The sequence below is a fragment of the Primulina eburnea genome, chromosome 1, assembly GCF_022965805.1.
Source record: "Primulina eburnea isolate SZY01 chromosome 1, ASM2296580v1, whole genome shotgun sequence".
In the NCBI taxonomy this organism is placed as follows: Eukaryota; Viridiplantae; Streptophyta; class Magnoliopsida; order Lamiales; family Gesneriaceae; genus Primulina; species Primulina eburnea.
The window spans coordinates 20,783,471-20,847,606 of record NC_133101.1 but is presented as its reverse complement, the minus strand read 5'-3'; the positions used below and the strand labels follow the sequence as shown (position 1 = coordinate 20,847,606).

The window sequence follows — 64,136 nt, the reverse complement described above, 5'->3', positions numbered from 1 at the left end:
AAAATAATCCTAACTTAAACATCACCGATGAATTTGTGTCGGTTCACATATACTGAATGGGATAAACTCTTTGATATGGAAGCGGTATTTAAGCCAGAGGTTAACGGAGAATTGGACACCCGGAATTTTAGAAGTTGATGAAGTATGCTCAATTTTTATTTCTATTCTTTTCATGTGTTCAAGAAGCTTACTCAAGTGATACCTGTAGATTTGCAATCGTGTTATGTTAATTTGCTAGTTTTGTACCTTTGTTCCTCGCTATCATGGCAGCCATGGCCTTCTTATTATAATATATTATATATGTTGAACAACATTTCGAGCATAACTTAGGTATGTTGCTAAGTAGCAACTTGAAGCCATCCACTTTTTATAACTTTGAAGAGTTCCTTGTTTTTTTGTTGTCACTTTGAAATATCCTTGTTAATTATTGAACAGTTGGGATACTTAACACCAGCAAGATATGGCTTAGGTGTTTCCCTCTTCTTGCATTTTTCTTTGATTTGTTACTATTGTACTTGCCGGATACTTGTTGTAGATTATGTGCTTCATATTGATTAAGCAAACCGGATATGTGGCCTCCATTACCGTAGTTTAGTTATTTTATGTGTAAACATGATTGTGATCTAAGTGAACATCCCTCAGCACTATTATTAAATATGCAAATTTGATGGAACATCTGGCATACCGTTGTTACTGTCAAAGTACAGTACAATTTTATGAGTGTCTTGAGCTTTGGCCTCTGAAAATTTTATTCATTACGTATTGTAAACCGCCTGAGCTGAATACTGAACATCTAAACTCTTACTCTGGTGGGATCTAGAGGCTTCTTAACTTCCCTGTTTATCTTAAAAAGTAGGTGCAGTACATCATTATCATGTGGTTTCGATAAAATATAGAGACCCCACCAGTATTTGGAGTTCATGTTTCTGCCAAAAGAGTTATATTGCTAATAGTGTTGGATCTCGGTTTCTACACGTCCAAACGCAGCGGAAGTTTTAAAAATTTTTATTATTTTTGACATCAAATAGTTGGGACCTCGTATGATTTTACTATAAAACATTCATGAGTGGGTGTAAAGAATGTTATACTTGGTGAATAAATCACGTGGCTCCAAACAATACAACACCGGTATTAACGCAACGACTACTATCTCTTGTTTGTAACTCCCTACGAACATTTTTTCGGGTCTCCTAATCCGGTCCACGACTGAATGATTTTGTCCCTCTTCTAAATTGCAATAGTAATTAGAAGACATTATATGCGTTGGAGATGAAAAATTGAGAGACGGCTCAATCACCCTTTTTCAAATAAAGAAGCCGAAATTCTTGCAACTGCAAGAAAGGGATGAATACTCGAGAAATCACATTCTCCGTGTTTTTGGAAACAAACCCAATCCCACTTTCGACATTGCATTCTATCCTTTCATAGTTAGAAATATTCGCTTTTCTGTTATCATACTATCCTGTTCATTTTTACTTAAGTCAATTAAATTAACTATAGATAATGAAGATGTCTTTCGGTCATTAAATCCTGATTCGGTAATCTCGAATGAAAAAACTTTGGATTATTAGTTGGAGCTAGGCTCTACACCTCTCTGTTTTTCTTTTTTCTTTAACATTTGCCCCGCTCCTTCCCTATTCCGCGCTTCTCCTTGACTTTCTTTCTGGGAACAACCTGACTAATGAAATCTACGGGCTGATTGTAATTAATTGGGCTAGTCCACCTAGTTATTAATTGATCGAAGTCCATGTAAAATTTAAAAATATATTTAATATCGTGGACTTGAATACCCCTACAGCCCATTAACACTATTATCCACCATATTTTGGTACTTTGAATTAATCACTCAATTTGAGCTTAAAAATTAAATGACACTTGATAAAGTTCAACATTTAGTTATAATGTTGAATTATAATGCAACTTCTGAATTTTTATCACCCCTTCACTCCGAACATGTTTGTATTTATAACCCAACATTGGTTTTAATAATAAAATTCTCAAATTTTATAAATTCAACTCCTTGAATTTATTTTCTCAAAATTTAATTATCATAAATTCAACTCCTTGAATTTACTATATAATATAAATTCAACTTTTGAATTTATTCTCTCAACGGGAACAAACAATCCAGTACTTGTGTGAACCTCAATGGTTCAGGGATACAGCTAGCCGTGGGTCCACAACTCTTTGTGATTCAGGACATAATCCTTTATTCGGGCTTACCCTAGTTAGCCCCATTCTTTCATCAACACTTGATCAAGAATGTCAAAACTCATTTCTGATAGCACCCATCGGATCATGGTAAGAGCGTCTAGTAGCATCGCCCCATGATCCCCTAGGTATCACTGATGTGCCTGCAAGAACCAGTCGATTATGATTAACGTACAGTACAGTCCCTTCATCTCATATATCCCGATCGAATCTGCAACCATTGGTTCATCGAGGGTTGCATATTAATTCGATAACTATGTGATAACTATAATAGTGGCATCGCATGTACTATTTGGAGAACTCCTTCTCCAACGTACATCTCGTACTCTGGCCAGAGATTCCATGCACTATTATTTCATTAGATCACATAGGATATCCACACCCGTAGGTGAACGGTGAATCCCCGACTACAATGCACTGGCTCCTATATGTGTCGCAACTGTACCAACCTCGCCACCTGAATGACTCTCCTGGAGCCGGTAAACGAGTCAAAGCACAGCCCTAGCATATAGAGCCTCAGTGTTGTCCCGGGTCGTAAGGACTAATGGTGTACAATCATAACCACGAACTTATCCTCTCGATGAATGATAACCACTTGGAAAGTCCGATGGAGGGTTGTCGGTATAATCATCATATGACTACCCATCTGTATGTTTGGACATCTCTATGCCCTTACCAAGAAACGCAGTACACAACATCACAGATGCTAGTCTCGAGCTCAAGCGACCTTTATCCATGTTTAGGCGGCTGAATCGACTAGGAACGAATTTAGAATATGTAGTGTTTACAAATGAGTTTTCAACATCGAATTACGATTTCATTTGTATTAAAGCATAATCAAGGACTTTATCTATGCTGCTTGCATGGGTATACAGATAAAGTATAAAGAAACCATTAAAAAGTAAATTATATTAAAATAAAGATTGTTTATTATACTTGAGTCAATAAATTCCCTAGCCAACCGTTGGCTTGCAGGGCATCTACTCTAACAATCTCCCACTTGCCCTAGAGCCAACTACCCTTAATTCCATTGCTTCGCGATACTTTTCAAACAATGGTCCTGGCAAGGGCTTTGTAAGTGGATCAACAACATTATCTGCATAAGGGAGTCTTTCGACTGATATGTCTCCTCTTCTCACTTCTCCCGTATGATGTGGAAACTTCCTCAGTACATGTTTGGATCGCTAATGAGACCTTGGTTCCTTTGCTTGCGCAATGGCACCAGTGTTGTCACAGTAAAACGGGACTGTATCAACTCTATGAGGAATAATGCCCAACTCTTGGACAAAACTCCTCATCAAAACTACCTCTTTGGCTGCATCAGATGCAACATTGTATTCAACTTCAGTGGTGGAATCCGCATCGGTGTCTTGCTTGGAACCTTTCCAAGAGACAGCCGCACCATATAGCATGAATACAAAACCAGAGGTCGATTTCGAATCATCTACGTCACATTGGAAGCTAGAATCCAAGTAGCCTTCCAATTTCAATTCTCCACCCCCATAGACCATGAACAAGTTCTTAGTCCTTCTCAAGTACTTAAGAATATCTTTCACGGTCTTCCAATACATTGGACCAGGGTTTGCCTGATATCTGCTTGTAACACTCAAAGCGTAAGCACATCATGACGTGTCGATATCATACCATACTTGATACTACCAATAGTTGACGCATATGGAATACGTGTCATCATCTCTATATCTTCATCATTTTTGGGACACAAAGCTTTAGATAGAGTAATACCATGACACATTGGTAAGTATCCTCTCTTGGACTCTTCCATAGAGAATCGTTTTATAATGGTATAGATATAGGTGGATTGGGTGAGTCCAAGCATCCTCTTTGATCTATCTCTATAGATTTGTATTCCCAATACGTAGGATGCTTCACCCATGTCTTTCATGGAGAATTTACAGGCCAACCATACTTTAGTTGATTGCAATAATTGTAATGACCCGAATTCTTATTTTGAATGAAATATTAATTAAGAGATAATTAATGAGTTGTTAATTTAAGTATTATTAAGGATTAATAATTCGGGATCAAGTTGTTGGTATCCACCGAATTTTAAATGGATAACCCGACCTACTTCGGATTACATTATCTCGAGAAATCCAACTAGACCAATGAGATTCCGACACGTGGCAGATAAGATTGGTTCGGATTTTCTGAAATAGTCCGGATGCAGCCTATAAATGGAAGCCGATTCTTTTGTTTTCTTCACCGCATTCTTCAGAGAAAGTGCTAGTTTTACCATAGTTTCTAGTCAGTTTCTAGGGCACTTTGGTGTCGGGAAGTTTCGGAGCTAGTGTCGACTCGAGGAGGGTCGGTGAACTGAGATCGAGACATCATCAGCGGGCTGACGACGGACGCAGGTATAATCCTAAATCCTTAGATAGTGATTTAAGGATCATAGGGAGATCTTTGTAGCATGTTTGATCTGGTTTGTTAGTGATTTCATTATGTTGGTATTGTCTAGGTTCAGAGCTTTCTGTCAGATTGTTTTAGTGAGGTACGTGATGTACTGACTGAGATATCCAAGCGTAGTATACACACTTATATGCTGCATATTTATATGTTGCATGATACATGTTTTACTGCTTTGGCATATTATGCATGACATATCATGTTGAGCCTGATATCTTTTGAGATATACCTCGTTTGTTGGGGCCGCTCAGCCCTATTCTGTATTGTGGACGATGGGGCATCGAGAGCTACAGTGTCCGACGGGACCCGCGGGCTCTGATGACCTGGACATTGCAGGTCCACGTCTTGATGATGAGTGTGGGAGCCAAAACATGCCTAGGGCAGATCAGAGACTACACACTCAGTCGCCTCTAGACTGAGCATGAGATTCTTGACTTGATCCTTGATATCCGAGCATATTGCATTTTGCATGCATCATATCAGTTTGTATATTCGTACATTCTCGTATTGGGCGATTGTCGCTCACGTCCTTGTTTTCATCTTGGGCACCCCATTCCACGGGGCAGGTCTTAGGTTGGACGGTTCGGACGACCAGGGCAGTGGCTAGAGCAGTTGGGTTTTCGGTGGTGATCCAGTGGAGGTTTTCTGTGGTTTATCGTTTTCTCGTTCAGGGTTATGTTTTGTATTTGTTATGGTTGTATTAATGTTTAAGACTGTCGTTATTGCTTTGTTTTCATTTGGGTTGTAAGATGATTAAGTATTTGGTTTCCGCTGTTTAATTGTTGGTGTTAAGTTTAATGTTGCATGTTTATTAGTCTGTTTAGTAGTGGCTCGGGTAAGGGCGCTACATTTGGTGGTATTAGAGCATGCAAAGATTTTTGGGACATTAGTTATTCTGTTTTGAGGATTTAGAAGTTGATTTTAGTTTCCTTTCAGATGTCAGGAGATGGAAGCAGTCACGGTAGTGTGGGACATGGCCGTTATGGCGACGATGAGGCTGGTCGAGAACATCGTCGTAGAGATCGTGACGGAAGGCGTCACCGAGATCATGATGAAAGGAGACGTAGGAACCGTTTCAACATTATGGATTTCATGAAGATTGGACCTCCACCGTTGACCGGAGATGAGAATGCTGATGTTGCTGAAGCTTGGGTTGATATCATGGAGCAGTGTTTTCGAGTATTGCACTATGACGAGGATGAGAAGATGGAGGTAGCTGATTTCATGATCCAAGGAAAAGCTCGGAAATGGTGGAAACCTGTTTCTGCCATTCTAGTTCAGCAGCATGGGCGGATTCGTTGGGAGCATTTCCGTCAGGCCTTCATCAATCATCACTTTCCGCCAGCTCTTCGCCAGGCGAAGGAGATGGAACTGTTGACCATTAAGCAAGGAGATTCGAACATTGAGGATTATCAGAAGCGTTTTATGGATCTGTTGCCGTACGCTCCTCACATCAGTGAGAATTCTGCAGCAAAATATTCTCACTTTTTGAATGGTTTGAACCAGGAGATTTTTGATCGGGTTTCTGTCTGTGATGATCCTACTTCGTACGAAGGATTAGTGAATCGTTGTCGTCAAGCCGAAATCAGTATTGCTAGGAGAAAGGCTATGCAAGCTAGCAAAAGTTCTAGTTCGTTGGGACCAAGGGGTCAGTCTTTCAAGAAGTCTGCATCTTCCTCTTCTTCCGGTTCTGGAGGGGTGCACAGCTTTGGCAGGAAAAAGATGCAATGTGGCCACTGCGGAGGTAATCACCCGACGGAGAATTGTCGAAGAGCAACGGGTGCATGTTTCAATTGTGGTGGTTTTGGTCACATGAAGAGGGATTGCCCTAATTTGGAGAATCAGAGTGGAGGCAGAGGTTCTATGACAGGGTCTTATAGTGGAAAACAGTCTGAGGCCACTGTTCAACAGAAAGGTTTCCTACTCAAGGTTCTCGTCATGGAGGAATATCGCAAGGATCTCAGCAACGCCCACGAGTTCAGGGGCAAGTGTTTGCCTTAAACCAAGAGCAAGCTGAGGACCATAACGAGAGAGTCATTGCAGGTAATTTTCTTTTATGTGGTATTCCTGCATATGTATTGATTGACACTGGGGCATCACATTCATTCATAGCATCAATGTTTGTTAAGAAGCATAAACTACCCTACGTGTCATTAGATGTTCTGTTGTCGGTGTCTACACCGATGGGACAAGAGGTTTTAGCTAAGCGACTTGTAGTAGACTGTTTTTTAGAGTTTGAGGGAAATTACTTGTCTGCCAATTTGATGATATTGGCTATGGAAGATTTCGATTGTATTATGGGAATCGACCTATTGACTAAGTATAGAGCGACGGTAGATTGTTATCAACGTCTCGTTCAGTTTCGTCCAGAAGGAGACGAGAATTGGTTCTTCTTTGGTGAGGGAGCTCGACCTCCAATGCCAGTAGTGTCTGCTGTAAAGGCACAACGAGCTTTAGCAAAAGGAGGAGAAGGATACCTCATTTATGTTGTTGACGTATCAAAGGATGTAATCGACGTGAAGAATATTCCAGTTGTCAATGAATTTCCTGATGTTTTCCCTGATGAAATTCCTGGATTTCCTCCAGAGAGGGAAGTGGAAGCGGAGATAGAGTTGGTACCAGGAACCGCACCTATCTCCAGAGCGCCTTATAGATTGGCACCAACAGAGATGAAAGAGTTGAAACAACAGTTACAAGATCTTCTGGACAAAGGGTACATTAGACCCAGTGTGTCTCCCTGGGGAGCACCAGTGTTATTCGTTAAAAAGAAGGATGGGTCTATGCGGCTTTGCATAGATTATCGGCAGTTGAACCGAGTAACAGTCAAGAATAAATATCCATTACCACGGATTGATGATCTGTTTGATCAACTGCAAGGGACTTCAGTGTACTCGAAGATCGATTTACGGTCTGGATATCATCAACTTCGAGTTCATCAACGTGATATCCCTAAGACTGCATTTCGAACAAGGTATGGGCATTACGAGTTTCTAGTGATGCCGTTTGGTTTGACGAATGCTCCAGCAGTATTTATGGATTTGATGAACCGAGTATTCCAAGAGTATCTTGACAAGTTTGTCATTGTCTTTATTGATGACATACTGGTATACTCTCGTAGCCTTGAAGAGCATGCACAACATTTAAGGATTGTGTTGCTAACCTTAAGGAATCACCAACTGTATGCTAAGTTGAACAAGTGCGAGTTTTAGCTCGACAGAGTTGTCTTCTTGGGACATGTTATATCCAAAGATGGGATATCAGTGGATCCTAGCAAGATCGAAGCAGTGTTGAGTTGGGCACGACCGGAATCAGCTCAAGAGATAAGAAGTTTTCTAGGTTTGGCAGGTTATTACCGGAGATTCATTTCAGGATTTTCTCAGATTGCCAAACCATTGACTCAACTGACGTGTAAGAATGTGCAGTTCGAATGGACTCATGATTGTGAAAATAGTTTCAATGAACTGCATCAACGTTTGACAACTGCACCAGTTTTAGCTCTGCCATCTGGATCAGGAAGGTACATTGTGTACACTGACGCATCACTTCAAGGACTTGGGTGCGTTTTAACCCAGAATGGTCATGTGATTGCATATGTATCCAGACAGTTGAAGAAGCATGAAGAGAATTATCCAGTTCATGATCTGGAATTGGCAGCGATTGTGTTTGCTTTGAAGATTTGGCGACATTATCTCTATGGAGAGAGATTTGAGATTTTTACAGATCACAAGAGTTTGAAGTATATCTTCACTCAAGCAGAGTTGAACATGCGTCAAAGAAGATGGATGGATTTGTTAAAGGATTATGATTGCGAAATCAAGTATCATCCAGGATCAGCTAATCTTACAGCTGATGCTCTTAGTCGCAAGGTGAGATTATCTGCACTTCAGACAAGTTTTATATCAAGTGTAATACAAGATTGTTGCTCTCTGGGATTTCACTTCCGTCATAAGAAAGGAATGGAACACATTCGAGTAACGAGCATTTTATCTGAACCGATGTTGTATGCCAAAATCAGAGAAGCTCAGTTTTCTGATCCGAAGGTGGAAAAGTTAGCAAGGTTAGTTAACGGAGACAACACATCTGGCTTTGCGTTCCAAGAAGATGGAACCTTGTGTTTGTCAGGTAGAATCGTAGTTCCAGAAGATTCTAAATTGAGGGACGAGATTTTATCTCAAGCTCATAGGAGTAAGTTGAGTAACCACCCTGGAAGCATGAAAATGTATAAGGATTTGAAGACCAAGTTTTGGTGGAAAGGTATGAAGAGAAGTGTTTACCAGTTTGTAGCCAAGGGTTTGGTTTGTCAGCAAGTGAAAGCTGAGCATCGATGACCAGGAGGATTACTTCAGAATCTTCCTATTCCTGAGTGGAAGTGGGAGCATGTAACGATGGATTTTGTCACCCACTTGCCGTTGTCTTCTAAGAATTGTGATGCAATTTGGGTTGTTGTGGACCGACTGACTAAGTCAGCACATTTCATTCCGTATAGTCGGGAATATAGTTTCGATTGCATGGCAAGACTATACATCCAAGAGATTCTTAAATATCATGGTGTGCCAACAAGTATAGTCAGTGATAGGGATCCACGCTTTACCTCAAGGTTCTGGGGAAGTTTTCAAAAAGCGTTGGGAACGACATTGAGTCTGAGTACTGTCTATCATCCAGAGACCGATGGTCAGTCTGAGAGGACTATTCAGACACTCGAGGACATGTTGCGTGCTTGTGCTTTGGATTTTGGACCAGCATGGCATGATCAACTGCCGCTTGTGGAGTTTGCATATAACAATAGCTACCACAGTAGCATTGGTATGGCTCCGTTCGAAGCATTATATGGTAGACGTTGTCGTACTCCTTTGTTTTGGGACGAAGTAGGAGAACGACAAGTGCAAGGACCTGAATTAGTGCAACAAGCGATTGACGTAGTGGAATTGATCAAGAAGAGAATTAAAACTGCACAAGATCGTCAATCAAGTTATGCGAATACCAAGCGTAGACCTCTACAGTTTCAGTCAGGGGAAAAAGTTTTCCTTAAAGTTTCACCGTTCCGCAGGGTGATGAGATTTGGACTCAAGGGAAAATTAGCCCCAAGATTCATCGGACCTTTTGAGATCTTGGAATGTGTTGGAAATTTGGCGTATCGATTGGCTTTACCGCCGTATTTGTCCAGCATTCATAATGTCTTTCATGTATCATTGCTACGACGGTATGTAGCAGATGAGTCGCACGTTCTTAGTCCGACAGACGTTCAACTTGAAGAAGACTTGACTTATGTCGAGCTGCCGCTTTTAATCCTAGGTAGGAAAGAGAAGAAGCTCAGAAACAAGACCATTCCACTTGTTCTAGTGCAATGGCAACGCCGAGGTACTGCAGAAGCGACTTGGGAGTTAGAGAGTCGTATGCGCTCAGATTATCCTCATTTGTTTTGAGTTGTATTTTATTCAGTTGGGCCTAGGCGTTTTGAGATGCACCGTTTCATTCAGATGGGGGCCTAAGCCTTTAGTCGGTGGTGAGACTCCCGATGTTGCTGAGGATTGGTTAGAGCGCATGGAGAGTTGTTTCCGTGCATTCCAATGCACCGAAGAGCAGCAGATGGAGACCCTTGGTTTTCTTCTCGAGGGCCGTGCGCGCAAGTGGTGGCGATCGACTTCTGCGCCGATAGTCCAGTCTCAGGGTAGGGTGACTTGGGCCGAATTCCGTGCAGCTTTCATGCAGCTATATTTTCCTCCAGCCCTTCGCCAGGCAAAGACGATTGAACTTCTGAATCTTAAGCAAGGGAGTATGTCTGTTGATGCATATCAGCAAAAGTTCTTCGAGTTGTTACCCTTTGCTCCTCATATTAGTGGCAGTTCTGAGGCCAAGTATGACCATTTCCTTCAGGGTCTTAACCAGGAGATCTTTGATCGAGTCACTGTCTGCGATAATCCTACTTCTTATGATGGGTTAGTGAACCGGTGTCGCCAGGCAGAGATCAGTCTCCAGCGTGGTAGGTCTATTCTTTCTTCTAGACCTCCGAATACTTTGAGCCCTCGATCTCAGTCTTTCAAGAAGTCAGGTTCTTCTTCTTCTGGATCTGGATCTCGGTCTAGCGGTGTTTTTCGCTTTGGTAAGAAGAAGGTTTCTTGTGTGCATTGTGGGAAGAACCATCCATCGGAGCAGTGCCGATCAGCCGCGGGAGCTTGTTTTCAGTGCGGAGAGATGGGTCATCTTAAGAAGAATTGTCCTCAGTTGCGAGGTGGAGCAGGATCTGGTTCCGGATCTCAGACGACTGTTCAGCAGAGGACACAAGGTCAGGCAGTGGGCGGTTCAAATCTTCGACCTCGTGCCCAAGGTCAGGTATTTGCGCTGAACCAGGATCAGGCTGCAGATGAGACAGGGAGAGTCATAGCAGGTACTTTTTGTTTATGCGGTATTCCTGCTTTTGTTCTTATTGATACCGGAGCATCACATTCATTCATTTCTGCACGATTTGGTAAGCGTCATAAGTTACCGTATGTTTCTCTAGACGTCATTCTTTCCGTTTTTACTCCGATGGGTCATTCGGTGTTAGCAAAGCGTCTAGTGATGGGTTGTCCTTTAGATTTTGAGGGTAACGAGTTGACTGCGAATCTTATGATCCTAGAGATGGAAGATTTTTTGATTGTATTCTGGGTATAGACCTGTTGACTACCTACCGAGCTACTGTGGATTGTTACCAGAAGCTTGTTCAGTTTCGTACGACTGAGAGCTCTAGTTGGTTTTTCTATGGTGAGGGAGCGCGACCTCCGATGCCAGTGGTATCTGCTCTGAAAGCCTGTCATGCTTTAGAGTCGGGCGGGGAAGGCTACCTCATCTATGCGATTGATTCATCCACAAGTAGTGTTGATACAGATGATATTCCAGTGGTTTGTGAGTTTCCTGATGTTTTCCCAGATGAGATTCCTGGTTTTCCTCCGATTAGAGATGTGGAATTTGGCATCGAATTAATGCCAGGGACTACACCGATTTCTCGTGCCCCCTATCGTCTTGCTCCGTCAGAGATGAGGGAATTGAAGCAGCAATTGCAGGATCTTCTTGATAAAGGTTATATTCGCCCGAGTGTTTCACCTTGGGGAGCTCCAGTCTTGTTTGTCAAGAAAAAGGATGGATCGATGCGATTGTGTATTGATTATCGCCAGCTGAATCGTGTGACGATCAAAAACAAGTATCCATTACCTCGTATTGATGACTTGTTCGATCAGCTTCAGGGTACCTCTGTTTACTCCAAGATTGACTTGCGATCGGGTTATCATCAGATGAGAGTCAGAGACGATGATATTTCCAAGACTGCATTTCGTACTCGATATGGGCATTACGAGTTTCTAGTTATGCCATTCGGATTGACAAATGCGCCAGCGGTGTTCATGGATCTGATGAACCGAGTCTTTCGGGATTTTCTAGATCAGTTTGTTGTGGATTTCATCGACGATATCTTGATTTATTCTCACAGTGTGGAAGAGCATACCCATCACTTGATGATTGTGTTGCAGATTCTTCGCGAGAAGCAATTGTATGCTAAGCTGAGTAAGTGCGAGTTCTGGATTAATCGTGTAGTATTCCTTGGTCATGTGATTTCCAAGGAAGGAGTTTCTATGGATCCTAGCAAGATTGAGGCAGTGCTGAATTGGTCACGTCCGACGACAGTGGCCGAGATTCGTAGTTTTCTAGGTCTGACAGGGTATTATCGTCGCTTCATCGTGAATTTCTCTCAGGTAGCTAGACCATTGACGCAGCTTACTCGGAAGGATGTTCCATTTGAGTGGTCATCTGAGTGCGAAGATAGTTTCAGAGAGCTTCGTCGACTTCTGACTTCTACACCTGTTTTGGCGTTACCGTCAGGATCTAATGGTTTCCGTGTTTACACCGATGCCTCCTTTCAAGGCTTAGGGTGTGTGTTGACGCAGAATGGTCACGTGATCGCTTATGCTTCCAGACAGTAAAAATCTCACGAGGAGAAGTACCCTATTCATGATCTAGAATTAGCTGCTATTGTGTTTGCGCTAAAGATCTGGCGTCATTATTTGTACGGTGTTCAGTTTGAAATCTTTACTGACCATAAGAGTCTTAAGTATCTGTTCACTCAGGCTGAGCTGAACATGAGACAACGTCGTTGGATGGATCTACTAAAGTATTATGACTGTGTGATCAAGTACCATCAAGGTTCTGCGAATCTCACACAGATGCTCTTAGTCGCAAGGTGAGAACCTCTGCACTTCAGACCAATGCTATGTCTAGTGCTGTCCAGGATTGTTGTTCGTTGGGGTTTAAATTCAAACATCGGAAAGGTATGGAGAGCATTCGTGTTGCTACCATTTTATCTGAGCCAACTTTGTTCACTCAGATTCGAGATGCTCAGATGTCTGATCTCAAGACTCAGAGATTAGCTCGGTTGGTTGGTGGAGATAGCAATTTCCATTATCAATCTAATGGTCTTCTGTGTTTGTCTAATCGGGTTGTAGTACCAAAGGATGATACTTTGAGGGAAGAGATCTTGTCTCAGGCTCATCGAAGCAAGTTGAGTGTTCATCCGGGAAGCAACAAGATGTATAAAGATTTGAGGACACGATTTTGGTGGAAAGGGATGAAGCGCAGCATTTATCAGTTTGTCTCCAAGTGTCTAGTTTGTCAGCAGGTTAAGGCAGAGCACCGTCGACCGGGAGGATTATTGTTGAACTTACCTATTCCTGAATGGAAGTGGGACCATATCGCGATGGACTTCATTACTCACTTGCCATTGTCTTCGAGGAACAGTGATGCTATTTGGGTAGTGGTGGATCGACTCACCAAGTCTGCTCATTTTCTGCCATATAACCGTGATTTCACTTTCGATCGTATGGCTCGATTGTATATTCAAGAGATTTTACGTTTGCATGGAGTGCCAGTCAGTATTGTTAGTGACAGAGATCCTCGTTTTACTTCACGATTTTGGGGTAGTTTCCAGTCAGCATTGGGTACTTCACTAAGTTTGAGTACGGCTTATCATCCAGAGACCGACGGTCAGACAGAGAGGACTATCCGTACACTTGAGGATATGTTGCGAGCTTGTGTTATGGATTTCGGAACCGCTTGGCAGGATCATTTGCCTTTGATTGAATTCGCGTGCAACAACAGCTATCATCGTAGTATTGGTATGGCACCATTTGAGGCGTTGTATGGGCGACGTTGTCGTACTCCATTATTCTGGGCGAAGTTGGGGAACGACATGTTGAGGGACCAGAGTTAGTCCAGCAAGCTATTGATAAGGTTGCAGTAATCAAGAAGCGGATTAAGACTGCTCAGGATCGACATGTTAGTTATGCGAACACCAAGCGTCGACCTCTTCAATTTCAGCCAGGTGAGAAAGTGTTTCTCCGAGTTTCGCCTTTTCGCAGGATTTTGAGATTTGGTCTCAAGGGTAAGCTATCTCCAAGATTTATTGGTCCCTTTGAGATATTGGAAAGCGTGGGAGATTTGGCTTACAGACTTGCATTGCCGCTGTACCTATCAAGTATTCATGATGTGTTCCACGTATCTTTGTTGAGACGATATGTAGCAGATGAGTCTCACATCTTACATCCCTCTGAAGTTCAACTTGATTCGGATTTGTCTTGCGGTGGAACGACCAGTTCGGATTCTCGATCGAAAAGACAAGGTGTTGCGGAATAAGATCATTCCTCTTGTCTTAATTCAGTGGCAGCGCAGAGGCACTGAAGAAGCCACTTGGGAGTTAGAGAGCCGTATGCGTTCAGAGCATCCAGAGCTCTTTTGAGTTGTACTGTAGTTGTACTATGGATGTATGTGTGTTTTTCCGTTGTAAACCAAACATCGGTTGTATTCAACAGTATTTGAGCTGTTTATCGATGCTGTGATTTCGTTTCGTTCTTCTTCTAGTCTGATTTCGAGGACGAAATCTTTTTAAGTGTGGGAGAATGTAGTAGCCCGAATCCTATTTATTTAAATAAACATGATTAAGTATCTTTAATTAAGTAAATCATGTGTAATTTGGCTTTAGAGTTCGTGTGAGTAAGCCGAGGTGTAGCCGAGGTGTCGATTGAGTTTTAGTATTTGGTTGACACGCCTGCCGGGCAGGTGTCAAGTGCATGGTAATTGTTGGACACGTTCATGCATGTAAGGTGAGGTGTCTTTGTGCATGCTGCCTAGCGACAGATGTCCGGATGCATGGGATTTGGTTGACACGTTCATGCAGGTAAGTTCCGAGCTGAGGTCTATAAATAGGCCATGGGATTTCTCATTGTGGAGGGGGTACTGTGTGTTTAAATGCAAGTTTTAGCTCTCTAGAGCAGCCCGGGAAGGGAAGATCAGCCCAGCAAGGGAAGAGCAGCCCGAGAAGGGAAGATCAGCCCGGGAAGGGAAGAGCAGCCCGGGAAGGGAAGAGCAGCCAGAAAGGGAAGAGCAACCTGAGAAGGACAGAACAGCCAGGACAGAGCAGCCGGGCATAGCCGACGGTCCGAGAAGGGCAGTCAGGGAGCTCAGTATCGTCAGGGCTGACGACGGACTAGACCCGATTGATAGGATTTCCTGTGGACTAGGATTGCTTTACTAGAGGTACGAAAGTACTATCCGAGATATCCTGGTCGAGTATACATTCTTATATGTGTTGCATGATTATTTGCTGCATTGATATATGTCATATGATGCATGCTATTATGTCACGCTTTATGCTGCATGTTGCATTTCATCTTGAGCCGTATCTCTTTCGAGATAGCCTTTATTGTTGAGCTGTATCTCTTTCGAGATAAGCTATATCTTGTGGGGCCGCTCAGCCCTGTCTTGTGGACGCATGGACACCGAGAGTACACAGTGGCCGACGGGTCCGGAGGGCTTCGGTGATCCGGGACATTTTAGGTCCACGTCTGAACTTGTAGTGGATGCAGTGACCCAGAGGAGTACCGCGCGGCACTATCCACTTGGCGCCTCTAGACTGAGCATATTGAGATCTTTTGTGACTCCTGTTTCTTGACTACCCTGGTATCATATCATAGCATGTGCATTTCATATAGGCTTGTATACTCATGCTTTTGTACTGGGCGTTCTTATCGCTCACGTCCTCGTTTTTCTTTATCTTGGACACCCCACTTCCACGGGGCAGGTCTCAGGTTGGATGGCTCAGGAGGAGGAGGAGGACGTTGAGTAGCCATTTGTTTTAGTTATCACTACTGCTTTGTTTCGAGACAGTTGTACCATTTATTGTTGTTTGAATTATTCTGGACTTCGATTGGGTTATATATCTATCGTTTGTTGACCTTTTCCGCCATTATCTCTGATTGTAATTAATTAAGTTAATTGCATGCTTAAATCTTGATTAGTAGGTGATTTTGGAACGGGTCACTACATACACTCTAACACAAGGGGAGCTTAACTAAATGCTGAAATGACCAAATTATCATTTTTGGATGTTTTGTCCAGAATGGCAAAAAGGGAGATATTGATTGGGATATTTGATTCCTTTATTATTTTGCTAAATTGATATTATCAATTTAAGATTTTGTCTTTCTAGATTATAAGATTTTGCTTGAACTATTTCTAGATTATGAGAAGATTTGTTTTTAATATGATAATTATCTCTAAGATATTTTATCTCTAATGAAAATCTTGTTCCCATATTTTCTATGGCTCTTTTATGAAATTGTTTTAGGTCAAGTATTGAATAAAATATGCAGTGTCTTATAGCCGTGATATGTTCTTGCGAAGAGTAGTGTTGCAGAGAAGATATTACGAGAGTTCAACATATATTTGCTCTAAAGTTCTTTCATGTGACCGGTTGATCACTTTGCGCAGGTTCTGGAGTTTTCTCTGAGTACACATAGAGTTCAGATATGAAGTTTTTTGTGTGAAGAGTTTCTGTTATTTATGTTAGAGTAGGTGCACGTCGAGCCAAGTGTTGGCCGACTGTTCACAATGAAACTCTTTGTATAAACGATCTTTATTTTAATAATATTTCAATTTATTAATTTGGCGCATCTTTATCTTTATACCCATGCTAGTTGCATAGATAAAGTCCTTGAATATACAAATAGTAGAAAGAATATGAGATGCTCATATGATGAGTATCATGAAACTCATATTTGGAATACTGTATATTCTAAACCGTTCCTAGTCGATTCAGCCGCCACTAAGAAGGATAAAGGCCGCTCGAGTTAGAGACTAGTATCTGCGATGTGAGTACCATGTTTCATTGGTAGGGGACATTGTGATGTCCGAGCATGCAGATAGGTGCTCCTGGTAGAGTGCACTGAACAACCCTCTATAAAGGACTTTCCAAGTGGTTCTCACTTATCGAGTGGAAAAGTCCTGGTTTATGGTTGTACAGAATTAGTCCTTATGACCCGGGACAACATTGAGACTCTATGTGCTAGCGTTTCACTTTGACTTGTTTACCGACTCTTATGGGGTCATTAGGTGGCAAGGTTGGGTGTTACGGCGAAACATATAGGAGTCGATGCATTGTAGTCGGGGATTCACCGCTTACCTACGGGTTTGGATATCCTATGTGTTTTTCATGTATGTGTGGGTTGAAATCTCTGATCAGAGTATGGTGGTAATTATGAAAGGGGTTTCATAGATTACACCATCGATGCAACCACAACATGACACATAGTATCGATTCATTGACAACTCTCGATAAACCAATAGTTGTCGAATCGGTCGGGATATATGAGTTGAAGGGACCGTACTGTACGCTAACCATAATTGAATGGTTCTTGCAGGCACTATCATGTGATACATAGGGAATCACGTAAGCGATGCTGCTAGGCGTTTAACGTGATTGGTTGGGTACTATCAGACTTGAGTTCTGACGTTCTTACTATCAAGGAGTTGATAAGTAAGAATGGAGCAATTGGGGTATGCTCGAATAAGGACATGTTTAGTCCGAATCACATAGAGATGTGAACCCACGGCTAGTTGTATCAATGAACCATTGAGGGCCACACAAGTACTAGCTTTGTAAATCCCGATGAGAAGTAAAATAGTTCAATGTGTTGAACGGCTTATAAATGTATTTATAAGCGTAAAGAAAAATAGAAGTATGACTTCTATGAGAGAAATATAAATTTTAATTTATGGAAGTGTTCCTAAGATTAAAATTTGGCCAAGTAAATAATGTAGTTGAAAATTGTGATTTTCACAAACATTATTGAGGACTAAATTAAATTAATTCAAGTGTTGAATTAATTAAACACTAGTGGACCTAGTAGAGTCTAAATAATTAAATTAATTCAAGTGTTGAATTAATTAAATAATATTGAGCCTTGTAGAGCTCAATTAAAATAATTATTTAACTAGTGGGACTTGAATAAATTCAAGTAGTATTTATTTAATCTCAAATGTGTTTGAGATAATTAAAATTTAGTCCATGGTTTTTAATGTGTTAAAAACCATATAATATATGTGAGACATGCTAGGGTTTGCATGCTTGGGAGGTGAAGAGCCTTGATTACTTTTTATTAAAATATTCAAAAGGCATGCAACTTTTGAGAGACAACTTTTCACAATACCTAGGCTAGTCTCCCACTCTCACTAACAACTCACTTGGCCGAAATCACAAGAGGATTTTTCTCTCATTTTTCTCTCATCTTGTGTTCTTCATTTCTTGGAGAATACTCACTTCCTTTGATAAATCCTCAAGTTTTTCTAGTGCAAAACTTGAGGGGGTTTACATAGCTTGTGGTGGGCCTAATTCTTGGAGGATTGGAGGTGGAAGCTTGTAGATCTTTCAACCAAGAAGAGCTAAAGTATTTATACTTTAGTTGGTGCCATTACATCAACTTTAAGAGGTTGATAGGTAAAATCTTTTAAACATCCTATGCATGTTTTTGATGTTGTTTTGTAAATATTATGCAAAAACAAGGGTGGCCGAAAATTATAGTGTATAAAATAAATTTTTGACTTCCGTTGCGCTTCCGGCCACCGTAACCGGTCCGCTTTCAAGTGGTATCCGAGCTATGGTTACGGTTTTTGTGTAATATTTGTATAATATTATGTTGAGATCGATTTCTAACCGCTTGAGAATTTTTGTGCATAGAATATGCAAGGGCCGAAAATATTTGAAAAAAAAAAAAACCATTTTTCGGGCAGCCGAGGGGCTGCCCGAGGGGGCTGCCCGAATTTTTTGGGCAGCCGAGGGGCAGCCCAAGGGGCTGCCCGAAATGCTGTTTTTTAAAATAAAAAAAAAAATTTTTTGTAGCCGGAATCCGGCGACGGAGCTCCGGCGACGGCGATGACGGCTATGGTTTCCAAAAGTGTTTTGGAGAATCTTAGTGTCATGGGCCTTGAGATGTTGGACCATTAGATGGTCAACATATTTTGTGAAATTTAAATGAGCCTAAGTATTTTTGTGAAAAATGAGTTTTGGGCCCTTAAGTTTAAATTTACAATTGTTGCACATATTTTCTCATAAAATAAATAATTGAAGTAGGACTTTAATTATTTATAGTAAATTGTGATTTACAAGAAATTCGATTATAAATAAATTAATTTGAAAGTAGACAAAGGTGTTTGTATACTTTGTTGATTTAATTTATAATTGTGGCGGTTAGTGATTGGATCAAGATATATAATATTGGATCAATTAATTATAGTGATAATTAATTGATGGTGTATGATATGTGATATTATGCATGAAGGATGATCAAAAGCCCAAGCCCAATTTGCTAGGTGTATGCTAGGATATTTGTGTTGTATGATTGTAATAATTATCAATTTATAAAGTGGGCTTGGTTTATGGCCCGTTCCCACCCCCATGAGATGTATCCCTATGTGCCATGGATATTTAAATGTAAATATTAGAATAGTGGAAGATCAAGATTGGAAGATGGTGGCCTTGGTGATTATGAAGATCGAAGACATGTAATATTGGATGCTAATGTAATAATTTAGTTGCATTGCATCCCTGCATTTACCCTAGGATTGGACCTAGGCCCGTGTTTGGCTCACACGGGCCATTAGTTTTGGGGCAATTGATCATCCTTGTACTGTTTTCTATTTATAATATATGCATGATATGTTATAAATAATGAGTATGTGCGTTATTATTATTATAATAACAAAGTTGCATGAATCCGGCAAACATACGATCAAACATGGCGAGCTTTTAAAATAAAATTAATGATGAGACCTTTCAAAATTAAAAACCCTCATTTTGAATAAGATTCAAAATTAATATCAAGTCCGAAAAGGGAAATTATAAATTTGTTTATAATTTCCTTGTCTTCCATCGACAATGGATGCATGATGAACGCTACCCGTACTCGGGGCTCGGCTCATATTATTGAGGGGGCCCTGGGTGCCGGAAAGCTGTGACATCCATTGACATGGTGATGTGAACTACGTGGAACTCCCATGATTTCGGCTCATATTATTGAGGGAACTCATGGCGACCGTCCATTAAGGTTCAATATCGATGGGTTAGGCTTGACACGTAAAGATGAACGACGTCATATTATTGGGTCCTAATCAAACGTGAGACAAAAGTATATGTAGTGACCCGTTCCAGAATCACCTACTAATCAAAAACTAAGCATGCAATTAACCTAATTACTAACAATCAGAGATAACAGCGGAAAATACCAACAAATGATAGTTATACAACCCAATCGAAATAGAATAATACTGAAAACTAAAATATCCAATACAACCATATCGAATCAAAACAATACCGATAAACTAAACCAACCAGATACTCACGTCCTCCTCCTGCTCCTCCTGAGCTGTCCAACCTGAGGCCTGCCCCGTGGGAATGGGGTGTCCAAGAATAAACAAAACCGAGGACGTGAGCGATAAGAACGCCCAGTACAAAACTATGAGTATACAGACCTATATGAAATGCACATGCTATGATCATGATACCGGGGTAGTCAAGAAACAGGAGTCACAAAAGGATCTCAACAATGCTCAGTCTAGAGGCGCCAAGTGGATAGTGCCGCGCGGTCCAACCTCTGGGTCACTGCATCCACTACAAGACAGACGTGGACCTAAAATGTCCCGGACCACCGAAGCCCTCCCGACCCGTCGGCCACTGTGTACTCTCGGTGTCCATGCGTCCACAAGACAGGGCTGAGCGGCCCCAAGATATAGCTTATCTCGAAAGAGATACAGCTCAACAGTAAAGGCTATCTCGAAGAAGATACGGCTCAACATGAAATGCAACGTGCAGTAATAAACGTGACATAATAGCATGCATCAAATGACATATATCAATGCACCACATAATCATGCAACACATATATGAATGTATACTCAACCAGGATATCTCGGATAGTACTTTCGTACCTCTATCACAGCAAGCCTAGCCTTACGCAACACCGCTAATCAGGTCTAGCACAAGCCTACGCATCAAAAGCATACTCAATCAATACTACCATGCTCGACTAGCAAAACCAGTACTCCCTAGTACTACCAAAGGTTTAGGGTTTACCTTCGTCCGTCGACAGCCCTTTGATGTCGATTGCCTCGTAACTCAGACGCCGCTACGCTACTACTCCTGGCAGCTCTTGGCTATCGCTCGACCAACAACTACCCTAGAACCTTCCAAATCTCTCACTAAAGACTCAATCTCAAGAAATGGCAATACCAAAATGAGGAATTCGAGCACTATTTATAGGCCATGTTCGGATCCTCCGAACAACACTTCGGAACGTCCGAACGCTACGTGTCCATTGGCTCTTGACAGCTCATGATCGGATCCTCCGATTATACACTTCGGACCGTCCGAACATGCACGGAAAAATGACGTGTCGATCAACACTTGACACCTAATGATCGGATCCACCGAACTCACTTCGGACCTTCCGACCTCTTCGGTGCTTCCGAACCATCTTCGGTCCGTCCGATCATGACTCGGTCAAACTTACACCTTAAACCTTCTTAATCACCATTACTCCGTTAATTACCCAATTTGGAATTCGGGCTACTACATTCTCCCCCCCTTAAAAAGATTTCGTCCTCGAAATCTAGGCAAGAGAATGAACAAAACGAAAATAACAACATCGTTACCCTCAAAATCTAAAGGACAACCCATCACTAGACGCTTAGCTAACACCGAATGACCCATCGGAGTAGAAACAGAAAGAATGACGTCTATGATCGTCCTGGTCACCCCATCGACCTACACTCCCCTGACTACTCCCGTCATCAAAATGGTTAGCCATCGCTACAACATAGAATGGGGAAACTAGTAAATTGGTCAACAGAAATCCCAAAACAGAAATCTATATCCCAAAATCGTACGCATGCTCTGATACCATAAATGTAGTGACCCGTTCCAGAATCACCTACTAATCAAAAACTAAGCATGCAATTAACCTAATTACTAACAATCAGAGATAACAGCGGAAAATACCAACAAATGATAGTTATACAACCCAATCGAAATAGAATAATACTGAAAACTAAAATATCCAATACAACCATATCGAATCAAAACAATACCGATAAACTAAACCAACCAGATACTCACGTCCTCCTCCTGCTCCTCCTGAGCTGTCCAACCTGAGGCCTGCCCCGTGGGAATGGGGTGTCCAAGAATAAACAAAACCGAGGACGTGAGCGATAAGAACGCCCAGTACAAAAGTATGAGTATACAGACCTATATGAAATGCACATGCTATGATCATGATACCGGGGTAGTCAAGAAACAGGAGTCACAAAAGGATCTCAACAATGCTCAGTCTAGAGGCGCCAAGTGGATAGTGCCGCGCGGTCCAACCTCTGGGTCACTGCATCCACTACAAGACAGACGTGGACCTAAAATGTCCCGGACCACCGAAGCCCTCCCGACCCGTCGGCCACTGTGTACTCTCGGTGTCCATGCGTCCACAAGACAGGGCTGAGCGGCCCCAAGATATAGCTTATCTCGAAAGAGATACAGCTCAACAGTAAAGGCTATCTCGAAGAAGATACGGCTCAACATGAAATGCAACGTGCAGTAATAAACGTGACATAATAGCATGCATCAAATGACATATATCAATGCACCACATAATCATGCAACACATATATGAATGTATACTCAACCAGGATATCTCGGATAGTACTTTCGTACCTCTATCACAGCAAGCCTAGCCTTACGCAACACCGCTAATCAGGTCTAGCACAAGCCTACGCATCAAAAGCATACTCAATCAATACTACCATGCTCGACTAGCAAAACCAGTACTCCCTAGTACTACCAAAGGTTTAGGGTTTACCTTCGTCCGTCGACAGCCCTTTGATGTCGATTGCCTCGTAACTCAGACGCCGCTACGCTACTACTCCTGGCAGCTCTTGGCTATCGCTCGACCAACAACTACCCTAGAACCTTCCAAATCTCTCACTAAAGACTCAATCTCAAGAAATGGCAATACCAAAATGAGGAATTCGAGCACTATTTATAGGCCATGTTCGGATCCTCCGAACAACACTTCGGAACGTCCGAACGCTACGTGTCCATTGGCTCTTGACAGCTCATGATCGGATCCTCCGATTATACACTTCGGACCGTCCGAACATGCACGGAAAAATGACGTGTCGATCAACACTTGACACCTAATGATCGGATCCACCGAACTCACTTCGGACCTTCCGACCTCTTCGGTGCTTCCGAACCATCTTCGGTCCGTCCGATCATGACTCGGTCAAACTTACACCTTAAACCTTCTTAATCACCATTACTCCGTTAATTACCCAATTTGGAATTCGGGCTACTACATTCTCCCCCCCTTAAAAAGATTTCGTCCTCGAAATCTAGGCAAGAGAATGAACAAAACGAAAATAACAACATCGTTACCCTCAAAATCTAAAGGACAACCCATCACTAGACGCTTAGCTAACACCGAATGACCCATCGGAGTAGAAACAGAAAGAATGACGTCTATGATCGTCCTGGTCACCCCATCGACCTACACTCCCCTGACTACTCCCGTCATCAAAATGGTTAGCCATCGCTACAACATAGAATGGGGAAACTAGTAAATTGGTCAACAGAAATCCCAAAACAGAAATCTATATCCCAAAATCGTACGCATGCTCTGATACCATAAATGTAGTGACCCGTTCCAGAATCACCTACTAATCAAAAACTAAGCATGCAATTAACCTAATTACTAACAATCAGAGATAACAGCGGAAAATACCAACAAATGATAGTTATACAACCCAATCGAAATAGAATAATACTGAAAACTAAAATATCCAATACAACCATATCGAATCAAAACAATACCGATAAACTAAACCAACCAGATACTCACGTCCTCCTCCTGCTCCTCCTGAGCTGTCCAACCTGAGGCCTGCCCCGTGGGAATGGGGTGTCCAAGAATAAACAAAACCGAGGACGTGAGCGATAAGAACGCCCAGTACAAAAGTATGAGTATACAGACCTATATGAAATGCACATGCTATGATCATGATACCGGGGTAGTCAAGAAACAGGAGTCACAAAAGGATCTCAACAATGCTCAGTCTAGAGGCGCCAAGTGGATAGTGCCGCGCGGTCCAACCTCTGGGTCACTGCATCCACTACAAGACAGACGTGGACCTAAAATGTCCCGGACCACCGAAGCCCTCCCGACCCGTCGGCCACTGTGTACTCTCGGTGTCCATGCGTCCACAAGACAGGGCTGAGCGGCCCCAAGATATAGCTTATCTCGAAAGAGATACAGCTCAACAGTAAAGGCTATCTCGAAGAAGATACGGCTCAACATGAAATGCAACGTGCAGTAATAAACGTGACATAATAGCATGCATCAAATGACATATATCAATGCACCACATAATCATGCAACACATATATGAATGTATACTCAACCAGGATATCTCGGATAGTACTTTCGTACCTCTATCACAGCAAGCCTAGCCTTACGCAACACCGCTAATCAGGTCTAGCACAAGCCTACGCATCAAAAGCATACTCAATCAATACTACCATGCTCGACTAGCAAAACCAGTACTCCCTAGTACTACCAAAGGTTTAGGGTTTACCTTCGTCCGTCGACAGCCCTTTGATGTCGATTGCCTCGTAACTCAGACGCCGCTACGCTACTACTCCTGGCAGCTCTTGGCTATCGCTCGACCAACAACTACCCTAGAACCTTCCAAATCTCTCACTAAAGACTCAATCTCAAGAAATGGCAATACCAAAATGAGGAATTCGAGCACTATTTATAGGCCATGTTCGGATCCTCCGAACAACACTTCGGAACGTCCGAACGCTACGTGTCCATTGGCTCTTGACAGCTCATGATCGGATCCTCTGATTATACACTTCGGACCGTCCGAACATGCACGGAAAAATGACGTGTCGATCAACACTTGACACCTAATGATCGGATCCACCGAACTCACTTCGGACCTTCCGACCTCTTCGGTGCTTCCGAACCATCTTCGGTCCGTCCGATCATGACTCGGTCAAACTTACACCTTAAACCTTCTTAATCACCATTACTCCGTTAATTACCCAATTTGGAATTCGGGCTACTACAGTATACGTAGAGGGTTGCATAGCGATGCAATTGGAAACTACCTTTTAGGAGTTGTGATGGCCGATATTATTCGGGATCACAATTCGCTAATTGGACCTTACGTACCTACTGAGGAAAGTGTTTCCCGTTTTCACTAGAGGGTAGTGAAAATGTCAAAACAGTGGGAGCGATTATTTATAAGGTAAAAGTCCAAACTTTATATCTTATTAAATATTTTGAAATAGTCATTAACATTTATCTGTTTTACTTTTCAGTACAAATCTGTGACAATGTCATCAATTCGCAACCCGTTTTAGGTTATTCTCGAAAAACACGTTCTAACCGGACCTAACTATATCACTTGGCTAAGAAATTTAAAGATCGTCCTAAACTCGGAGAGAATCGCATACACACTGACTGAGTCGCCCCCTGATGAGGCTCCGACTGACTGCAGTCCCGAGGAACTGCAGACCTACAAGGATTGGTGCGACCATGACTTGAAGGCCAAGTGTTACATGCAGGCTTCGATGAACGATGAGCTGCAAAGGCGATTCGAGGATGCTAAGAATGCTGCTGACATTCATATGCACCTCAAGGAGCTCTTCGGAGAGCAGACTCGGCCTTTGAGGCATGCCACAGTAAAGGAGCTCATCACTTTACGCATGCGAGATGGGACTTCGGTCCATGAGCATGGCCTAAAGTTGATTGGGCTCGTGGATAAGCTCGTAGGCATGGATTTGATCTTGCCATCGGAGTTGACCACGGATGTGTTGCTGTTGTCACTGCCTAGCTCTTTCGATCCTTTTGTCGTGAACTTCAATATGAACAAGCTCGAGCCCAGCCTTGAAGAGTTGGTGAACATGCTTGTGACCTTTGAGTCCACAATCAAAAAGGAGAAGCAGGTTCTTTATGTGGGCTCTTCATCTGGCACGAAGACCGGTCCACCTGGGAAGGGAAAGAAGCGTTCTTTCCAGCGTACCAAGAAGAGCGTGCCCTTGAAGAGGCAAAGTCCGAGTCCCGTAGTGGCAGCCGCGCCAGCCAAGGCTGAGAAGACTGTTGACATCTGTCACCACTGCAAGAAGCCTGGACATTGGAGGCGTAACTGCAGGGAATATCTTGCGCAGAAGGGTTCTGGCAAGGGTATGTTCTATATTGAAGTAAATATCTCGATTAATTCTACTTCTTGGGTATTAGATACCGGCTGTGGCTCACATCTCTGTAATGATTTGCAGGTGATGGGAAGAAGTAGGAGGCTCCGAGAGGGTGAGACCTTCCTGAGGATGGGCAATGGAGCAAGGGTTGCTGCCAAAGCCGTAGGAGATGTTTATTTAATATTGAACAATGATTTTAAGCTTGTTTTGAGAGATGTTTTGTATGTACCAGACTTTGTTAAAAACATTATTTCCATTTCTATGCTTGATATTGATGTATTTTCTTGTTTATTTGGCAAAGGTGTTTGCAATATTTACAAGAATGAATGTTTAGTTGGTACCGGTGAACTTGAAAACAATCTCTACACCTTAAAATTAAAAGATATTCCACTTAACAATGTCCAAACGATAACAACAACAAATAAGCGCAAACAAGATACTCTTAATTCGGAACAGTTATGGCATGCTCGATTAGGTCATATTTCCTCAAAAAGGATGAACAAGCTAGTGGGAGTTGGCATGTTTGATATGTCTGATATTAACGCTCTCACGACTTGTGAATCCTGTCTGAAAGGAAAGATGACCAAAATTCCCTTTAAGGGCCATGCGGAGCGAGCCAAAGGGTTATTGGATTTGATCCATACCGATGTGTGCGGTCCGCTTAGCATCACCACTAAGCATGGACATGCCTACTTCATCACCTTTACCGATGACCATTCGAGGTATGGGTATGTGTATTTGATGAAATACAAGTTTGAAGCCTTTGAAAGGTTCAAAGAATTCAGAAGTGAAGTAGAGAAGCAATTGGGACGAAGCATCAAGACACTTCGATCGGATCGAGGTGGTGAGTACTTGAGTGCCGAGTTCCAAGAGTATCTTAGAGAGAATGGGATTCTCTCGCAGTGGACTCCGCCCGCTACACCGCAGTTAAATGGTGTTTCGGAGCGTCGTAACCGGACTTTGATGGACATGGTTCGGTCTATGATGGGGTTCACGGAGTTGCCGCCATCCTTTTGGGGATATGCGCTTGAAACAGCGGCACTGTTGTTGAACAATGTCCATACAAAGGCAGTTGACAAGACTCCATATGAGATATGGATGGGTAAGCCTCCCAAGTATTCTTATCTTAGAATATGGGGGTGTCCTGCTTATGTGAAGCAGACAGTGGGAGATAAATTGGATAGTCGATCCATTTTATGCTACTTTGTGGGATATCCAAGGAATTCCATTGGATATTATTTCTATCATCCTCAAGAAACAAAGGTGTTATTTCTAGGAACGCAACCTTTTTGGAAAAGGAATTTCTATTGGATAGAAAAGGCGAGATGATAGAACTCGAAGAGGTTCGAGAGACACCCACAGTTGTAGAACCCACACCCGAGAAGCCAAGTGAGGAGATACAAGCTCCTAGAAGAACCGAGAGAGTCTCGAGACCACTTGTGAGGTATGGTCTGCTTCTTGAAGAGGGCCATGATGAGCCTAATCTTGGATGTGATCCAAGGACCTTCAAGGAAGCGTTATCGGATGCCGATTCATCCAAATGGCTTGAACCAATGGAATCTGAGATGAATTCCATGCATTCGAACCAAGTGTGGAATCTTGTGGATCCACCTGAGGGAACTGTTCCCATAGGGTGTAAATGGATTTACAAGAGGAAACTTGGGGCGGATGGGAAGGTATTGACCTTCAAAGCGCGATTGGTAGCGAAAGGGTATACTCAAAGACAAGGTGTTGACTATGAGGAAACCTTTTCTCCAGTTGCGATGTTCAAGTCCATTAGGATATTGCTAGCCATAGCTGCATGGTATGACTATGAGATATGGCAGATGGATGTAAAGACAGCCTTCCTTAATGGGGATATTAAGGAAGAAATTTACATGTCTCAACCTGAAGGGTTTACATCCATCGGAAAGTGAGCATATGGTATGCAAACTTCAAAGATCTATTTATGGTCTTAAGCAGGCATCGAGGAGCTGGAACCTCAGATTCGATAGTACAATCAAAGAGTTTGGTTTTACTAAGAATCCTGAGGAACCCTGTGTGTATAAGAAGGTCAGTGGGAGTACTGTGACATTCCTTGTTCTTTATGTTGATGACATTCTACTCATTGGGAATGATGTAGGAATGTTGCAATCAACAAAGATATGGTTAGCAAGTAAGTTCTCAATGCAGGACTTGGGTGAAGCATCTTTTGTATTGGGAATACAGATCTATAGAGATAGATCAAGAAGATTGCTTGGTCTCACCCAGTCCACATACATTGATACCATCGTGAAGCGGTTCTCGATGGATGAGTCCAAGAGAGGACATCTACCAATGTGTCATAGCGTGTCCCTATCCAAGTCTATGTCTCCCAAGACTGATGCAGAGATAGCGGCGATGACACGAATTCCGTATGCTTCGGCTATTGGTAATATCATGTATGGGATGATATCTACACGTCCTGACGTGGCATTTGCACTAAGTGTAGTGAGTAGATATCAATCCAACCCTGGTCTTCCACACTGGAAAGCTGTGAAAGACATCCTCAAGTATTTGAGAAGGACCAATAAGTTGTTTTTGGTCTATGGGGGTGGAGAACTGAAATTGGAAGGCTATACCGACTCTAGCTTCCAAAGCGATGTTGATGACTCGAAGTCAACCTCCGGATTCATATTCATGCTCAATGGTGGTGCTGTCTCTTGGAAGAGTTCCAAGCAAGACAGTACTGCGGATTCCACCACTGAGGCAGAATACATTGCTGCATCGGGCGCAGCAAAGGAGGCTGTTTGGATTAGGAATTTCGTCCAAGAGTTGGGCGTCATTCCTAATGGAGTTGCTCCTATCCAGGTGATGTGTGACAACACGGGAGCCATAGCTCAGGCGAAGGAGCCAAGGTCTCATCAGAAGTCCAAACATGTATTGAGAAAGTACCACATCCTCAGAGAGATCGTGGAAAGAGGAGATGTCGTGATTGACAAAGTCGGCTCCGCAGATAATGTTGCTGATCCACTAACTAAGCCTTTACCAGGACCATCGTTCGAGAAGCATCGCGAGTCAATGGGTCTAAAGTATATAGGTAGTTGGCTCTAGTGCAAGTGGGAGATTGTTAGAGTAGGTGCACGTCGAGCCAAGTGTTGGCCGACTGTTCACAATGAAACTCTTTGTATAAACGATCTTTATTTTAATAATATTTCAATTTATTAATTTGGCGCATCTTTATCTTTATACCCATGCTAGTTGCATAGATAAAGTCCTTGAATATACAAATAGTAGAAAGAATATGAGATGCTCATATGATGAGTATCATGAAACTCATATTTGGAATACTGTATATTCTAAACCGTTCCTAGTCGATTCAGCCGCCACTAAGAAGGATAAAGGTCGCTCGAGTTAGAGACTAGTATCTGCGATGTGAGTACCATGTTTCATTGGTAGGGGACATTGTGATGTCCGAGCATGCAGATAGGTGCTCCTGGTAGAGTGCACTGAACAACCCTCTATAAAGGACTTTCCAAGTGGTTCTCACTTATCGAGTGGAAAAGTCCTGGTTTATGGTTGTACAGAATTAGTCCTTATGACCCGGGACAACATTGAGACTCTATGTGCTAGCGTTTCACTTTGACTTGTTTACCGACTCTTATGGGGTCATTAGGTGGCAAGGTTGGGTGTTACGGCGAAACATATAGGAGTCGATGCATTGTAGTCGGGGATTCACCGCTTACCTACGGGTTTGGATATCCTATGTGTTTTTCATGTATGTGTGGGTTGAAATCTCTGATCAGAGTATGGTGGTAATTATGAAAGGGGTTTCATAGATTACACCATCGATGCAACCACAACATGACACATAGTATCGATTCATTGACAACTCTCGATAAACCAATAGTTGTCGAATCGGTCGGGATATATGAGTTTAAGGGACCGTACTGTACGCTAACCATAATTGAATGGTTCTTGCAGGCACTATCATGTGATACATAGGGAATCACGTAAGCGATGCTGCTAGGCGTTTAACGTGATTGGTTGGGTACTATCAGACTTGAGTTCTGACGTTCTTACTATCAAGGAGTTGATAAGTAAGAATGGAGCAATTGGGGTATGCTCGAATAAGGACATGTTTAGTCCGAATCACATAGAGATGTAAACCCACGGCTAGTTGTATCAATGAACCATTGAGGGCCACACAAGTACTAGCTTTGTAAATCCCGATGAGAAGTAAAATAGTTCAATGTGTTGAACGGCTTATAAATGTGTTTATAAGCGTAAAGAAAAATAGAAGTATGACTTCTATGAGAGAAATATAAATTTTAATTTATGGAAGTGTTCCTAAGATTAAAATTTGGCCAAGTAAATAATGTAGTTGAAAATTGTGATTTTCACAAACATTATTGAGGACTAAATTAAATTAATTCAAGTGTTGAATTAATTAAACACTAGTGGACCTAGTAGAGTCTAAATAATTAAATTAATTCAAGTGTTGAATTAATTAAATAATATTGAGCCTTGTAGAGCTCAATTAAAATAATTATTTAACTAGTGGGACTTGAATAAATTCAAGTAGTATTTATTTAATCTCAAATGTGTTTGAGATAATTAAAATTTAGTCCATGGTTTTTAATGTGTTAAAAACCATATAATATATGTGAGACATGCTAGGGTTTGCATGCTTGGGAGGTGAAGAGCCTTGATTACTTTTTATTAAAATATTCAAAAGGCATGCAACTTTTGAGAGACAACTTTTCACAATACCTAGGCTAGTCTTCCACTCTCATTAACAACTCACTTGGCCGAAATCACAAGAGGATTTTTCTCTCATTTTTCTCTCATCTTGTGTTCTTCATTTCTTGGAGAATACTCACTTCCTTTGATAAATCCTCAAGTTTTTCTAGTGCAAAACTTGAGGGGGTTTACATAGCTTGTGGTGGGCCTAATTCTTGGAGGATTGGAGGTGGAAGCTTGTAGATCTTTCAACCAAGAAGAGCTAAAGTATTTATACTTTAGTTGGTGCCATTACATCAACCTTAAGAGGTTGATAGGTAAAATCTTTTAAACATCCTATGCATGTTTTTGATGTTGTTTTGTAAATATTATGCAAAAACAAGGGTGGCCGAAAATTATAGTGTATAAAATAAATTTTTGACTTCCGTTGCGCTTCCGGCCACCGTAACCGGTCCGCTTTCAATTTATTCACATACGTTCCGTGTTGTTGATTGATGTTGACGACACTAAAGAAAAACACTGCATGAAGTGTTGGGTGAAGAGTGATTTCGTTTGGTTTTAAGCAATACGTTTTTTCTGTTTTTGTTTTATGCATCTAGTATTTAGTTTGAGTTTTTGATGCATTCTAATTCCTTGGAGGCTCAAGGAATTTGGTTTTTTTAATCTCACTAATATTGTTTTGTGTCAAAGATTTACGTACTTTCTAGTGCATTTTTGCCATGAGGCATTGCACAAATGTTTGTACTTGTGTATGATTTAAATCTGATGTTTATGGTTAAATTTTACGTGTGTGTTTGTAATGATCCGAATCCTTATTTTGAATAAAGTATTAATTAAAAGATAATTAATGAGTTGTTAATTAAGTATTATTAAGAAATTGATAATTTGAGATCAAGTTGTTGGGATCCACCAAATTTTAAAAGGGATAATCCGATCTACTTCTGATTTCATTATCTCGAGAAATCTAACCAGACAAATGAGATTCTGACACGTGGCAGATAAGATTGATTCGGATTTTCTGAAATATTCCGGATGCGGCCTATAAATGGAAGCTGAATTCTTTTGTTTCCTTCATCGCATTCTTCAGAGAGACTTCTAGTTATATCTTAGGTTTTCTAGTCAGTTTCTAGGGCACTATGGAGTCGGGAAGTTTCGGAGCTAGTGTCGACTCGAGGAGGGGTCGGTGAACTGAGATCGAGATATCATCAACGGGCTGACGGCGGACGCAGGTAAAATCTTAAATCCTTAGATAGTGATTTAAGGATCATTAGGGAGAACTTGTAGCATGTTTGATCTGGTTTGTTAGTGATTTCATTATGTTGGTATTGTCTAGATTCAGAGCTTTCTGTCAGATTGTTTTAGTGAGGTACTTGATGTACTGACTGAGATATCCAAGCGTAATATATACATTTATATGCTGCATATTTATCTGTTGCATGATACATGTTTTACTGCTTTGGCATATTATGCATGACATATCATGTTGAGCCTGATATCTTTTGATATATACCTCGTTTGTTGGGACCGCTCAGCCCTATTCTGTATTGTGGACGATAGGCATCGAGAGCTACAGTGTCCGACGGGACCCACGGGCTTTGATGACCTGGACATTGTAGGTCCACGTCTTGATGATGAGTGTGTGAGCCAAAACATGCCTAGGGCAGATCAGAGACTAGACACTCAGGCGTCTCTAGACTGAGCATGAGATTCTTGACTTGATCCTTGATATCCGAGAATATTGCATTCCGCATCCATCATATCAGTCTGTATACTTGTACATTCTCGTATTGAGCGATTTTCGCTCACGTCCTTGTTTTCATCTTGGGCACCCCATTCCGCAGGTCTTAGGTTGGACGGTTCGGACTACCAGAGTCTTACAGTGGAAAACAGTCTGAGGCCACTGTGCAACATAAAGGTTTTCCTGCTCAAGGTTCTCGCCGTGGAGGAATATCACAAGGATCTCAGCAATGCCCACGAGTTCAGGGGCAAGTGTTTGCCCTAAACCAAGAACAAGCTGAGGAGCAAAACGAGAGAGTCATTACATGTAATTTTCTTTTATGTGGTATTCCTGCATATGTATTGATTGACAATGGGGCATCGCATTCATTCATAGCATCAATGTTTGTAAAGAAGCATAAACTACCCTACGTGTCATTAGATGTTTTGATGTCGGTGTCTACACCGATGGGACAAGAGGTTTTAGCTAAGCGATTTGTAGTAGACTGTTTGTTAAAGTTTGAGGGAAAATACTTGTCTGCCAATTTGATGATATTGGCTATGGAAGATTTTGATTGTATTATGGGAATCGACCTATTGACTAAGTATAGAGCGACTGTAGATTGTTATCAGCGTCTCGTTCAGTTTCGTCCAGAAGGAGACGAGAATTGGTTCTTCTTCGGTGAGGGAGCTCGACCTTCAATGCCAGTAGTGTCTGCTGTAAAGGCACAACGGGCTTTAGCGAAAAGAGGAGAAGGATACCTCCTTTATGCTGTTGACGTATCAAAGTATGTAATCGACGTGAAGAACATTCTAGTTGTCGATGAATTTCCTGATGTTTTTCCCGATTAAATTCTTGGATTTCCTCCGGAGAGGGAAGTGGAAACGGAGATAGAGTTGGTACCAGGAACCACACCTATCTCTAGAGCGCCTTATAGATTGGCACCAATAGAGATGAAAGAGTTGAAACAACAGTTACAAGATCTTCTTGACAAGGGATACATTAGACCCAGTGTGTCTCCTTGGGGAGCACCAGTGTTGTTCGTTAAAAAGAAGGATGGATCTATGCGACTTTGCATAGATTATCGACAGTTGAACCGAGTAACAATCTAGAATAAATATCTGTTACCACAGATTGATGATTTGTTTGATCAACTGCAAGTGACTTCAGTGTACTCGAAGATCGATTTACGGTCTGGGTATCATCAACTTCGAGTTCATCAATGTGATATCCCTAAGACTGCATTTCGAACAAGGTATGGGCATTACGAGTTTCTAGTGATGCCGTTTGGTTTGACGAATGCTCCAGCAGTATATTTGGATTTGATGAACCGAGTATTCCAGGAGTATCTTGACAAGTTTCTCATTGTCTTTATTGATGGCATACTAGTGTACTCTCGTAGCCTTAAAAATCATGCACAACATTTAAGGATTGTGTTACTAACCTTAAGGAATCACTAACTGTATGCTAAATTGAACAAGTGCGAGTTTTGGCTCGACAGAGTTGTCTTTTTAGGACATGTTATATCCAAAGATGGGATATCAGTGGATCCTAGCAAGATCGAAGCAGTGTTGAGTTGGGCACGACCGGAATCAGCTCAAGAGATAAGAAGTTTTCTAGGTTTGGCAGGTTATTATCGGAGATTCATCTCAGGATTTTCTCAGATTGCCAAACCATTGATACAACTAACGTGTAAGAATGTGCAGTTCGAATGGACACATGATTGTGAAAATAGTTTCAATGAACTGCGTTAACGTTTGAAAACTGCACCAGTTTTAGCTCTGCCATCTAGATCAGGAGGGTACATTGTATACACTGATGCATTACTTCAAGGACTTGGGTGCGTTTTAACCCAGAATGGTTATGTGATTGCATATTCATCCAGACAGTTGAAGAAGCATTAAGAGAATTATCTTGTTCATGATCTGGAATTGACAGCGACTGTGTTTGCTTTGAAGATCTGGTGGCATTATCTCTACGGAGAGAAATTTGAGATCTTTACAGATCACAAGAGTTTGAAGTATATCTTCACTCAAGCAGAGTTGAATATGCGCCAAAGAAGATGGATGGATTTGTTAGAGGATTATGATTGCGAAATCAAGTATCATCCAGGTTCAGCGAATCTTACAGCTGATGCTCTTAGTCGCAAGGAGAGATTTTCTGAACTTTAGACAAGTTTCATATCAAGTGTAATCCAATATTGTTGTTCTATGGGATTTCACTTCCGTCATAAGAAAGGAATGGAACACATTCAAGTAACGAGCATTTTATCTGAACCGATGTTTTATGCCAAAATCAGAGAAGCTCAGTGTTTTTATCCGAAGGTGGAAAAGTTAGCAAGATTAGCTAACAGAGACAACACATCTGGCTAACCTTGTGTCTGTCAGGAAGAATCGTAGTTCCAGAAGATTCTAAATTGAGAGACGAGATTTTATCTCAAGCTTATAGGAGTAAGTTGAGTATCCACCCTGGAAGTATGAAAATGTATAAGGATTTGAAGACCAAGTTTTGGTGGAAATATATGAAGAAAAGTGTTTACCAGTTTGTAGCCAAGTGTTTAGTTTGTCAGCAAGTGAAAGCTGAACATCGACGACCAGGAGGATTATTTCAGAATCTTCCTATCCCTGAGTGGAAGTTAGAGCATGTAACGATGGATTTTGTCACCCACTTGCCGCTATCTTCTAAGAATTGTGATGCAATTTGGGTTGTTGTGGACCAACTGTCTAAGTCAGCACATTTCATTCCGTATAGTCGGGAATATAGTTTCGATCCCATGGCAAGACTATACATCCAAGAGATTCTTAAATATCATGGTGTGCCAACAAGTATAGTCAGTGACAGAGATCCACGCTTTAAGGTTCTGGGGAAGTTTTCAAAAAGCATTGGGAACGAAATTGAGTCTAAATACTGCATATCATCCAGAGACCGATGGTCAGTCTGAGAGGACTATTCAGACACTCGAGGACATGTTGCGTGCTTGTGCTTTGGATTTTGGACAAGCATGACATGATCATCTGTAGCTTGTGGAGTTTGCGTATAACAATAGCTACCACAGTAGCATTGGTATGGCTCCCTTCGAAGCATTGTAAGGTAGACGTTGTCGTACTCCTTTGTTTTGGGACGAATTAGGAGAACGACAAGTGCAAGGACCTGAGTTAGTGCAACAAGCGATTGACGTAGTGGAATTGATCAAGAAGAGAATTAAAACTGCACAAGATCGTCAATCGAGTTACTCGAATACCAAGCGTAGAACTCTACAGTTTCAGTCAGGGGAAAGAGGACGAAATCTTTGTAAGGAGGGGAGGATGTAATGACCCGAATTCTTATTTTGAATGAAATATTAATTAAGAGATAATTAATGAGTTGTTAATTTAAGTATTATTAAGGATTAATAATTCGGGATCAAGTTGTTGGTATCCACCGAATTTTAAATGGATAACCCGACCTACTTCGGATTACATTATCTCGAGAAATCCAACTAGACCAATGAGATTCCGACACGTGGCAGATAAGATTGGTTCGGATTTTCTGAAATAGTCCGGATGCAGCCTATAAATGGAAGCCGATTCTTTTGTTTTCTTCACCGCATTCTTCAGAGAAAGTGCTAGTTTTACCATAGTTTCTAGTCAGTTTCTAGGGCACTTTGGTGTCGGGAAGTTTCGGAGCTAGTGTCGACTCGAGGAGGGTCGGTGAACTGAGATCGAGACATCATCAGCGGGCTGACGACGGACGCAGGTATAATCCTAAATCCTTAGATAGTGATTTAAGGATCATAGGGAGATCTTTGTAGCATGTTTGATCTGGTTTGTTAGTGATTTCATTATGTTGGTATTGTCTAGGTTCAGAGCTTTCTGTCAGATTGTTTTAGTGAGGTACGTGATGTACTGACTGAGATATCCAAGCGTAGTATACACACTTATATGCTGCATATTTATCTGTTGCATGATACATGTTTTACTGCTTTGGCATATTATGCATGACATATCATGTTGAGCCTGATATCTTTTGAGATATACCTCGTTTGTTGGGGCCGCTCAGCCCTACTCTGTATTGTGGACGATGGGGCATCGAGAGCTACAGTGTCCGACGGGACCCGCGGGCTCTGATGACCTGGACATTGCAGGTCCACGTCTTGATGATGAGTGTGGGAGCCAAAACATGCCTAGGGCAGATCAGAGACTACACACTCAGGCGCCTCTAGACTGAGCATGAGATTCTTGACTTGATCCCTGATATCCGAGCATATTGCATTTTGCATGCATCATATCAGTTTGTATACTCGTACATTCTCGTATTGGGCAATTGTCGCTCACGTCCTTGTTTTCATCTTGGGCACCCCATTCCACGGGGCAGGTCTTAGGTTGGACGGTTCGGACGGCCAGGGCAGTGGCTAGAGCAGTTGGGTTTTCGGTGGTGATCCAGTGGAGGTTTTCTGTGGTTTATCGTTTTCTCGTTCAGGGTTATGTTTTGTATTTGTTATGGTTGTATTAATGTTTAAGACTGTCGTTATTGCTTTGTTTTCATTTGGGTTGTAAGATGATTAAGTATTTAGTTTCCGCTGTTTAATTGTTGGTGTTAAGTTTAATGTTGCATGTTTATTAGTCTGTTTAGTAGTGGCTCGGGTAAGGGCGCTACAATAATCCTACATCATTCCCAATGAGCATGATATCATCAACATAAAGTACTAGGAATGTCACTACACTCCCATTAACCTTCTTGTACATGCACGGTTCCTCAGGATTATTAGCAAAACCAAACTCTTTGATAGTGCTATCAAATCTGAGGTTCCAACTCCTTGACGCCTGCTTGAGACCATTTTGGTCTCTGAAGTTTTGCATACCTTATGCTCACTTCCTACTGATGTGTATCCCTCAGGTTGAGACATATAAGTTTCTTCTTTGATGTCTCCATTGAGGATTGCAGTCTTTACATCCATTTTCCATATCTCATAGTCATACCATGATGCTATGGCTAGTAGTAATCTAATGGACTTAAACATAGCAACTGGTGAAAAAATTTCCTCATAGTCAACTTTTGCATTTGAGTATAATCTTTTGCAACGAGCTTTGCTTTGAAGGTCACTACCTTCCCATTCACCCCAATCTTTCTTTTGTAGATCCATTTGCACCCTATAGGAAAGATTCCCTCAGGTTGATCCACCAATGTCCAGACTTGGTTTGAATACATAGAATCCATTTCGGACTGCATGGATTCAAGCCATTTGGTTGAATCAGTATCAGATATTGCATCTTTGAAATTTATTGGATCACATCCAACACAAGACTCAACATGGCCTTGTTCATGAAGAAGAGTATATCTTGCAGGTGGTCTAATAACCCTATTAGACCTTCTAGGAGCTTGTACTTCAACTACTGGTTCTTGGGAAAAGGGTTAAACTTCTATAGTTGAGGGAGTATCTTGAATTTCTTCAAGTTCTATCATCTTGCCTTTTCTATCTAATAGAAATTCCCTTTCCAAAAAGGCGGCATTTCTTGAAACAAACACTTTTTGCTTCATTGGGATGATAGAAATAATATCCAACAGAATTCTTTGGATATCTTACAAAGTAGCACAAAGTGGATCTTCTATCCAATTTGTCTCCCACTGTCTGCTTCACGTAAGCAAGACATCCCCATATTCTCATGTAAGAATATTTGGGAGTTTTTCCCATCCATATCTCATATGGTGTTTTATCCACTGCTTTAGTACGGACATTTTTCAACAACATTGCCGCAGTTTCAAGCGCAAAACCCCAAAACGATGTAGGCAATTCAGTGAATCCCATCATTGATCGAACCATGTCCAACAAGGTTTGCTTACAATGTTCAGAAACACCATTCAATTGTGGTGTTTGCTGGTGGAGTCACTGTGAGAGAATCTCATTCTCTTTTAGATAACCCAAAAATTCAGCACTTAAGTATTCTCCACCTCGATCAAATCGAAGTGCCTTAATACTTCTTTCTTGCTGATTTTCTACCTTAGATCTGAATTCTTTGAACTTTTCAAATGCTTCAGATTTGTGTTTTATCAAATAAACACAATCATACCTCGAATGGTCATCAGTAAAGGTAATGAAGTAGGATTGCCCATATCCTGTGCTAACACTTAGCGGGCCACAAATGTCTGTGTGGATCAAATCCAATAGACCATGCGCACGTTCTACATTTCCATTGAATGGAGTCTTTGTCATTTTTCCTTTTAGACAGGACTTACAAGTAGGTAGAGAATTTTTGTCTGACAAGTCAAACACGCCTTCTCCCACTAGCTTGTGCATCCTTCTTTGGGAAATGTGACATAGTCTAGCGTGCCATATTTGTGTGGGATTTGGATCATCTAACTTTCTTTTGTTTGTTGTTGAAATCATGTTTACTCGAACATTCATTTATCATTTCCAGAACATTTCTGGCGCATATAATTTCTTATGTCCGGACTTCTTGCAGTGAAATAAATATGTTCTGACTTATCGGGCTTTGTAGGCCTTTTAAGTGTCTTTCAGAGTTTGCTTCTTATTGGGATTGTTTTTATTGTGAGGGGCAGAACGTTTCTTTCCCTTACCTTGTGGGCCATTTTCGTCCAACGAAAAAACCCATTATAAAAACAACAATTTTTCTTATTTTATGGTGATCTCATAAGTCATAAGTATATTGACTAGCTCTTAAAGGTTATCAAATATCTTATTAAACTTTAAGTTCACCATAACCCCGTCAAATGAGGAAGATAAAAACAACAAATTGATGTTATCTAGTAACTCATTAGGAATCACATATTCCATGCCCATCACATTCATAATAAGCCCAGTCATATGTACACCATGCTCATGGGCCAAAGCCCTGTCTTGCATGCGTGTAGTCATGAGCTCCTTGATAGTGGTGTGCATAGTTTCATGCACCATGCAACTCTTGCACGCGCATTCGAATGTCAGCAACATTCAAAATTTCCTCAAACTGTCCCTACAGTTCATTTGACGTAAAAGCGAGCATGTTACACTTTAGCTTGCATACTATGGTCCCACCATCTTGCATGCATTGTCAGTTCATCAAGACTGACATTAGTGTGTATGTCATTTTCTCTGAATTCAGAACAATTTTCCCAACCAGTCTTGAAAATTAGATTCGGTTAGCTTGTTAATAACAAAATTGAATTATGTAACGAAATCGAAAAATATACTGATATGGAAACAGAATAATTGTTGCCGATTATTTTAAAATAATTTTAAGATATAAAATATGGATTTTTATTTTATAAATTCCCTCCCACTATTTTGACATTTCCACCACCCTCTGATGAAAAAGGGAAATCGTATTTCCTTTGTAGGCACGTAGAGTCCAATTAGCCAATTATAATCCCGAATAATATCAGCCAATTATAATTTCTAAAAGGTAGAGTCCAATTGCATCCCTATGCAACCTCCGCGTGTTTTGCCTCACGTTTAATAAGGACCCAATAATATGATGTCGTTTATTTTCGTGTGCCAAACCAACCCATCAATATTGAATTGTAGTAGACGGTCGCCATGAGTTCCCCCAATAATATGAGCCGAAGTCATGGGAGTTCCACTCAATTCACATCATATGCCCGGTGGAAGTCACAGCTTTCCGGCGTACAGGCCTCCCCAATAATATGAGCCAGACACTGTCTGCGGGTAGCAATCAACATGCAACCACGGTTGATGGAAGGCAAGGAAAAATTAAACTCCTTTAATTTTTACTTTTTCGGTCTGATATAAATTTTGAATCTTATTAAAAATGAGGGATTTTAATTTTAAAATTGTATCATCATTTTAATTTAAAAATCGCGTGCCACGAGTTTGTATGTTTGCCGAATTCATACAACTATATTATCTAATAATATACATGCATGCATACTACTATATATCACATATATCATAATATGACATTCAACAATAAATAAGAATGATCGATCGCCAACACTATTAGATCCATGTGAGCCATACATGGATCCAGGTCCAAACCTAGGTGAATGCAGGGATGCAAATGCAACTTATTACAAAAGCTTCCAATATTTTACATGTCTTCATCTTGATCATCGGGCCCACCATCTTCCAGTCTTGATCTCCCACTATTTCTAATTATTACATTTGAATAGCCATGGCACATAAGGGATACATCTCATGGGGGTGGGAACGGGCCATAAACCAGGCCCACTTTAATAATATCAAATATTATAAAAATGAATAAAGAACAGTAAAATATCCTAACATACACCTAACACATTGGTCAAGGCTCTCGATCATCCTTCATGCATTTAATATCAAATATTAACATCAATTTAATTAAACAATTTAATTAATTGATAAATCATATATCTAATAATTTATCACAAACCACCACAATTATTAAAAAATTTAATAAATTAAATAAACCCCTTTATTTAATTTCCAATTAAATCTATAATAATTGATTTCTTGTAAAAAAACTCATTTTTACCATAAATAATTAAAATCATATTCTAATTATTTATTTCACAAAAAAATTATAATTTTATAAAAATTAATTTCTAAAATAAAAATTGAACCAATTTTCAAAAATATCAATTTCACCCAAAAATTTGAAAAATCAGAAAATCGCACCCTATGCCCAAACAATTCAAGCCCATTATTCAGCGCGCTTCCCGAGACGCTCCTGGGCAGCCGCCCGCCCACTGCCCGCCCGCTACCCGAACGTTTCGGGCATCGGCAGCGGCCGTGTGCGCGCAGAACGCGCACAGGCGCGCCGACACCGCGCGCAGGCGTCCGACGCCTGCGCTAGCGCGGGGCGCGCAGGCGTCCGGCGCCTGCGCGCACGCTGCGCGCTGCCGTGCGCTGCCGTGCGCGCACGGACTGCCCGGAACAGTTCCGGGCAGATTTAAATTTTTTTTTTTTGTTTTCTGTAAAATAAAATTTTCTTGGTGCTAAATTTTCTGAAAAATTTTCTTGTGTGGTTAGAAATAAATTATTCTATATGATTTAAAATCATACGATATAGAGAACCTGGCTCCGATACCACTGTTGGATCTCGGTTTCTACACGTCCAAACGCAGCGGAAGTTTTAAAAAATTTTATTTATTTTGACAATCAAAATATGTTGGGACGCTCGTATGATTTTACTATAAACATTCATAGGGTGTAAAGAATGTTATACCTTTGGTGAATAAATCACGTGGCTCCAACTACACCGGTATTAACGGACGTAGCTCTTGTTGTAAATCCCTACGAACATTCTTCGGTCTCCTAATCCGGTCCACGACTGGAATATTTGTTCCTCTTCTAAATTGCACTAGTAATTTAGAAGAACTTTTGCGTTGGAGAGAAAAATATGAGAAACGGCTCAATCCCCTTTTTCAAAATAAAGAAGCCGAAATTTCTTGCAACCAAGAAAGGGATGAATCTCGAGAAATCAGCAATTCTCGTGTTTTTGGAAAAACAAATCCCACCGAATGCATGCTATCCTTTAAGAATTAAAAATATTCTTATTTTAATACTAATCATTCATTTTACTTAATTAATTAAATTAACTAAGTTAATGAAGGATTCTTTAGGCATGTAAATCTCGGTAAATCTCGAATGAAAAACTTTGGAGTATTAGTGGAGGCTAGGTCAATTTTTTTTCTTTTCTTAAAAACAAAAGCCTTGACCTAAATTCCATAATTAACATTAACGGGCTTGATTTAATTAATTGGGCTAGTCCAACTAGTTTAATTAATTTAATCAAAGTCCATTAAAATTTTAATTATTTAATATGTTGGACTTGTACCCCTACAAGCCCATTAAACATATTATCCACCATATTTAATTTATTAATTAATCAACTCAACTTTTGAGCTTAATAAATTAAATACATTATAAATTCAACATTTGAATTTATTATTTAAATTATAAATTCAACTTCTTGAATTTTTATCACCTCCAACATTTTATATTTAATAAACCCAACAATTGAGTTTAATAAATTAAATTCTCAAATTTTATAAATTCAACTCCTTGAATTTATTTTCTCAAAATTTAATTATCATAAATTCAACTCCTTGAATTTACTATATAATATAAATTCAACTTTTGAATTTATTCTCTCAACGGGAACAAACAATCCAGTACTTGTGTGACCCTCAATGGTTCAGGGATACAGCTAGACGTGGGTCCACAACTCTTTGTGATTCAGGACATAATCCTTTATTCGGGCTTACCCTAGTTAGCCCCATTCTTTTCATCAACACCTTGATCAAGAATGTCAAAACTCATTTCTGATAGCACCCATCGGATCATGGTAAGAGCGTCTAGTAGCATCGCCCCATGATCCCCTAGGTATCACTGATAGTGCCTGCAAGAACCAGTCGATTATGATTAACGTACAGTACAGTCCCTTCATCTCATATATCCCGATCGAATCTGCAACCATTGGTTCATCGAGGGTTGCATATTAATTCGATAACTATATGATAACTATAATAGTGGCATCGCATGTACTATTTAGAGAACTCCTTCTCCAACGTACATCTCGTACTCTGGCCAGAGATTCCATGCACTATTATTTCATTAGATCACATAGGATATCCACACCCGTAGGTGAACGGTGAATCCCCGACTACAATGCACTGGCTCCTATATGTGTCGCAACTGTACCCAACCTCGCCACCTGATGACTCTCCTGGAGTCGGTAAACGAGTCAAAGCACAGCCCTAGCATATAAAGCCTCAGTGTTGTCCCGGGTCGTAAGGACTAATGGTGTACAATCATAACCACGAACTTATCCTCTCGATGAATGATAACCACTTGGAAAGTCCGAGGGAGGGTTGTTCGGTATAATTATCATATGACTACCCATCTGTATGTTTGGACATCTCTATGCCCTTACCAAGAAACGCAGTACACAACATCACAGATGCTAGTCTCGAGCTCAAGCGACCTTTATCCATGTTTTAGGCGGCTGAATCGACTTGGAACGAATTTAGAATATGTAGTGTTTACAAATGAGTTTCAACATCGAATTACGATTTCATTTGTATTAAAGCATAATCAAGGACTTTATCTATGCTGCTTGCATGGGTATACAGATAAAGTATAACGAAACCATTAAAAAGTAAATTATATTAAAATAAAAATTGTTTATTTCACTTGGAGTCAATAAATTCCCTAGCCAACCGTTGGCTTGCAGGGCATCTACTCTAACAGAAACTTCTTCCAAATTTTCTAGTGCAATTTGGAAGAGGAACAAGCGATCTAGTCGTGGACTTGATAGGAGGATCAAAGAAAGCAGATCTGAAGAAAGTTCGTAGGGAATTCACCAAGAGCTATCTCCGCTAACCCCGGAATAGTTGGAGCCGTGTGAATCGTTCACCAAAGGTATAAACTCTAACTCCCTATGAATGTTTATGATAAAACCATACGAGCACTCAAACAAATATATTTTGATTTTCAAAATAAAATAAAATTTTAAAACTTCCGCTGCGTTTGGGAGCGTAGAAAAACGAGATCCAACAGATGTATCCATAACAATAAACCCCATGATTAAGAAATCAGAAAAACTTCACAAACAATGGCGGCGTATGCCAGTATATCTGTAGGCTTCTCGCCCCAACTTCATGTTTCAGCAGAGCTGTACCATTCAAGTGTACATACAGTATCAAATGCATCAACTTGTGGGACATGAACATGATTTTATGATTAGATAAATTGTGCAAAGGTATTGAGAGTGGTGTGCGAGACTAGCTCTGGCTGCCCAGGTTGGCATTTGAAATTTAAAATTGTTCTTTCTTGGGGCAGAAGTTTCTGGTTCATACATTTAGCGGACTTCTAATTATCCATCCTGGGAGATTGAATGTATAAACTTGGTGACTATAACAGGTGCTTGTGTTTTACTAACTAGCCGGATTTATTTTTCTTATAATCTGGTCAATGAATTTATGTTGGGAATATCAATAAGATGTGTCTGAAGAAGACAACAAAAACTTTTGTTCAGATTTGCCAAAGCATCCAACTAGAAGAACCTTTATGGTCTTAAATCTTAATGCTTCACGATAACGGAGGCTAATAAATTATCAGCCCAAGCTGGCGTGGCCAACTAAATGAATCTGCCTCATCATTTGTTGCACGGTTTAAAGTTCAAGGTCTCAGAAGACTGCAAATCACTCGGGAGCACGCAACGGCTTCTTTCGACCATATTGATTTTTTACGGTTAAAGATCAGCGATACACATATATGGTCGAACAAGGCCGGTGCGTGCTCCCGACGCCATCGGGTCTTTATTTTAGTGACACCAGACTCACGCGTGATGCACGTTGTGATTTCGTCAGCCACAAATGATGGAGTTGATTGAAGGGATCATATCAAGATATATATTAAATGAAGAGGGACGAATTGGCTTGTGAAAATATTTAGGGATATAATCGAGAATCAGTTAAAACCCATAAAAATGCATTGATGCTCAAAACAGACAGAAATAAAATACATATTTTGGTGCATATACACATTTTCTAGATATTTTCTAATACAAATTTTAATTTTCAAAATTCTTAAGAAGCATAGATTGAGCTAAAAAAAACTCATCACTGATGATAAATAGTGAAAACATGAGAAGTATAAAAAGAAATGCACTTAATTATTTCACTATCCCAAGAAAAAAGAACTAATAACGCTCAAATTTCAATGCAAGCGAGAGCAAATACAATAAATAGTTTCTCACGAGTCACTAAAAGAAATCCCAAATACAAATCTACAAAAATGACACGAAAAAAATAAAATTAAATCAAGGACAAGACACTCTGTATCATGTTCCGAGCTAGAACTCGATTAGGCAGGATCAGTCGCTTTATTAGCCTCATCAGGAGTTTTCAAGTACCATCTTTTGAGTCATGCTGAAGCTTTCAATACCTGTTACGGCAGTTTTTAGTCCCGACCAAATAAACACGAAAGAAAACGATAGAAAAATTAATCCATCCGGCGAAGGAAGATCGAATACCTCTTCATCCCAGCTTATTCTCCACATCATGAAACTCAGAGCAAGTGTCAGACTGATAACTCCACACAGCAATCCGATCCAAAGTCCCTGTTAGATCATCGTCATTTTTCAAGTAAAAGTACGGGTGTCATGATGTGTCAAGGAAAATATCGAGTTCAAGATATGAAAACCCGAATTTTTGTAAGCTAACAAAGGAGGTTTGGTATAGTGTCTGTGTTCTTGATTGCTGAAAGTTGGATCTTTTCTTAGTGATCATCCGAGCTCTCAGATGTAAATCTATATATATATATATATATATATATATAGTTAGTTGTATAGGAAACGCATGTACCTTTACTTGAAGATCCATCACATATCCAAGAAACAGGCCGATTGGTAGACTGATGAGATAGAAGCAAACTCCGTTGATCATAGCCACTGTTGCTTGCAAACCAGCTCCGACAGCCACACTTGAGATGACGACGACAACATTCCGGGATTTTTCAAGCATGACATACAGATTTGGAATTCGCGTATTTCATTTACTTGAAACATTTACAAGTCACGAAAGCGTAGCTTAAAAACTAAGGTTTAGCAATTCATAGATGGTGATACCCCCATTAGGATCCGGGTCATAGTCAGGATCGGTTTCAGGAGCATCCGGGTAGAACTCCCCTTCCCAGGCAGAGTGGTGTTGTCCGCAATTCTTTAATATTAACTCGGGCCCTCATAGAGTTGGCCGGGTGCTTCTCACCTGGCCGAGTTAAGTTCCCGGTTACTTTACCACTCGGGCAACCTCGAGAATAGCGCTACCTCGATAAGTGAACCACACTCGAGTGTGATCATTACAGGCAATCCAATCTGTCAGAACAACTTGAGTTTGGAGTGTCCGAGAAGTCATCAGAAGCTAGTATGGTAAACCGACTTAGTAGATGACACGAAAACCGAGGTAACTACCCATTCCTCTCCTATAAATAGCAGGTATTAATGTCATTTAATGATCCGAAATAAAAAAGAAAAGAAAAACCTTTGAACTTTAAGCACTCTACGTATTTTTCCTCAAATATTGCTCGAAGCTCATCATCTTACAATTTGCTGACTTTATCATCGGAGTGGCTACGTCGGAAACTCCTCCGGCGCCCATTCACGAGTTCTTTTTATTTGTTTGCAGGTGTTGTTCAAGCCATTGTCTTCGTTCAAAATTCCCAAACATTATAAATTGTTGATCTGATCCGTTGGAGCTCCTTACCCGGCTCACCATTTCAACAGGATCATATCATTGGCGCCGTCTGTGGGAATTATATTGAGCTCGAGACGTTGATATGGCTCGCACTAGGAGAACAGACCAAAATAATTCCCGGGCCCAGGGGGACGGGGGACAATCTTCAAGACAAGTGGGTGTTAATAACACCGAGCAGAATCTCGTAACTATGACCCGTGAAGAGTTGAAAAAAATGATGGCCGACGCAATAGCTCAAGCTATGGGCAACAAAGAAGTTTCTCGACACAACATGCCGCCCGAGCAAGAGCAGGAGCAGGAGCAAGAGCAGGAGCGGAGGGAGGAGGAGGAAGTGAGTGGAGGTAACATGGATTATAGTGTCGGATCAAAAGCTCCGACTACGGACAGAGGAGTTGAGAGAGTTAAAGCAAAAGATGAGGATCCTAGAGGGACAGTTGGAGAGCCGTACCGCCGCCCGGGTCGTTGCCAAAGGGTGCCCGTTTGCTGATGCTATTGTCCTTGAGCCTCTTCCCGGGAATTTCAAGTCTGCCAAAATAAAAGATTACGATGGCAATTCGGACCCGGAGGAGCATCTCGCCAGGTTCGAAAACATGGCCATGCTACACTGCTACACTGACCGAATCAAGTGCAAGGTATTCTTAACAACTCTGGTGGACTCCGCCCAGAGATGGTTTGAGGGTTTGCCCCCTCAAAGTGTGCATTCTTTCAGAGATTTCCAAAAAGTATTCCTACACCATTTCAGTAGCAGCAAGAAATACAAAAAGACTGCTTTTAGTCTTTTTGAGGTGAAGCAGAGCCCGGAGGAGAGTTTGAGGGCTTATATCAAAAGGTTCAACAGAGTAGCCCTAGACGTCCCATCTTGTGCCGGCGAGACTAAGACTACAGCCTTCACTCAGGGTTTGAGGGAGGGGGAATTCTTCAAATCATTAACGAAAAAGGTACCCGGGGATTTTGAGGACCTGTTATCCCGGGCAGAAAAGTACATAAATATGGAGGAAGCCCAGAAGCAGAAGAGGGAAGCCGTGAGGAAAGAAAGAGGAGACCGGACATCTAAGCCCGAGGAGAGGGGGCAAAAGAGGAGCAATCCAGGGCATTTCTCCCATCATGTACCTTTGAAGATTGCCCGAGAGAGAGAGGTGCAGGAGTGTAGTAGAGATTTGGCCCCGGATCATCAGCTGTCCCCGGCCAGAGAAAAAGGGATTTTGTGCTCTTCACAAGTTGGGCTACCATAACACCGAGGATTGCAAAGTTCTGAAGGGAAATTATGTTGCGCCTTCTCTCCCAAAGCCCATTATCAATACCCAGATGACTAGGTTGCCGCCATGGACATCCCGGCAGCCCGGATCTAGTTCCCAGGGAGGAGGTGTCAGAAGCAATCCTAGGATCGAGCCCGGAAGGAGAAGGGGGCCTGAGCCTGAGCAAAGAAAGAAGTCACCCCCGGTTGTAGGGACGATTAAAATGATATCCGGAGGCTCTACTGATGGAGACTCTAACCGGGCGAGGAAGTCAAGGAGTAGGAGAGAATGTTTGGAGGTGGAAGGATCGAGGAAGAGTGAGGCAGTCATCAGTTTCGGCTCGGAGGACCTAAGAGGGGTGAATCTACCCCACAATGATGCCCTGGTGATCCAAGCCCGAGTGGCGAATTATGATATTCTGCGGGTCTTCGTGGACTCAGGCAGTTCTGTGAATGTAATTTTTAAGGATGCTTTTGAGCAGATGGATTTACAGGGCTATCACCTGGAAACAGTGGAAGCCGCTCTTTTTGGCTTCGCCGGGCACGTGGTTTATCCGGAGGGGGAAATTATTTTACCTCTAACTTTGGGTTCTCATGATCTCAAAAGAACAGTGATGACTTCTTTCACTATGGTGGACTCCCCATCATCTTATAACATCATCCTTGGGAGGCCAGCCATGAATGAGTTGAGGGCTGTAGCGTCTACGTACCACCAGAAAATAAAATTTCCTGTGGGAGCAAGGGTAGGAGAAGTCCGGGGAGATCAACCCTCTTCTCGAAAGTGTTATGTAGAAGCGGTCCGGGCAGATCAGAGCAGATCTAAGAAGGAGGGGAAGAGGGCTAAGATAGGTGGGACAGGAGGAAGGATAGTGGAGGAAGGGGAGATACACTTTGTGGCAGAGGAAGAGCAGGAGGCTGTGGAAATAGGGCCAGGCCAGCAAATCCGGGTGGCTCGGGATCTCAGCATGACCACCCGGGTGAGTTTAATTAAATGTTTAAAAACTAACATCCATGTGTTTGCCTGGTCCCAGCAGGAGCTTACGGGGATTTCTCCCTTTATATCGGAGCATCATTTAAACATCCTCCCAGGGTCTCACCCCATAAAGCAGAAAAAGAGGCACTTTGGTCCTGAAAAGGATAAAGTCATATCAGAGCAAGTAAAGGAGCTCCTGAAGGCGGGGCATATTCGGGAAATTCAATTCCCTACGTGGCTTTCCAATGTGGTTTTAGTACCTAAATCCACTGGCAAATGGCGCATGTGTGTAGACTTCCGCGATCTGAACAAAGCGTGCCCTAAAGATCATTATCCGCTGCCCCGGATTGACCAGCTGGTAGATTCCACCTCGGGCTATGAGCTGCTGAGCTTTATGGATGCGTACCAGGGGTATCATCAAATTCCCTTGGCCAAAAAAGATCAAGATAAAGCCAGCTTCGTCACCTCGGGAGGTACATTTTGTTATATTGTAATGCCTTTCGGGTTGAAGAATGCAGGGGCCACTTATCAGCGTCTTATGGACAAAGTATTCGAGAAGCAGCTGGGGCGGAACGTGGAGGTCTATGTGGATGATATCTTAAGCAAGACCCGGGAGGTCACTACTTTTATTGATGATCTGGAGGAAACTTTTGCCACCCTCATGCAATATGGGATCAAGCTTAACCCGGCCAAATGTATCTTTGGCGTAAAGAGTGGCAAATTCTTGGGATTCATGGTTACAGAGCGGGGAATTGAGGTAAATCCGGAGAAGGTGAAGTCTGTTTTATGTATGCCCTCTCCCCAGTCTGTAAAAGAGGTACAAAAGCTGACGGGAAGGATTGCTTCCCTTTCTCGATTTATATCCCGATCAGCACACAGAAGTTATCCTTTCTTTCAAGTCTTGAGAAAGGCCCAGCAATTCGGATGGAACGATAAATGTGAACAAGCCTTCCAGGACTTGAAAGCCCATCTTGCAGAGCTCCCGGTATTAGTAAAGCCCGAGCCCGGGGAGAAATTATTCCTGTATTTATCCTCTACAGAGCATGCTGTCAGTTCAGTGTTGATCAAAGAAGAAGGCTCTGATCAGAAGCCTGTCTATTATGTCAGCCACGCTCTAAAAGGGCCCGAGCTCCGGTATACAGAGGTAGAGAAGATTGCATTGGCTTTGATCGTGACCGCCCGGAAGCTAAGACCTTACTTCTTATCGCATCAAATAGTGGTTCTTACCAACAGCCCTCTTGGTAGAATCATGACTCATGCTGAGGTATCCGGGCGAATGATTAAGTGGACGGTGGAATTGGGGGAGTACGATATCGAATACAAACCACGAGTGGCTATCAAGGCACAAGCTTTATCAGACTTTTTATCTGAGATGATCCAGCCCAGCGGAGAGGAAGTGTGGACAGTTTTTGTAGATGAGGCGTCTAGCCTTGCGGGTGCGTGCGGAGTAGGAGTCGTGATGATATCTCCCCCGGGAGAAAAAATCAAATTGGCAATAAGGATTGATTCCCGAGTAACTAATAATGAGGCCGAGTACGAGGCTGTGCTAGCTGGAATTCGAGCTGCTCGGGAAGTCGGGGCTTCCCGGATAATTATATATTCTGATTCACAACTCGTAACTCAGCAGATAAAGGGTGTATATGAAGCTAAAGATGATAGGATGCTGAAATATCTACAGCTTATCAAAGCTCGAGCAGGAGGCTTTTTGGATTGGAGTATCGAGCAAATCCCCCGAGAAGAAAACGGCGAGGCAGATATTCTGGCGAAAATGGCAGCATCCCTAAGTGAAGTAAGCACCCGGGAGGTATTGCATGTCTCCCGCTTGATCCTCTCGACGGACGAAGAAGGAACACCCGATCCAGAAAGCTCCTGGATGACGCCTTTAATCAGATTTATTGAAAAGGGTGCACTACCCGAGGACAGAGGTCAAGCTCAGAAGATTAAGAGACAAGCTCCCAGGTTTGTTCTCTTAAACGCAATCTTGTATAAAAGATCATTCCAGGGGCCTCTTTTAAAATGCTTGCCTGAAAAGGAGGTAGATTATGTACTCCGGGAAATTCATGAAGGATGTTGCGCGGAGCACCTCGGAGGAATGTCTCTAGCTCGAAAAACCATGCTTGCAGGATTTTGGTGGCCAACCCTGGTCAGGATGCAGCTCGGGTGGTTCAAACCTGCGAAGGATGTCAACATCATACAAACTTCAAGCATAGCCCAGCTACTCTTATGAAGCCTATTTGGGCGTCTTGTCCTTTTGATCAGTGGGGTATGGACATTGTAGGTCCTTTCCCGATTGCCCGAGCTCAGAAGAAATTCTTATTAGTAGCAGTCGATTACTTTTCCAAGTGGGTAGAAGCTGAGCCTTTGGCAAGAATTACCGAAACGGAGGTATTGAAGTTCCTGTGGAAGAATATTGTATGCCGATTTGGAGTGCCCCGGAGATTAATCTCAGATAATGGCAGACAATTTCAAGGCAAAGGAATTGTTTCATGGTGCCAAGAAATGAAGATCACTCAATCCTTCACCTCTGTGGCTTATCCTCAAGCAAATGGCCAAACAGAAGTTGTCAATAGGATTATTGTACAGGCATTGAAGACGAGACTTCAGGGTAAAGGGAAGGATTGGGTTGAAGAATTACCTAGTGTTCTTTGGGCCTACAGAACTACTCCGCGGATACCTACTCAGGAAACCCCTTTCAGCCTTGTATACGGCTCTGAAGCAGTTCTTCCAGTTGAGATTGGAAAGACTTCTCCCCGGGTAGAATCTTACCCCCGCAATAATGATGAAAGCCGGGCCAGGGAATTGGATTTAGTGGAGGAAAAGAGGGACCGAGCGTTTATCCGCATGGAGGCCTACAGAGGTCGGGTCATGAGAGCTTACAATAAGAGGGTTCGAGTCCGAGATTTCCAAATCGGAGATTTAGTCATGAAAAAGGTCAATCCAGCAGGAGAGGTGGGAAAATTAGAAGCAAAATGGGAAGGGCCATACAAAATCATCCGAAGAGTCAGCCCAGGATCTTTTTATCTAGAGGATGCACAAGGACGCTCTCTCAAAAGACCCTGGAATGCATTTAATTTAAAGCAATACTATACATAACGGATGTAATCGATTCGCTGAGGATATCAATGAAAGATTTGCTTTTCCCAAAAGTGTTGTATTATTATCTCCCACAAAGAAAACAATCAAAAGCCCAGGGCACTACACCCTGGCTCGGGGCAACAAACCTCGACCATTCCCAAGTCCCGGGACATGCTCCCGGCCCAAGGCTCCGTACCTTGGTTCTCAAAAGCCCAGGGCACTACACCCTGGCTCGGGGCAACACACCTTCGACCATTCCCAAGTCCCGGGACATGCTCCCCGGCCCAAGGCTCCGTACCTTGGTTCTCAAAAGCCCAGGGCACTACACCCTGGCTCGGGGCAACAAACCTCGACCATTCCCAAGTCCCGGGACATGCTCCCGGCCCAAGGCTCCGTACCTTGGTTCTTAAAAGCCCAGGGCACTACACCCTGGCTCGGGGCAACAAACCTCGACCATTCCCAAGTCCCGGGACATGCTCCCCGGCCCAAGGCTCCGTACCTTGGTTCTCAAAAGCCCAGGGCACTACACCCTGGCTCGGGGCAACACACCTCGACCATTCCCAAGTCCCGGGACATGCTCCCCAGCCCAAGGCTCCGTACCTTGGTTCTCAAAAGCCCAGGGCACTACACCCTGGCTCGGGGCAACACACCTCGACCATTCCCAAGTCCCGGGACATGCTCCCCGACCCAAGGCTCCGTACCTTGGTTCTAAAAGCCCAGGGCACTACACCCTGGCTCGGGGCAACACACCTCGACCATTCCCAAGTCCCGGGACATGCTCCCCGGCCCAAGGCTCCGTACCTTGGTTCTTAAAAGCCCAGGGCACTACACCCTGGCTCGGGGCAACACACCTCGACCATTCCCAAGTCCCGGGACATGCTCCCCGGCCCAAGGCTCCGTACCTTGGTTCTAAAAAGCCCAAGGAGTTACACCCGGGCTCAAGACTCCGTATTTAGCAAGGTTCGCATTCTTTAATTTCCTATCGAATATAAAATATTTGGTCCGCTATAGATTAAGATATTGCGCAAGGAAAAATGATTTTTATAGCCAGAGCCCGGGGGCAAGAATTACACAAGGAGGTATGGAAATCTAAAGAAACAATCCTAAACTAAAAATACTGCAGCAGACTCCTCCCCGGTCTTTTCAGGAGCCTTTTCGGTCTCCTTGTCGGCATCATCATCCTTGGGAAGGGAGTCAATGGCTCGATCTATGTCCGGAAAGCCCTCCTTGTCTGCCGGAATCAAGCCCTCTTCCTCAAATTGCTCCCGGCATTTCGCAAAGCCAACTTTGAAGTAGTTGTACGATCTATCTTCAACGGCCGCTTGGAAATCCGAGGATTGGAGGAAGATAGTCTTCCATTCCTCATGAGTGAGTTGGAAAAGCTTGAGCTTATCTTCGGCAGCCACAACCCGGTGTTGTTGAAGAGTGGCTTCTTCTTCAAGAAATCGAACCCGGGATTCCAGAAAGGCAATTTGCCTTTGAGAGGCTTCTTCTCGAGCCAAACTCTCATCCCTAGCACGTTGAGTTGAAGCCAATTGTTGATTGACTCTTTCCAAAGAAGCAAGGAGCCCGGCAACTTTCTCCTCGTGCAGCTTCTCGGCCCGGGCGATCTCCCCTCGGAGTTGGTCGTGAACTTCTTGAGACGCCCGAGCCTGCCTGTTCGTCCTGGTGGCCACTGCCGCCACTTCCTCGAAGGCCGAGACCATCATTTGAGCCGCCTGGACAAAGACAAAAGTCAGGAAAAATAGGTCGGTAGCAATATTAAACCGTAAGACGAAGAGCTTACAGAGAAAAGCCGGTTTGATCCTTCCAGAAACCTGTTAGGGGCAGGGATGCTCTTCAAGAATATTGCTTCAGTAGGGCTGAGCATTTGCTTGAAGCGCTTAGCACCACTGGCAGTAGCTCCCTCGAAAAAAATATTGTTGGAAGGGAGCTCGGAGGCTGAGGCCCCAGTAGGTTGTGGGGGAGGCCGGGGTTGTGCAGGTGGGGAAGTACAGGGATCACCCTCAGATGGGCCTTCCAAAACAACCAGCACGGGCTCCGCCGCGGTTTTTCTTTTTCTTTGACTGAGAGGGGCGAGATCTTCAGCATCCTCTACAGTCTCAGCCATTGCCCGAGAAGTATCTTCCCGGAGAAGATCTTCCCCAGTAACTTCCACTCTTTGAGACGCCTCCTCTGCAGCACGCTTCTTTTCTGCTTCGGCGGTTGCGCGGCGCGCCGCAAGATCCTGTTCCCGGGCAGTTTTCTCAGCTGCCCGTCTTTTAGCAAAAGCCGCTTGCATCTCGGAATTATCTGGACAAAGAAGAAATAGTGTTAAGTAAATCAAGGAGAGAACAAGAAAGGAGGCGGCAGGAAAGAGGGGCGAATTACCGGGTTGAGAGCCCGAGCCCGCCACCTCATCAATAACGCGATCTTCGGGATCCTCAGCCCGGGGACTCAACCCATACGTGATCAAATTATCATCAGAAATTAGTGTGGAAGATGAGTATTTGCGCCCCTCCACCAAATCTTGGCTCACAATGAAGGGTTCTTCAAATTTATAAGTGCCGGGAAGGGAAGGTTGTGTAGGCAGAGAGGAGAGAAAACCGGTCAAGCAGGGAAGATCTCCCGGAAGTCGAATAAAAAAGTATCTTCCTTTCCACCCTTTTTGAGAAGAGGGTATATCATCAAGGAAGCGAGTATTGTGCCGGGCAGACAGGGAAAAGGCATTATCCCCGAACCGGCAAGAAAAATAATAGTGAAGGATGAGGGGGTTAATAAGAAAATTGTTCATATTAAAGAGGACATAAGTGGCAGCCATTATTCTAAAAGAATTAGGGTGGAATTGGTTAACTGGTACGCCAAAAAATTTGGCAACTGCAATGAAAAAAGGGTGAATCGGAAACCTAAGACCATTCTTAATTTGGTCCCGGAAGAAAGTAGTGTATCCTGGAGGGGGGTTTTTTGCCCTATCAGAGGACCCCGGGTATTAGGATAGAAAGATTGGAAGGAATATTACCCAAGGTCCTAAGTTCCTCATCCGCCCCTGAGCGCAGGGTGCTACTCAAAGAGGAGAACCAGGGAATTCCCGGGGCCTCGGCAGGAGGAGGGCCCGCGGCCCGAGCTTTACCCTTACCTTTCTTTTGGGCAAGAGCTCGGGAGTGACTAGGAATGGAGGGTTTAGAAGAAGAGGGTCTGATTGGAGAGGCTACTGGTTTCTTAGCGGGTTGGGTGATAGAGCGACGGGGTGGGGGAGATTGAGAAGCATCGGAGCGTAACGCAGCAGATTCGTCGCTAGGCGAGCCTCGCGCGTTGGCTCCCGACGTGGAAGAGGTAGAATTAGACATTTTGAAGGAAGAGTACTTACGAGTAAATAAGGGAGACAGTGGGGAGGTCGCCGGAGGAAAATGATCGTACACGCCGGAGAAGGAGAGAAAACCAAGCGCAAGAGTTCCGCTGAAATTTGAATTCAATAGTGATTTTGGCAAAAGAGTATACCACTATTTATAAAGGGAGGGGCTTGATCTCTACCGTTGATTTGCATCTAAACGGATGGTTGAGATGACCCTCGGGAATCGGATAGTACGTGAAGGGACACGCGCAGTCATTAAAGTGTCAGGCCTACTGTTCTTCGGAATACGAAACATTACTGACCGTTGGAATAGAGTAACACGTGTCATTATGATGCTGTGTGGATAAGCCGGGAGGTTTTGAAGACCTCGGCGGGTTTGTCTCGTAGCTCGGGAAGCCTAGAGACCCGGGATGGTGATTTCTAAGTCCGGGTAGTTCGAGACCCCGGTATGTTATTACAAATTCAAAAAATTGACCAGCCCGGGAGTGTGTTCTGAGTACAAGAGATACCAGACCCTGGGACCATATTTTCACCAGGTATGTCACAAGGGTAGTTTCAGTTTTAAAGATTGGGTTATTACAATTTATGGTACGTCTGTTGTTTCAGTCCGCATAAATTTGTACAAGATTTGTTTGCAGAAGAGTAGTGAAACAATAAAAATCAATAAAATTTCCATTACATAAAATAGCGGCGAAAAGTTATGGGATCCATTATATTAGATACAGAATCCTGCCACTCCGTTATCCAATTAGTTAACTCGTGAATGCGGAGGTTGATGAAGGATTCATCCTTCATTATCTTGTTCAAAGCATGCCACTCTTTCCACAGCATCATATGTAGCAGCACTTCGTCATCAACCAGATTTGTCACCCGATCTACTACGAACTCTCGGGTATACTTCCTCGCTCTTGCTCTTTGTGCTCGAGTAGTGGCGAGACGATTGCGGTAGGTATAGTCCAGGTCATAAACCTTGTCCCGCACGGCCATGACCTTCGCCCATATACGTTGTTCAATTCTTCTCTTCAACTCCTCCACATGAGGACGCATTTCCGGAGTCACCAGGACATGTGTACTGCTGCAGGCACTGGAACCACTTGAACTCGACATTTTGGATTGAGGTTCATTTTGCATCTGTACCCTCTTATTTATAGGCAAGCGTCCTTAAAAGCGGAGGAAGTCCAAGAGTCTCAGCCAGTCGAAGCGTCTCCTTTATTATTCGAAGGCAAGAGTTGATCGAAACCATCGAATCTAGACAGGTGGACGATCAGGATGCCCCTCGTAAATTGCGCGGGGCAGATGAAAGGGTCTGAACGGTTATCAAAACGTCAAATCTGATGTACCTCGGAATACGGAACGTTTTCATTTGGCAGGAGTTTAATAAATCGCATATCATTATGACACCACGTCAGCAGCCCGGAGGATTCTTGGTCCCGGCTTATTCCTTTTCTCGGACTACAAATTCGGGACTCGGGCATATTGATTGACAGGCCGGGATTTCAAAAGCTCAAGCATTTTAAGTCTGAGGAGTATTAGTCATGTTAATCTTCGTTATTTACTTATTGTTAATTTGGTTTTGACGTTCTACCAGATACATGCAGTAACAAAACGAAAAGGATATTTTATTAATTAAAAGAAATGAGCAGAAAGTAAACGAAGATGTTCCTTTTCAACAACCACCCTCCACTTATGCAACCAACCACTGAGATTTCCGGTAGCGGTCTTGCCAAAGCTATCTGACCTGGCTATATCTTCCAGGATCTTCAGCTCCCTTTGCAGCATTAATGCGTAGACACCATGGTGAGTAAAGATGTCCACGTACTCCGCAACACCGAGGCGTCGGCGATATTTCCGCATAAGAGCCACATTCTCAGGAGTAGGAACCCCCTCTACATACTGAGAGGATTCCAGCTCGTATAACTTTTCCCAGAAGTGAAGTATTTTGTGGAAGACTTCGTCCTCCATAGCCGTTTTCCTTTTCTCTATTGCAGACGTCATAAGCTCCTCAGCCATATCGGGAACTTTCGAATTGCTTGAACTTGCCATTGCACTGATGAGACGGAAGAATAAGCAAGGTCGTTATTTATAGGGGAGAGCGTTAATCTCCGCCCTCGATTCAAATCTAATCGGACGATCGCAGGGCGCCTAGGAAATCGTGCGTACAAGTGAAGAGACGTGTGCGGTTATCGAGGGCACAGACTCATCATTACCTTGAAAAGCGAGCAATTTTCAGTGGCATCCTCGTTAATGCATACGTAATGATATGTTCGATCGATTCTCTCGAGAATAGTAATTATCAGATATCGAGGAGTCGGGGGTATGGGATACAAGACGCTTAGAAAGTTCCCTCGCTTGGTATTTATTCACAATTGCAATCCGGGAGAGAGCAGGAAAGATCGAATCGGGACAGCGAGTCAAGCTCTAGCCCGACTATTTTAGAGATGGGTGGTGATACCCCCATTAGGATCCGGGTCATAGTCAGGATCGGTTTCAGGAGCATCCGGGTAGAACTCCCCTTCCCGGGCAGAGTGGTGTTGTCCGCAATTCTTTAATATTAACTCGGGCCCTCATAGAGTTGGCCGGGTGCTTCTCACCTGTCCGAGTTAAGTTCCCGGTTACTTTACCACTCGGGCAACCTCGAGAATAGCGCTATCTCGATAAGTGAACCACACTCGAGTGTGATCATTACAGGCAATCCAATCTGTCAGAACAACTTGAGTTTGGAGTGTCCGAGAAGTCATCAGAAGCTAGTATGGTAAACCGACTTAGTAGATGACACGGAAACCGAGGTAACTACCCATTCCTCTCCTATAAATAGCAGGTATTAATGTCATTTAATGATCCGAAATAAAAAAAAAAGAAAAACCTTTGAACTTTAAGCACTCTACGTATTTTTCTCAAATATTGCTCGAAGTTCATCATCTTACAATCTGCTGACTTTATCATCGGAGTGGCTACGTCGGAAACTCCTCCGGCGCCCATTCACGAGTTCTTTTTATTGTTTGCAAATGTTGTTCAAGCCATTGTCTTCGTTCAAAATTCCCAAACATTATAAATTGTTGATCTGATCCGTTTGAGCTCTTTACCCGGCTCACCCATTTCAACAGGATCATGTCAGATGTAATTTCATATGCATGTGTAGTAGGAGAATAAATTATGTTTTACAATAATGCCAGGTTTCCAAATTTCTATGCGATAAACCAATCGACAACAGAAACCGTGATTGTATTCACCGTAAAGGGTTCAAAGTAATGGTTTGTTAGACGTTTGTGCCGCTCGATTTCATCCCCAAACTTCATCAAGATGTTCTTCATTTGTGCAATGAGTTTGGTGCGTCTTTCTTTCCATCCTTTTCATCAGCAGCCTCGCTCGGCAGATCGGGGCCTGAAGGGATCTTCCCTGGGTAATTAGTTGTGGGGGTATCTGATCCTATCATTCTGCATCACATGAAAACTTTTCAATACCAGAATATGGACTAAAAAGGAAAAGATGCCTTTAAGAGTTTAGGATATGATGGGTTTACCCTTTGTCCACGATGGTCATTGAACGAAGCTCGCAGTTCGCAAAACTGCAGTCACACGTAACCAGCAAGATTAGTTATATAAGCAATACTCTGTGCAGAAAGATATTCATATCTATTCTCCCCAAGGCAGAACTTTAACACACAAAGTCAGTGTTGCAAAACTAATGCTTTACAACAGATTTTTCGTGAACAAATGTTAACCACAATTAAATGTCCTCCACTTTGACAACCACACATATTACATTTAGAAATTTCATTTAGGGTCTTTGAGCAAGGCACAAAATGGCATCTATACAGTCTCTCAATATTACAGAACAGAATGAAGACTAGCTAGAAATCTTACAGAAACAGATTGGAATGTAACTCATGTATCTAACCAAAGAGTAGAACTATGGTTTTATCATAACTTACTGTGATGAAATTTCTTTCTTCATCAGAGGGTGGCATTCGTTGCCAAAGGCAGTCAGTGTATGATACAAAAATCCACTGTGGGTAACCACAACTATTTCCTTCTCTTTCCTAGTGGATAACCTATATAATGACAATTAAAACCGAGACAAATGTTGGCGAACAAATTACACATGGACCAAAAGGTCTGATTTATACAAGATAAGAAGCCAGTCACCATTTCATGAAGGTCATTCCTCTGGCTGCAACTTCTTCCTTTGTCTCTCTGACATCAGGCTTCCATAAAATATCTTCATCACTCTCCATCTGCCAGGAGGGAAAAAAAATCAAGGCAGTGGATAGGAGAAATATGTTTTAATCCTAAATCAAACTAAGTAGTCCATGTATCTCAGGCATGTCTACAGATATATACAACAACAGTGACTTACCAGTGAGAAATCAACTGCCGGAAATAGATATTCATATTCACCAACGCTTCTCCTCTTGTCACAAGGATGAACACCCTGCAAATAGATTTTTCGAGGAAAGGAAGACCATCCAACAGATTAAGAGAAAAAACACAAAGATTTGACCCATAATTATTTGTAACCATGTCATACATCACAAACCATGCATACGCCTTCAACTCAAATTGATTGCCCTGGTTACAGAATCAAACTATATAATTTTTTGGAGAAAGTCAGAGCTCACTTATCATAATTTTCATATTGGCATAAAATTTAAAACAGCAATGAAATCCCCATTACTCCTAGATGCCGTAATTAGGAAAAATGAGATATCTCCTAGGCATATTAGGAAATAACAGAACAGAATAGAAAAGGACAGAGAACCCAAAATTGGAGCCACAGTAATCATAAAAACAAAAGTAACAAGTTTCTATGTTGGATATACCAGATGCTCTCGACAGAGTTCGAAGGCAACGATAGGTGGGCAATCAAGACTTGAAATTGCATCGCGGTCACTGTTTCCTGCATTTGCCACCATCAGTGGTACTATATCCATCCTATCAGTGTAGCCATCACCACCAAATACACCAACAGCTGTTTGAATGGTCCTGCAATCATATTCATCTCAAAAATGGGGGTGTTACATTTTGTGAGCAATGTATTCTTGTGAGCCTCAGAAAAGCTATAATTCCCAATGTGCATGCCAGACAACAAGAGAATCGCACCAAAGATACGTTTCTTTTTTGTTCTCATAATTGAAAATGTATCTGTTGGTCAAAAATTATATTGATCCAACTTTCCTCATAGCCAGTATTCAGCAATCATAGTTTTCCGCAATGTTAGACGAGTTCTTTTTTCCTGAAATTTTTTAAATAATCCAATTTACAAGCATTTAAAAACCAAAAATCCATATTCAAAGTAACACACAGATCAATAGTCAATTTTCATTAAGTTTCTGTTAATAAGTAAATTGTCTTCCTGTAGAAAACAGTTGAACATATTCTAACAGCCGATTAATCTACCTCAATTCTAGAAAGTTCCCTTCAAAGGAAAATTGACTATTGATCTGTGTGGTACTTTGAATATGGATTTTTGGTTTTTAAATGCTTGTAAATTGGATTATTTAAAAAGTTTATGTTAATAAGTAAATTGTGTTCCTGTAGAAAACAGTTTAACATATTCTAACAGCCGATTAATCTACCTCAATTCTAGAAAGTTCCCTTCAAAGGAAAAACAAATATTTAAAGGAACAACAAGAGCATTCAGAATACTTAATACTCCAATCAGAAATATTGGTGACATTTGAGTTAATAGGAACCTAAAAGGATTCAATGAAATGTGGACTAGTGTCAACTGACATCCAATTGAGTCGACTGGAACATAAAAAATGAACCATGCCAATATCGCCCACACTCATGTCTCCTATGTCATTCTTAACTGAGTAAAGCAGCAAAGTGGTAAAGTTGTACCAAATTTGCAAAGAATCAGGTGAAATTTATCACTCGCAAGGTAATGTAAAGCATGAGGCTCGATAATATTTCAATTCTGGCATCTCTCAACATTAATATGAATATGCTCAGTATTTTAATGTTTTGGGTATAAATGGGCATTTCTCATTCCAGAAATACCACCTTAGCAAAGGAGAAGTAACAACCAAATCAATTTTCTTGATAAGCCCACTTGCATGAACATGTTTACGCAGATTGTCAACCTGATACAAAATTTAAAACCATCAAACCTCACAGAATCAGCAATATTTATTCCCATTTGTAATTTAAATACTGGCATGCTGCTTTTCCAACCTGTCGCCAGCCCAGCTGAGTTACATGTGCGTCGAAATATTCAGATGACATGTATGCTTTATAGTTCTTATCTCCTTCAACATTGTGGATTCCTTGAGCATGCCTCACCTAAATATATTGTTTAATAAGACCACACAGTCCTCGAAATTTTGAGCAAAATCCAAGAGAGAAGACAACCTCGAGTGTCCTTCAAACCAAAGATGCAACATTTACAAATTTTCTATGAATGCAGCAAGAAATGTTCAAAGCGCATTTGATACCAACCAGATGGATAGTTTTGCAGCGGTGTAGTGGAAACAAGCTTGGACAGCAACTACTGTCCATTACTGCAATTGGACCAAATGAAAGTGTTGAAAAAGTAGTGTGAGTAACATCTAATGCGATACAGCAGATATAAAGAACACAAAATTACATGCTATTAACACCAGAGGAATGGATACATGGTCCTCATTTACAGAAGCTTGATGAAATAATTCATAGGGAAATCAGCTTAAGAGTGTTTTTGGATGCCAAACCTTTTTATCCAAAGTGAATTTTTAAAAAAGCATCCATCTTTGTTTTGTTCAAGTAAACCACCACTTGTTTAATCATCTGCTCTGCCTTCTATGATAGCCTAGATTTAACCTCATGATAAATGATTTCAGAGAGTAGAATGCTTTTTGCAAAATCTGTATAACTCTGAGGTTCACAAAAATATGGCACACCATAAGTCACAACTGACCATACTTTGACCAATACCACTTCAAATTACAGACTGAAACAGAAGCAATTTTCTTGTTGCCATCCAAATAACCTGAAGTCCCTAGCACATAGTTAAAAAAACTGTTTGCAAAATATTTCTTGTAGAATGCGGGTGCGTCAGGTGCTACAAGCACCGATTTGTGTGAAAAACGTAAAAATCTTACTTTTATAAATCAAACGAAAATGAACTCTTTAGTTCTAATCTCCTATACTGATATGCTCTGCAAACAAAAGAATAAAACTGGAAAATGATGAAATAAATCCCCAATATAATTTTGTATTTACAAAAAAAGCAGGAATTCATCAAATACTACAAATTATAATAAACTTGACGAAAGAAACTAGAATGAAGATGCTGGAAAACTAAAAATCCTAATGAAAAACTTAAAATATGAATTGAAATTTGCATAGAATTTGTAGATTTGTCTGTTGAATGTGTTGTGTGTCCTCCAAATTCTGAGTGATTCCCCCGCTCTTCTCATGACCCACGATCTTCCCTTGATCTTGTGTCCACCATCTCATCTGCTTGGACACTGTTCTATTTGATTGAATGATGGGCTTTTATTGTTCACCTTTGTCAATCAAAGTGAGATGCGGCAATTACCTGGTAGGGATTGACGGTAATTGTCATGGTCGACGGGGAGTTAAGCTTGGTGGAATAGATGGAGTACTAGCGATTGGTTGAAGGAAGTTTTGAATTAATGAAGATGCCGGAAAACTAAAAAAACTAATGAAATTCTAGGAAAACTTAAAATATGAAATTTGCTGAAAATTTGCAGATTTGTCCCTTGAATGTATGGTGTCCTCAGTTGTCTAACGATTCGCTCTTTTCCTCCAAATTCTGGGATGCTCCCCCGCTCTTCCCATGACCCACGATCTTCATCCACAATCTTCCCATGATCTTGTGTTGTTCACCTTTGTCGATGGGCCAAACTAATAGGGCCCAATTTAACTTTTTTGGCACAAACACAAACCACAGATAAATTCTCCAGCGAAATCCAATTCCTCTCGTGGTATTTAAAAATCCAATACAAATTATTAACTCGCCAACACTAGAATGTACAATATAAACAACAGACACAAACAAGAGTGAAGATTCCAGTTCCAAATGAATCAGAACCCAATTCATCGAAAAAGGAAACATAATGCAAACAAGCGGCACACCAAAAAATCAAGAAAACAATCACAAAAACAATAAAAAAGAAAAACATTAAAAGATAATCAACACAACAAACATAGACACAGTACACGATGCTCCAAAGGAGAAATAACTTTTAATAACTTACCCGCAAAAGACAGTCTCGATCGAGCAGCAAGCAATTGGACTCTGGAATTGGCGAGTGGAAGGGATTTTGGAGTGGGGAATTGATTGGAGCAAGTGGAGGGATGGTCTTGTGCTTTACTCCAAGAAGATGATTATTCAAATATTCATATTTCTTATTATATAATAATACTAATAATAATAATAATAATAATAATAATAATAATAAAAGCTGAATGAAAAAAAGTTAAACAACCATATTAAAAAAATCATTCTAACTAATTATAAACAAAAATTCTTAATTTTGTTTGTCAACCAAAAAAAATTCATATTTGATTTCACGCCAAAATAATATTATAAAAAAACATTGATAAATAAACTATTATAGAAACACAAAATATATTGATGAAATCACAGATATTTATTGAGTAAACGAGACTCACACATAAATCATAACGTTCACAAAAATTTCTTTAACAAAATTATTCTCATAAAACTTTAAAATCCTACCATCTTTAA

At 41.7% G+C, this 64,136-nt stretch overlaps 3 protein-coding genes and 1 long non-coding RNA gene across 9 annotated transcripts; 3 read left to right on the top strand and 1 right to left on the bottom strand.

Annotated features, from left to right (window-relative positions):
* Window positions 1–4,157: 4,157 nt before the first annotated feature.
* LOC140829028 (uncharacterized) lies at window positions 4,158–37,129 on the top strand. Its single transcript, XR_012117378.1, has 3 exons — window positions 4,158–4,264; window positions 31,861–32,576; window positions 36,798–37,129. It is a non-coding gene; the product is annotated as an uncharacterized lncRNA (long non-coding RNA).
* Window positions 6,822–15,780, top strand: LOC140814327 (uncharacterized). Its single transcript, XM_073173280.1, has 5 exons — window positions 6,822–7,351; window positions 8,090–8,155; window positions 8,654–8,760; window positions 10,136–11,023; window positions 15,740–15,780. The coding sequence occupies exons 1-5, from the start codon at window positions 6,822–6,824 to the stop codon at window positions 15,778–15,780; spliced, it is 1,632 nt and encodes a 543-aa protein (XP_073029381.1).
* An 11,002-nt stretch (window positions 37,130–48,131) lies between the features above and the next one.
* Window positions 48,132–51,260, top strand: LOC140805536 (uncharacterized). Its single transcript, XM_073161805.1, has one exon. It carries the CDS (start codon window positions 48,132–48,134, stop codon window positions 51,258–51,260), a length of 3,129 nt encoding a protein of 1,042 aa, XP_073017906.1.
* A 7,297-nt stretch (window positions 51,261–58,557) lies between these two features.
* On the bottom strand, window positions 58,558–63,785 carry LOC140829034 (phosphoglycerate mutase-like protein 1). Of its 6 annotated transcripts, none has more exons than XM_073191990.1 (11): window positions 63,643–63,771; window positions 62,521–62,577; window positions 61,880–61,941; window positions 61,616–61,723; window positions 61,445–61,524; window positions 60,259–60,421; window positions 59,796–59,870; window positions 59,585–59,673; window positions 59,371–59,490; window positions 58,960–59,004; window positions 58,558–58,873 (listed from the first exon to the last, which is right to left on the bottom strand). In XM_073191990.1, the coding sequence occupies exons 3-11, from the start codon at window positions 61,937–61,939 to the stop codon at window positions 58,747–58,749; spliced, it is 867 nt and encodes a 288-aa protein (XP_073048091.1). In that variant the 5' UTR covers window positions 61,940–61,941; window positions 62,521–62,577; window positions 63,643–63,771; the 3' UTR covers window positions 58,558–58,746. The 6 variants fall into 6 exon arrangements, with proteins under 6 accessions (XP_073048091.1, XP_073048117.1, XP_073048083.1 ...); XM_073192016.1 differs by having other exon boundaries at window positions 61,616–61,802; window positions 63,643–63,770; XM_073191982.1 differs by lacking the exon at window positions 62,521–62,577 and having other exon boundaries at window positions 63,643–63,785.
* Between the last annotated feature and the right edge of the window lie 351 nt (window positions 63,786–64,136).

Coding starts and splice junctions, on each gene's coding strand:
- LOC140814327 (XM_073173280.1), top strand. CDS start 6,822: ATGGGACAAGAGGTTTTAGCTAAGCGACTTGTAGTAGACTGTTTTTTA. Junction 7,352..8,089: donor CAAGATCTTCTGGACAAAGG/GTACATTAGACC, acceptor TTGTGAAAATAG/TTTCAATGAACTGCATCAAC. Junction 8,156..8,653: donor CTGCCATCTGGATCAGGAAG/GTACATTGTGTA, acceptor TGCCAAAATCAG/AGAAGCTCAGTTTTCTGATC.
- LOC140829034 (XM_073191982.1), bottom strand. CDS start 61,939: ATGGACAGTAGTTGCTGTCCAAGCTTGTTTCCACTACACCGCTGCAAA. Junction 61,525..61,615: donor CTCAGCTGGGCTGGCGACAG/GTTGGAAAAGCA, acceptor ATTTTGTATCAG/GTTGACAATCTGCGTAAACA. Junction 60,422..61,444: donor GTTACTTCTCCTTTGCTAAG/GTGGTATTTCTG, acceptor ATATGATTGCAG/GACCATTCAAACAGCTGTTG.
- LOC140805536 (XM_073161805.1), top strand. CDS start 48,132: ATGACTAGGTTGCCGCCATGGACATCCCGGCAGCCCGGATCTAGTTCC.